At 47.2% G+C, this 70657-nt stretch overlaps 5 protein-coding genes, 1 long non-coding RNA gene and 1 pseudogene across 6 annotated transcripts; 2 read left to right on the top strand and 5 right to left on the bottom strand.

The window, feature by feature from the left end:
- Positions 1-7347: 7347 nt before the first annotated feature.
- Positions 7348-9693, bottom strand: LOC120670988 (UDP-glycosyltransferase 73C4-like). The gene is made up of 2 exons (XM_039951176.1): positions 9385-9693; positions 7348-8843 (listed from the first exon to the last, which is right to left on the bottom strand). Exons 1-2 carry the CDS (start codon positions 9656-9658, stop codon positions 7453-7455), a joined length of 1665 nt encoding a protein of 554 aa, XP_039807110.1. The 5' UTR covers positions 9659-9693; the 3' UTR covers positions 7348-7452.
- Positions 9694-26618: 16925 nt separating this feature from the next.
- LOC120669644 (triacylglycerol lipase OBL1-like) lies at positions 26619-30159 on the bottom strand. The gene is made up of 3 exons (XM_039949450.1): positions 29617-30159; positions 27763-27990; positions 26619-27644 (listed from the first exon to the last, which is right to left on the bottom strand). Exons 1-3 carry the CDS (start codon positions 29924-29926, stop codon positions 26779-26781), a joined length of 1404 nt encoding a protein of 467 aa, XP_039805384.1. The 5' UTR covers positions 29927-30159; the 3' UTR covers positions 26619-26778.
- A 4488-nt stretch (positions 30160-34647) lies between these two features.
- LOC120669645 (mitochondrial phosphate carrier protein 3, mitochondrial-like) lies at positions 34648-39322 on the bottom strand. The gene is made up of 6 exons (XM_039949451.1): positions 38846-39322; positions 37889-38250; positions 37751-37794; positions 35412-35626; positions 35187-35311; positions 34648-35074 (listed from the first exon to the last, which is right to left on the bottom strand). Exons 1-6 carry the CDS (start codon positions 39122-39124, stop codon positions 35002-35004), a joined length of 1098 nt encoding a protein of 365 aa, XP_039805385.1. The 5' UTR covers positions 39125-39322; the 3' UTR covers positions 34648-35001.
- A 3068-nt stretch (positions 39323-42390) lies between these two features.
- On the bottom strand, positions 42391-44234 carry LOC120669089 (probable pathogenesis-related protein ARB_02861). Its single transcript, XM_039948908.1, has 3 exons — positions 44190-44234; positions 43157-43633; positions 42391-42805 (listed from the first exon to the last, which is right to left on the bottom strand). The coding sequence occupies exons 1-3, from the start codon at positions 44232-44234 to the stop codon at positions 42650-42652; spliced, it is 678 nt and encodes a 225-aa protein (XP_039804842.1). The 3' UTR covers positions 42391-42649.
- Positions 44149-45416, top strand: LOC120670628 (E3 ubiquitin-protein ligase RING1-like). The gene has a single exon (XM_039950774.1). The coding sequence runs from the start codon at positions 44353-44355 to the stop codon at positions 45301-45303; it is 951 nt and encodes a 316-aa protein (XP_039806708.1). The 5' UTR covers positions 44149-44352; the 3' UTR covers positions 45304-45416.
- Positions 45417-47547: 2131 nt separating this feature from the next.
- On the top strand, positions 47548-49323 carry LOC120671335. The gene is made up of 2 exons (XR_005673596.1): positions 47548-48021; positions 48773-49323. It is a non-coding gene; the product is annotated as an uncharacterized LOC120671335 (long non-coding RNA).
- Positions 49324-52784: 3461 nt separating this feature from the next.
- LOC120669088 lies at positions 52785-70416 on the bottom strand (annotated as a pseudogene).
- Positions 70417-70657: the final 241 nt, after the last annotated feature.

Below are 70657 nucleotides of genomic sequence, written 5' to 3'. Positions count from 1 at the left end.
GTACCCGCCGACGACCCGGGGGAACAGCCCCAGGATATCCACGCCCCATACAGCAAATGGCCATGAGGGCAGGATCATTTGCAGAGCTTGAGCCGGTGTGAGTATTTGCTTTGCATGGAACTGGCATGCTTTGCAGGACCTTACCAGCTCAGCCGCATCCTGGACTGCTGTCGGCCAGTAGAAGCCATGCCGGAAGGCCTTATCAACAAGCGTGCGAGATGAGGAATGACTTCCACACTCGCCTCCATGGATCTCCACGAGCAACTCGTGGCCCTCTTCCTGGGAAATGCACCGCATGAGGATACCATTGGTGCCACGACGGTAGAGATCCCCTTCTACCACCACGTAGCATTTAGCCAATCGAACTATGCGCTCAGCGGACACATCGTCATCAGGAAGGATATTGTCCTTCAGGTAGTCCCGGATCTCGGAGATCCATGCATCGGGACCTCCCTGAGAAGGTGGGAGTGGCGCTATGAGGTCTCCAGGGTCCTCAACAGCGCACACAACCCTGGGCGGGCACCACGGATGGAATGCCTCCGGGACCGCTAGCTTCGAGGTGCTAGCTTGATCCGCTTCACCCAGTTCAGCAGGCTGGGCGGTAGGTCTCAGCAACCGTCTTTCGTGCTAGCTTGATCCCCTTCACCCAGTTCGGCAGGCTGGGCAGTAGGTCTTAGTAACCGTCTTTTGAAGACGCCCTCGGGCATGGATGCCAAGGTAGATGCTCTCGCGGAGAGATCATCTGCTGCTGAGTTGAATTCGCGGGGAACATGTTGCAGTTCCAAGGCGTCGAAGTCCTTCTCGAGCTTCCTCACGTGGATGAGGTATGCCGCGAGCTGGGGATTGTTGCAGCTGCAATCCCCTCGGACCTGTTTGATGATTAGCTGAGAATCTCCCTTCACCAGGAGCTGCCGGACCCCAGAGACAGGGCTTGTGTCAGGCCAAAGATCAAAGCTTCGTACTCTGCCATGGTGTTGGTGGCCTTGAACTCAAGGTGCACCATGTACTTCAGCTGATCTCCGTTTGGGACGATGAGGACCACACCAGCTCCAGCCCACTGCTTGCGGACGGACCTGCCGAAGAAGAGTGTCCAGTGGGGCTCGGTGAAGACTGGTGTCCTGACTTCTGGCTCCGGGGGTTCGGCGTTGTGGTCCGGACCCCCAGAATTGCTTGGGGAAGGAGTCCATTCTGCTATGAAATCAGCCATGATTTGGCTTTTGACTGCATGGCGGGGCTGGAAGTCTAGCTGGAACTCAGCCAACTCTGCTGCCCACTTGGCGATGTTGCCCGTGGCGTTGGAGTTGTGTAGGATCGCTCTCAACGGATAAGAGGTCACTACGATAACTTTGTGTGCCTGAAAATAGTGGCGCAGTTTCCTGGACGCAATAAGTATGGCATAGATAACCTTATGCGTCTCAAGATATCTGGCCTTTGCCTCGTGGAGGACTTCACTGACATAGTAGACTGGCTTCTGGATGGTCCGGACCCTGGCCACCGGGTCCGGCTCGCCCTTGTCCACCGTGTCAGGTCCTTGGGCCCCAGCGGTTCTGGACTCCCTTGTCCGAGGTCCGGACCTTCAGATAGAGGAGTGGTTGCCGGATCCCCATGTTCGTGGTCCGGCTCACCATCCTTGGCCGGGGAGACCCTGGTGTCCCCCTGGCGAGCTTGCTCCGTCCTCTCGGCCACCAGCACCATGCTGACCGCCTCTGTAGAAGCAGCAAGATACAAAAACAACGTCTCACCTGGCTCTGGAGCAACCAATACTGGCAGCGAGGTGAGGTGCCGCTTCAGTTCCTGGAAGGCTTGTTCAGCCTCTTCAGTCCAAGAGAATAGACCGGACCTCCTCAATAGCTTGAAGAAGGGGAGGGCCCTCTCGGCCAGCCTCGAAATGAAGCGGCTAAGAGTGGCCAAAGATCCAGTAAGCTTCTGAACGTCCTTGATGCAGCCAGAAGGCCTCATCGCCTCGATCGCCTTGATCTTGGCTGGGTTTGCCTCAATGTGAGACCAGGAAACCCAGCAGCTTCCCCGCCGAGACGCCGAAAACACACTTGTCAGGATTCAGCTTCGTGCGTGTGGCGCGCAGTCGGTCGAAGACGAGGGACAGGAGCTCAACTAGTGTTGACCCTACCATAGTCTTAACTACAATGTCATCGACATACACCTCAACTATATCTCTAATTAGATTACAGAAAGTTTTGTTCATAGCTCGCACAAACGTGGGTAAGGCATTCCGCAGACCATATGGCATGACAATATAGCAATAAAGTCCATCCACTGTTACAAAAGCAGTATGTTTCCTATCCTCTCTAGACATCTGAATCTGGTGGAAACCAGAGTATGCATCTAGGAAAGACAAAAGGTCACACCCGGAGGTGGAGTCCACAATCTGATCAATACGTGGAAGAGGATAGGGTCTCTAGGACATGCCTTGTTGAGGCTGGTGTAGTCGATGCACATCCGAAGCTTCCCATTGGCCTTTGGGACGACGACCGGGTTGGCCAACCACTCGGGGTGGTAGACCTCCTCGATGAAGCCAGCGTGTAGCAGCTTGCGGACTTCCTCACAGATTAAGTTATGCCGCTCCACGGACTGCTTCCGAGGTTTCTAGCGTACAGGCGTCGCATCGGGGTAGATCCTCAGATGGTACTCGATCATTTCCCTGGGGATCCCGGGCATCTGTGACGGTTCCCAAGCGAACACGTCCACATTTGCCCGGAGGAAAGTGATGAGTGTGTCTTCCTATTTCTCCTCCAGGTTTCCCGCGATGCGAGTGGTCCTGGAGGAGTCCGCTCCGATCTGCACAGTCTTCACGGGAACATTGTCCAGGTCGGACGGCTGAACCTTAAGGTGCCTTTGCGGGCGCCCTGGCTCGCGAGGTGGATGGGTCCTCCTCGGAACGTGCAGCCTCTGCGGCCAGAGCATGCAGTTTCTCAACTGCAGCGACGGCACCAGTGCGGTCACCCCTCACGGTGAGGACACCAGCAGGGGAATGCATCTTCAGGACCAAATACCCGTAATGGGCAATAGCCATGAAGCGGTAGAGAGCCGGCCTGCCAATGATGGCATTGAACGGGAGGTTTACCTCCGCAACATCGAACTGGATGCTCTCTGTGCGGAAGTTCTCCTCGGTCCCGAACATGACCGGCAGAGTGATGCTCCCCAGAGGGAACACCGGATGTGGGCCCACTCTGGAGAATGGGAGAGAGGGAGTCAGCTTGGACTCCGGGATCTGCTGCTGCTTGAACGCTGCATAGCTGATGACGTTGAGGCTAGCCCCACCGTCAATCAGCACGTGATTGAGCCTGATGTTGGCTATGACAGGGGCGGTGACTAGAGGTAGTACACCAGCCCCGGCCATGTTCTCTGGGCAGTCAGATGGCCCGAAAGAGATGGTGGTGTTCCTCCAGCTGTGGTGTGGCGCCACCTTCGGGACCCCCGGCTTTGCCGAAAGGACCTCTCGGCGAAGGGTCTTCACGTCCCGCCGGGAGACAAGCTCCCAGCTTCCGTCGTACATTACATACAGCTTCTTGCGGCGGTCCTCATTGTTAGAGTCAGAGTTGTCGTGGCTGTAAATGCCCTTCAGCTCCCGAGCAGGGGATTGGTACCCCAGCTCCTTCTCCCCGACAGCGGTCTCGCTGTCGGAGGCTTTCTCCTTGCCAGACCACTGGCAAGGAGGGGGTGAGCCATCCTTGGAGGCCTGCTCACTACGTCCACTGACCCGCTTCGCGAGTTTCTGGATCTCGCGGCAGTCAGCGGCGCTGTGGCGAGCGGTGGGATGAACTGGGCATGAACCTCCATGGCCACCTTGCGGGCGCGGGCGCTTGCCATTCGCATTCTGGCCCCCAGCAACTGCCGCAGCAGCTGGTGCCGTTGCTGCAGCGACTGGACCGCCGGGATGTGGCTCCCCGCGACCCCTGTTCTTATTCTTCTTTTTCTTGCCACCGCCCTGGACGGTAGCTCCGGAGCCACCAGCCTTGGCGTCTCCGTCTTGGGGGGCTGAGTGCCAAGCGCGGCCCTCAGCGGCCCTGGCACACTTGTCAGCCAGGGAGAAAAGTGTGGTAACGCTTTCCACCTCGTGCGTCGCCAGTTTCTCGAGCATCTTCTCATCACGTACCCCCTGAGGGAAAGCAGTAATGATATATGCGTCAGAAATATGAGGAATGGTACCCCGTACCTTGGTGAAGCGCGAGATGAATGCCCGGAGCATCTCTCTGGGTTTCTGCCTCACGGCGTGGAGGTGAGCCTCCACACCATGCTGCTGGTACGCACTGGCGAAGTTTGCAGTGAACCTCGCACAGAGCTCCTCCCAGGTCTGAATTGTTCCAGGAGTGAGGTTCATGAGCCAAGTCCGGGCTGGCCCAGTCAAGGCTACATGAAAGTAGCTCGCCATGACAGCGTCGTTACCACCAGCTACTGTGATGGCGGTAACGTACACTTGCAGGAATTCCAACGGATTAGTGGTACCGTCGTACTTCTCTGGCAGGTGCGGGCGGAACTTGGACGGCCATGCCACCGCGCGGAGGTGATCCGCCAGCGCAGCGCAACCCACCCCAGCCACCAGGGTGCCCGCCTGTATCCGGGCATTTCCCGGAGGCTTGGGTGCCGCTGCATCCAAGTCGGCATTGAGGTTACGGCCCTCAATGTTGAGGCGGCGTTCTCACGCCCTTTCCACGGAGATGCGGGCGTCCTCACCCACGCACCTGCGGTTGAGCTCCGCCCGCAGGTCTTCTGTTCATGCACCCCTCACCGTGGGGGAGCGCACAGACGCCGACGCACTGCCCTGGCGCCGGTGGTAGGGTACCACCGCATTGCCAGGCGGAGGTCGTTGCCCAGTCCTTGCAGAACTAGGGGAAGCCTGAGCCAGATGGAGGAGACGGTCAATGTTGTCCCGCCAATGCCTTAGGGCGTCTAGCGAGGCTACAGCAGCCGGAGGGTTGCGAAGCAACTCCCTAGCTGCCGCCAGCGCTCCGCCGCTCGCAGCTTGTGAGGGGGCCCTTGACGGGCGCCCTGACTCTTGCCGACGTGCAGCGCGCGCCGCTACCGACGGTGGCTGCTCCACGGGCACGGTTGCCCCTGGCGTAGGAAGGCGAGAAGCGGGTCCGGGGCCGTTGGCCTGGTGAGGTAAGAGCCTGACCCGTGGGGCCGGCTGCTCCGCCCCTTAGGGCGTAGTTACGGATGACTACGCGAGTCCTGCCTTGTGGCAGTAGGAGTGGGTATCCCTGCTACAGGGTACCGACAGCAAGAAGTGTGCCCTAAAGGACATCCAGTGCACATGGGAAGATAGTTTCAAGTTGCTTTGGAATTGGAAAGCAGCAGTTGAAGCTGCTTGTCCGGGTAGCGTAATTGAGATTTCTTACAGAAAAGTGAAAGGCAAGATGGTGTTTTCAAGGATGTTTGTGGCCCTTCGACCATGTGTCGATGGTTTCCTAATGGGATGTCAACCATATCTTGGGATAGACTCCACTCACTTGACTGGAAAATACAACGACCAGCTCCCTGCCACCAGCTGATGAAGAAGCCATCGACCTGCCTGCCTTGGTGCTGGTGTAGGTTCAAAGGAGCAGCAGTGCCTCCCTCCCTCGACTGCGCAGCGGCGCCTCCCTCCCTAGGTCTTCGCTCGGCGCCCCTGGCTCGGTGCCTCCGCAGGCGTCGCAGTGCTCTAGCGGCCGTCGCGGTGCTCCCCGCTGCCCCTGGCTCGCCGCCCCTGCCTCGGCTCCCCTGGCCCGCCGCCCTTGGCCTGCCGCCCCTGACCCGCCTTGGCCTGCCGCCCATGACCCGCCTTGGCCTGCCGCCCTGGCGCCGCAGCAGGCAGGTCGCGTCGCCGGTGCGGGTTGGGGCCGCCGCAGCAGGCAGCTCGCGTCGCCGGTGCGGGTTGGGGCCGCCGCTGCAGGCAGCTCGCGTCGCCGGAGGAGATCGACCGGAGATGGGAGTGACGGTTGTGAAGGTGGAGGCGGGCGGTGGTGTGGAATTAGGATGGAGATGACCGGCCTGGATGAGTCAGACGCAAGAGATAGGGCCAACCAGCTAGGGTTAACTGGCAGGGGTAAAATCGTCCCGCGAAGTCAAAATTTCCTCCATTAGTGTCACTTTTCGACGGAATGGTATTTTTACGAACGGAGCGATCTTTTGATGCTATTCTTCTAACCTGGGACAGTTCGGTGGTATATTTCTGAAACGGGGATCTTTCGGTGTCACAGATCCAATTTTGCCTAAAAAAATAGTATAATCTTTAAGGATATAACAACATGCAAATTTTTGAATTTTCAATACTAGCCGCACAAATGCGCGGACTATACGCCTAGTTTTATTGGTTCCGGTGGTTCAAAAGAGTGTTAGCAGGTTTCCTATCATAGGGATATCTCCAAACTAGCTATCAGTAAAACATAATGCTGGACCTTGAGTAGAAATACTAGAAGTTGACAACTGAGAAGTGGCAACTGACTCACTGTGGCTAGTACATTATCGAGGCTAGGAATGGAAACGAGCCGAGCCGAGCCAGGCTCGGCTCGGCTCGCCCCGGCTCGGTCATCCAGTGAGTTGAGCCTGGCTCGGCTCGGTAATTTCACGAGCCGTTGAAAGAGGTTCGGCTCGGCTCGTTATCGGCTCGCGAGCCGGCTCGCGAGCCACAGCTAGTTATTGCATATTTGCATCACAGTTCACAGATTCACAGATCACATACAAGAGTGCAACCACATAAAGATTTTAACAGTACCATATCAACATTTTAACAGTACCATAGCCACAACAAGATAAAATAAAGAGAAAATATTTTAAATTACATGACAATTGACAAATGGTCCATAGGTGGCTCAGCTCGCGAGCCGGCTCGCGAGCCAGAACGAGCTGGCTCGGCTCGGCTCGGTATTTTAGCGAGCCGAGAAAAGAGGCTCGGCTCGGCTCGTTCCAGGCTCGCGAGCCGCTCCGAGCCGAGCCGAGCCGCTCCGAGCCCGAGCCGGCTCGCGAGCCGCGAGCTTTTTTTCCAGCCCTAATCGAGGCCGAAGTACAGTACGTAGCAGATTTAAAATTGGGACAAGGAAAACACGAGTTAGACTTCGTTTTAAATCCAATGTTCAAAATTACAAAAGATTTGTAAATCGCCTGCATGGTATATTAAAGTAGTCGGAAAAAAATCGCATTACACAAATGGACTGTAAATAGTGAGACATGAACCTAATTTGTGTGCGATTAGACACTAAATTGCTACAGTAAACTACAGTAAACATATGTAATGATGGTTTGATTTGGCTCATTAGATTCGTCTTGTAGTTTACAGACGAATTCTATAATTAATTTTGTGATTAATTTATGTTTAATGTTTCAAATCTGAAAAGATTGACCTTTCAAAATTCCAAAACGTTGGAACTAAACACACCCTAAAATGGCAGGTTGGCAGGGCACACCGAGAAAAGAACTGCTCGTGCTATCAAACACATTGCTTCTGTTGTGCGATGCTCATGCGATCGCGCCGTCCTTGAACCCGAATTTCTTGATCAAATCCACCAGGTTCCCGTGCGATGATCCGCCTTCCTCCACGGCGGCCCTCGCCTTCGCCGCGAGCGCCCGCGCCCTCCTCCTTCGCTCCTCCCCCTCGTCACCTCCGTCCATGATGCTCCTCACCGCCTCCTGGACCACCTCCCTCCCCACCACGATCTCCTTCTGGTCCAGCCGGAACATCACCGGCTCCATCACCCCGACGTCCACGCCGACCCCCAGCACCTCCACGGCGAGCTTGGCGTTCAGGAACTGGTCCACGAAGTGCGGCCACGCCACCACCGGCAGCCCGGCCGCGATCGCCTCCACGGTCGAGTTCCACCCGCTGTGCGTCACGAAGCCGCCGACGGCCGCGTGCGACAGGATCAGCACCTGCGGCGCCCAGCCCCGGATGAGCAGGCCGCGCCCGGCGACGCGCGCCTCGAGCTCGCGCAGGAACTCCGCCACATCCTCGCCATGCTGGTCGGCGTTCTTCACCACCCAGATGAACGGGTGGCCGGACGCCTCCAGCCCGAGCCCGAGCTCGACGACCTGCTTTGCTTCCGCGTGCGCGATGCTCCCGAAGCTGACGTACACCACGGAGCCGGGCTCCTTGCCGTCGAGCCACCGGAGGCACTCGCCGGCGTCGATGGCGGCGGTGTCCCCTCTCGACGCCAGCGTCGCGGCGCTCTGGTGGAACAGGGACACCGGCCCGACGGTCCACACCTTCATCCTCCTAGCCTCCGCGTAGCCGGCGACGAACTCCGGCTCCATCTCCAGGAAGCTGTTGGTGACGATGCCGTCGGCCTCGGCCAACACCTGCTCGACCTCATCCGCGAACTTCTCGAACCCTGGCATCCCCCGGAAGAACCCAGGAGCTTGAGCCCTCGACACCTCGACCTTCCTCTCCAAGCCGGGGACGACGACGAGCTCGTGGTCATCGGCGACGCCGCAGAACGCGTCGAACCTCTCGACGTTGTGCTGGCAGAGGAGGCAGAAGGCGCACATGCTGAAGAAGCAGAGGCGGGGGACGCCGAGGCTCGCCGCGAGCTCCCTGGCCCACGGGTGGCAGAAGTCCGCCACGACGCAGGTCGGGTACGGCGCGTGCGCGCGGAGGTGGCGCTCGAGCGGCGCCCGGAGGCGCGCCAGGGCGCGGAAGTAGGCCCACAGGTCCGGCGGCAGCTTGTCGACGTCGTCGGCCCAGTCGGGGAGCCCCTCGGCGGCGAGCTCGAGCGGGAGCTCCACGAGCCGGACGGGGAGTCCGGACTTGCGGGCGAAGTCGACGACCGGGCGGACGCGCCCGGTGTTGGACGGCGTGACGACGATGCTGGCGAGCGCGCCGTGGGTGGCCAGCAGCAGCGCCGTGTCCACGGGGGTGTCAATTTATCGTTTGAGTGATTTTCTCAAATCCTATCGTAGAAGACCGCCGTTCAGCTTCTTCACCCCCGCCTCGTGTCCTCCACCCCCGCCTCGTGTCCTCCGCCCCCACCCCTTCGTCCTCCGCCCCGGCCGGCGGCTCTCGCCGCCGCGCCGTCCGCCCACCAACCACCGCCGGCACATTCCCGCCCTCCTCTAACCTCTCCGGCGGCGCTCCGCCGCGCCGCCTCGCCGCCCGCCCACACACCACCGCCCACCGCCGGTCGATTCCTCCCCCCACCTTCTCTTCTAGATCCGGTGGCCATGGAGCCGCCCCACCCCCAGCAACCCCGGATCCTAAGGCCGCCGGCGGCCACTCCCCCCACCAACCACCCCTCGCCGCCCACCCTCTCCCCCTCCCCTATCTATCTCAGCTCGCAACCCCTCGCCCGCCGCCCTGTCTCGAGGTGGAAGATGATGAACAATGTCTTCACAGGCTTCTGCGATGGATCACCGGGAAATCTCATATGCGATGAATAGATTTCCCGGTGTCCACCGCCGAGATCAGGTGGCCCTGGTACGTTATCGGGATGAACACGAAGTGCGCCTTGATGCCACCGCCGGAGTCGCTCGCCGTCCCCCTGCCGTTCGCGAGGTCTTTGATTGCCATGAGGCTGCCTTGCTGCTGATCCTGTGTGCTTGAATCTTCAATGGTCTGTTGCGTGTCAGTCCTCCGATGTCTTCTTATAAAGGGGACAGGGTTTTCGCCACGACGAAAACAAAGTGGGCGAGGCTTGGGCGGGAACGACGGTTCCAAAGGCCTGGTGCTCATCACCAACAAGGATATCGAACCTGAGAGATACTGGAACTTCGTTGCCACCATTTGTGCTGATCTGATTCACGGTTAGCAAAAGGACGTCGCCCTCCCAAGTGACGCAAAGGATGAGGTTACAACTCATTCTTGAATACGACGAACTGAGGCAGTGAAGGTTCTGAAGTAAAAGGCTTTTTTTTGGAACATAGTGTGGTAACTTATATATACACATATGCATACTCACCTCTCTTCCTGTAAAACAAGCATGCAATCCAATCTCTACAGGCATCTCCAAGAGACTGAACCAGCAGATCATTAAGACTAACGAAGTCACCATAGACACCTTGTTATCAATGGGCACATCGTCTACCGTAAAAGAATAACCCCGGTCAAATTATGAAATAACTCAAAAAAATGTGAGCTGTGTATCGAGTCAACGATTCGAATCAGATGGGCAAGTTCCGCCACAAACAATCGCTGTGTTCGCTTGGCTTGTCAGCCAACCAACCAGCAGTATTGGTCTCTCATACTAAATTAGCACCAGCCACCAGCTACCAGTCATTCAGCAGTACTATTCTCTCATAACAAATCAGCACCAGCCACCAGCCACAGCCAAACGAACATAACGAATCTTACCAGCTAAGCTACACCCAATTCGCATGAAAAGATATAGTTAACCTAGCCCCTCCAATTGAAATTTACAATAGCTGGGCTAGTAGTATTTGTTTGTCACTTTAGAGTATGTTAATAAAAAGGCGTAGCTCGGCTAGCATGTTTTAATATTTAGAGGGCTCCAACTTAGATTTGTGTCAAAATTAAAGCGCCAAAATTGGGTGTTGTCAATTTCATTTCTCAGCAGATTCGTAGTGGGCATCCCAGCCAAGATTTGGCCGTTTTTTCTTTTTTATATTTTTTAAAAATTAAAATTTCAAAAATATATGTCCGTTTTCAAATATTTCAAAAATATACCCCGGTCGCCCTCCCATAGGGCGACAGGCCCAATGTGTAATTTTTTTTTCAAATTTGCAACGAAGTCCCTGGAGAGAAAAAAAAGGCGGGGGACCTGTCGCCCCCCCCCCCCCAACGGGCGACAGGGGCCTGTCGCCCTCCCCTCGGGCGACAGGCCCCTGTCGCCCATTGGGGGGGCGACAGGCCCCCCCTTTTTTTCTCGGACTTTTATTTTTGCAGGGACCTATTTTGAGCTATTCGAGCGTGTATTCGTCATCATCGTCGGCAAGATCTCGGCCGCTAACTCCTACCGCACGTTACTTGTCCTTCATTAAATCACGGAAAAAAATCGCAAGAACTTCCCTTATTTCACGAGCATTATGGAACCCACAAACATAATAAGTTCACATAAATAATATCTATAAAAACAAATGACAAGTAACCTACCACAATCATAAACATCGGATACAAATAAGCGGTCCACAGCTATCTCATTACAAATAAACATCATATACATCTAACCACCCCTAGGGCGTCGGACCCTCTTAGCCCTCTGCTGGGCACGGACATGTCCCTCGGAGTAGGTGAGAACATCCGGAGACCTCACCTGTCGCTCAGGACGCGCAAGGGGCTGCGGTGTCTGCTGCTGAGAGATCCCAAGTGGTGCTCCTCCTAGCTGTGAATACCCCAAGACATCGGGGTCACCTTGCGCGGCAGGCTCTTCTGGACTCAAGCTGTCGAAGTCGTCTAAGGTGAATGTCTCGTTATCTGGTCGAAAGGAGGAAGAAGAAGGTCCGGCGCCCGCATCGGGGTAGAATCCTACGCAAAAAATATGGATGCTAGCGTACGCTCGTATATTTCATAATGACATGTAGAAACCGAAATACGAAACATAAATTAACCTGTGCACGCCGGTATCTGTGGCCCCGGTACCATCCCTGGATACGGTCCGCCAACTGGTGCTGTCCCTCTAAACATTCCAGTATGGCCGAACGCAGTAGCTGGATCGTATCCTGTATGTGATATTAGTAAATATGTAGGAACACTTGATGTAATTTTAAAGAGATATGTACGTTACCTGTACTTGGGAAGAACTGCGACGTCGGCCCGTGTATGGTCGACGGACACGGGAACGACGACGACGCCTGAGACGACCCGTGGCTGTCTTCGTACTGCACACGGCTTCCGAAGTTGTGCGTTACCTGACGCAACTGATCACGCTGCCTCGACCATGCCTCTATCTGCTCAAACTGGGTCATTGGGGATCCGGCACGTACCCTCGTCAGGTAAGTCGAGCAGTCCGTCTCCATCATGTTGCAAAGGCGAAACTGCATCAATTCAGTAAAGTTACAAACACATGAATTATCTTATGAATATGATTATATATATATGCAAATATGATCAAGAGACTCACCGCGCCAGCTAGTGCCTCCACGTGGTGCCGGGCATAGCCATCCTGAGGCCTCGCCTGGTGTGGCTGCGGGTGAGTGTCAACAAAAACCAGACGAGCCCGAGTCCGGGGTAAGTACCAGGTGAGGTAAGCCCTAAAGGAGCTATCTGTGTGTGGTCCTGTTGGATGGACCAAGTGCTCGTCTGCCTGTTCCCATTGGTCCACCCACGGCTGGATCTTGGTGAGCCAATCATCAGAGCACGGCAAGCCACTCCTTGACAACCTACAAAGTGGACCACGAAGAATCGTTAGAATCGACACGAATGTATGAGCCAAGTTCATTCATAATTACCTGTGGTCCTGGCGACTGACACGCTCCAACGCGGTGGGCACCGGAAACTCCTGGCGCTGCCCAAACTGTCTCCTGACTCTCCAGGGGCAATATGCCTCAACCGCGATGTCATAAACCAGGACGGCGGAAGTAAGCCACAGGCTCGCATTCGCGGAGCAGTGCGAAGACAGGCCTGCTGGTGCACGGGTAGCCACAGCCTCTGGGCTGTAAGGCTCCCAGACAACGTCCTCGGGCGTCAGCATGTCGAGCTCCGAAACAAACTCAGGATATGCGCGTTTAACCCGCGCATGTGCCCAGGACCTCTGCATTCCGAATAAGTAAAATTAAAAGTGCGCTAATACATCATGTAACAATGAATAACAAAATTAGGTTTGTTGCGAACATACCTGACGCCAGATCCAGATAGTTCCCATAGTGGGCCTCTCGTCCTCCTCGTCGCCGTACATGCCCCCGTGGTAAGGCTCGTGGCTGACCAAGGGGCGACCAATGGCTAGCCTCTCGTACGACCAAAGCTGTAGCAGTAGTGGGCACCCTGACAGGATAGCGTTCCCATGTGTCTTCATGCACCCATCGCAGAGTCCACGGTAAGTGGCTGCAAGTACCGCCTCACCCAAGCTGTAGGGCGGTACGTCCTCGTCCCCATCCGCAATCTCCCGTGCATACGGAAGGAGAATCCTATCGACCGAGTTGCCATGAGTGTTGTTGAACATGATGTAACCAAACAACCAAAGTAGGTACGCCTCCAGCGATCTGGTCACACTGTACTCGTCGGCATCCGCAGCCAAAAGGGCAGGCTGCATAAACAATTAAGATAAATAGTTTCAACTATCAATGGAACATGTGAATTGTAACAATTAAATTTATATTTGGAATGAATACGTACTGTAAACTGTAGGAACCAGGTCTTCGAAGGACCTGCTGCTCGCGGGTGCGGGTTGATCGGACCTGCTTCATCCACGCGGTCAACCAGGGCAAAACGGGCCTCCAGCTCATCCTTCCATGAGGCCGCCACCACACGCGGACCTACAGCCTCCCCGACGATAGAGAGGCCGAGGAGGTAGGCCACGTCCTGCAGCGTAGGAGTCATCTCCCCACACGGGAGGTGTAACGTGTGTGTCTCCGGCCTCCATCTGTCAACGAGCGCCGTCAGGAGGGATCGGTCGAGCTGAATAGGCCCAACCTCGACAAGACGGCTCAGAGTCAGTAGGCCGGCCTCACGTAACCTAGAAAAAAACAAAAAATGTCGAAACAAAGGAATACCGGCGAATACATAAGTCATAAACAATAATATTTCATTACATACCGGTCACACCAATCGTTGTGTATAGAGATCGCCTCGCCGGGTGGACGAGGACGTAGCACCTCTAGGGCTCGGTGCTCAACAGCTGCAAAGTAAGACCTGTGGCTCGAGTCGATCACTGGGTCTAGCAAGGAGTCCATCTCCATACCTGCATTCAAAAATATATGAGAACACATAGCTAAATATATATTTCATACAAACTAGACACATAAATACAATAATACTTCATTACATACCTGCCATATTTCATTACTACATATTACAAATAATGAAATACAATTGTGGATCATGACACCGAATGCCTTCCACGAGCAATTCTCGCCGATGCTCGTCTGAACGTAGGAGGTGCTCCATCTCTGGGATTTCCGGAAGGACCGACGTCAGCAGCATCGTGAAGTGCATTCTGAGGACACTTCTTGTAGTTGTGACTCAATGATCCACATTGGCTGCAACGTTTTTGTGCCTTGCTTGCTTCCGACTCGTCCATACCATTCCGAATACGACGTGTCTGACGGCGGCCTTTGCCTTTCTTAGTGGCTGGATCAGGAATAAACATCTTATTCTCATTATCCTGAGTGAAAGGCCCCACAATTCCAATCTCGTATACCTCATGTCCCCATGTGGATACAGCTGCTTCCTTGCTGAAGTACGGTGAAACAAATAGTCCTGGCTGTAACGCAGACTCTGCACATGCCGCAATGAGATGGGAGCATGGCATATGCAATAACTTAGGCTTCATGCAGGAGCAGAATGCTTTGCCATCAACTGTAATCAAACTCTCCTGTACCACTCTATCTCTACGGATACCACGACCACTTCTATCCTTACATAGAACCTCAAATCTATGCTCCATTGTACCTGTGGATATGACGCGGTGCAGTTTTGCCTTTTCAATCTTCTCTTGCATATATTGTGTCACTCTTTTGCAAAACTGAATTTGGGGGTTGCTGATGTTTATGCTTGCAGCCGTGTAACGCTCTCTGAAATACTTCATGCACCCATACATGATGAACTCAACAATTCCCACAAGTGGAAAGGAACGACAAGAACGCATAACCATATTGAAACACTCTGCATGGCTCGTTGTCTGAATACCATACCGTATTCCGTTGGTATCATAAAGGAATGACCATTTCTCCTTAGGTGCACCTCGAATCCAGTGTGAAAATGGCTTCTCAATTGAATCCCTAGCCTCTGCAGCCTGACTCGTGCCTGCTCCTGATGCCCTTACCTTCACTAGCTCTGCAGTCAACTGATCAAGCATCTGCCATAATGCATTGAATTTTCTCTGTTGATTTTGGGTGCACAACCTCTTAAACAGGTTCTTAAGATCCTTGTTCTTGAAGTGTTCATAGAAGTTTGCACCCATATGCCTAATGCACCACCTGTTTTGGACATCAGGCCATAATGGAGGCGTTGTCGCAGTTCCACATTGCAATTTCAGTATTGATTGCAGGATACCTGCATGCCTATCACTAATAAGGCACACATCTGGACGTGCAGCAACAACATGATTCTTCACTCGTTCAAGGAACCAATACCAACTGTCTATGTTCTCATTCTCAACAAATGCAAATGCGAGCGGAACAATTTGGTTGTTACAATCTACACCGATTCCGGTGAGTATCTGACCTTTATACCTTCCAGTCAAAAATGTGCCATCAATGCAGATCACCGGAAGACAAAACTGAAATGCTCTAACAGAAGCACCTATGCAAAAGAAGGCTCGTTGCATAATTCTTTGTCCCCTAGTCACGGCTGGTAAAAGGTATGTGTCATAAAAGCTTCCAGGATTTCTAGCAGCAACCTGGGATAACATACGAGGTAGGTTATCATATGATGCCTCGTATGTGCTGAACCGCATCTCGAACACCCTTTATTTAGCCCGCCATGCCTTCAAATAACTGATGGTGTACTGGTAAGTCTGCTCAATGTGTCGAATAATCATTTTTGGCTCATAATTTAAGTTGTCCATAATAAACCCATACATTTGCTTTGCAACAAAGTCGCATGATATATTGCGATGCGAGGGAATAACTTCTGACAGCAAACAAGTGTGCTCTGTGACAATGGAACATTTCCAGTTTGACTTCCATTTTCCCTTGAATGCATGTACTCGCCATGGACATCCAGCATTCACACACTTCACCTCATATTCTTTACTGCCAGACTTCACGACTCTGAATTCTCGTTTCAATGAGATTGCCCATAGTCTCACAGCATCTTTTACGGCTTTAATGTTTGGATATGTTGCATCTTGCACTACCTCATTCCCTCTGTACTCCCACTCCTGATTTCGTACATCTTCTGCGATATGACTGCCAAAACCATGCTCTTTCCACTCTTTTGGCAATGAGTACTGCTCGTCATCAGATGAGTCCTCATATTCTTCCATCTCTATTGCGGTTTGGTCTTCTGCCTCCATCTCGTCCATAATGCTATGTATCCTCTCTCCCTCATCAGCAAGGCCCTGTGGTCCCATGTTTTGGTTCTCTGTCTCTTCTGACTCATCTTGCTCAACATAATTGGTCTCTCTTCGAATACTCGGAGTTCCTTGATCTGCACAATGTTGGATTTCATTTTGTGTCTTATCCCGGATTTGAACAAGAATGGCCAGAGGCCACCCACGCTCTAGAGCTGCTTGCATGTACTTCTGCCAGTCATCAGTGCTGTGTATCATCATTAATTCCCATAATTCACTTTCTACCTCCCAATTAACAAGAGACTGGACAGTGATCACATGTGTCAACGGATCAACATGGAACCCACGCTGCAGCCACTTACATATGGAACCAAAACTCCTTTCCAGAGGTTTATCTATGCCGCTAGATGTGCGCTTAAAGGCAGAAAGATCTACTCCATTTGGCCCATACATAACATTGTATTCACCATAAAATACTTGAAACTGCATTTTGCTCGACATATCTGTATATCACATAATACTTATCGAGTTATACTCTTTACTTCAATACCTTATTCAATAATCCGTAAAAACTCAACTATAACGTATAAGTATTCATAACTACGTGATGACTCTTGAATTCTATACTGCATATGCCAAATTCTATTCTAAATCATAATTAATTTATAAACATGTCTCTAATAGCACTGCAATTGTAATAATAAATGCGTAGAACTAATTTTCTAAACTAATTTACTACTACGTAACTACAAACTAAAGTATCATTGAACTCCTACTTAAATGGATCTACTATAGCACTAATTAAATTAAATTACTCATATTTAAATACATAGTACTTAAATATAACAATATTTAAACTAAATGTACTAACCTGCAGATCACAAGTGCTGAATCCGGCAGGGCTTCGCCGCTTTCCTTCTCCTCACTCCTCTCTTTTTTTTCTGGATTTTTGGTGGAATTTTCGGGCTCAAATGAGGAGGGAAGGGGAGGGCTGGGGCTTTTATAAGGGGGGAGACCCCGGTCGCGCGCGGGGGGGGGGGGCGACAGGCCCCTGCCGCGACTGTGGGCCGGGCCCAGCGGCGGTCGCCCGTGGGCCGGGCGACAGGCCCCTGTCGCCCCCCCCCAACGGGCGACAGGGCTTGTTTTTTTTTTCTCCAGGGACTTCGTTGCAAATTTGAAAAAAAAAATTACACATTGGGCCTGTCGCCCAATGGGAGGGCGACCGGGGTATATTTTTGAAATTTTTGAAAACGGACATATATTTTTGAAATTTTAATTTTTTTAAATATAAAAAAGAAAAAAGTTCCAAGATTTGGGCCTGCCCGCCCGGCAATGATTTGGGCCTCCAAATAACAACCTAGGCGACGGATGACAGCCGGGACGAATACGTTTAGGACGGCCCAATATGGGCACGTCAGCAACCTTCCGGGCAGGCCCGAAAATGGGCTCGGCCGGGGCGGTTTTTTCTTTTTTATATTTAAAAAAAATTAAAATTTCAAAAATATATGTCGGTTTTGGAAATTTTCAAAAATATACCCCGGTCGCCCTATGGGGGGCGACAGGGCTCAAATGTAATTTTTTTTTCTTCAAATTTGCAACGAAGTCCCTGGAGAAAAAAAAAGAGGGGGGCCTGTCGCCCCCCAACGGGCGACAGGCCCCTGTCGCCCACCCCAGGGGCGACAGGCCAGTGGGCCCGCCAGGGGGGCCGGTCGCCCCTCCTGCGGGCGACAGGGGGGGCCTGTCGCCCCCGCCCCCCCCCCCCCCACGGGCGACCGGGTCAGGCCGCCTATATAAGGCCTCCCCCTCATTCCCTCCTCTCATTTGACCTCAAAAAATCCAAAAAAATCCAGAAAAAAGAGAGGGGTGAGAAGAAGGGAAGCGGCGAAGCTCTGCCGAATTTCACACTTGTGATCTACCGGTAATTTTCGTATAAATTCGTTGATATTGTATAACAATTTAATTTAATTAGCAGATTACCTGAATTAGATTTGGTGCTTTAGAACACTGGTTTAGTATTACAATTTGAGTACTATTACAGAGTTTTTCAAATAAAATAATTATACATTAGAATAGAATTATGGTAGTACCTTATTGATATTGCAGTATAAGACAATAGAATTATAACAGTATATATATTTTCACGCATCGATTTGGTATACGATATGTGCATTGCTTAAATTATGGTTTGTTATTTGGCGCACCACACTATAGCGCCAATGTCTTCGTCAGGATCAACCTACATTCCGTGGAGCAAGTGTAAAGCCACCGTACCCAAAGGAATTGATGTGCCAATGTGCTTCTGCGGTTCGTTATGCAAGTTCATGCAATCTGAGGTTTTAGGAGATGACTACGGCATGAGGTTCTTTATGTGTGAGAACTACGAATATGATCCACCTAAGCGATATGGCAAAGACCGGGCCAAGGTAGCAGGACAACATACGCTATTTTTCTATATGACCTAACATTGAGTTATGATTCAAACTTGTGTTGGACAAAGTCTCCTCCGCCTCTTTGTGATTTTATGCAGTGGTTCGACACCGTGCAGTCGCAGCAGGCAAAGGACATTGTGGAACAAAAAGCAAGATGGGCTGCAGAACGTTGGCGCCGAATGAAGCACGAGGAACAGCAAGAGGAGAAGCGCAACAAAGAGCAAGAAGAGATCCGCAAGAGGATGGAGGAGGTGGATCGTAAGGCGGCGGCCGAACATGAAGCTGACAGGGAGAGAAAGCGAGAGAGGGCACGCCGTGCGAAGGAAGCCGGGCCCGAAGCAATTAGGAATGGCAAATATCCTAGGTGCACTCAGTAGAGTAGTACCATGTAATCCCGGCATTTTACATTCCATAAGGCATGGTAGGTTTAGATGCAACAAGAAATTATCTTGTCGCGTGCACATGCCACTGCAATTAGTTGTTTATGTTTTAAGTTGAGAGCTTAACTCTGTTTGTTGTAGCCTTTACCATTAATTTGCAGTTGTAGCCGGGAGTCTATGAAATCTTTGAGCTTTTCCTTTATATTTTCGGAGCTTTTCATGTCAATAGAATACTAAAAAAACACAAATTAATATAACGATAAGAATTAAGAACTAAGAAATACATCAGGGTCTGCTGCTAAAAAGCTCGAATAGCTCAAAATAGGAACCATAGTGTATCTAGCTGCGAGTACGAGATCACAGGTTGCCACTGCTCAGCACGGCGATCACGGGTTTCCCAAATGTCGCATTCTTTGCCCAGACATACGTGACAAAAGACGACAACCCAATAGCAGTGCTCTTCCAACATTTCAAAAAGATGTGACAAGACGGCAACCACACCAGCTCACCTTCAAAGCAGTCTCTCTGGCGAGGACGACGGACCTGTCATTCTACAGCGAAGGTCTGTGGCGTGTAGTGGGGAAGGCGGCATCTAGGCGCGATCGACCGAGCGGCAGTAATGCAGTGCTGTGAGTCTGCATGCACAGAGATGCATCGAGTAGTCATTTCGAGAATCGAATCTAGCCTTTTCAGTGTTAGGTCAGCTAGCCTCTTCACTGTGTTGTCATGTAGGTTTTTTAGGTGCATTTACACTCCACACTCCGGGTATCAGACCTTTGTGCGCCTATAAATACTCCCAAGTTTGTGAACTCCCAGTACAACTCAAACATCAAACCTCATTGTATAATCAATGTCTGGAGGTGGGTCTAGCGGGAAGAATTACTATGGTTTTGGGAAAGGAAAAGGGGAAGAAAGGGAGACCCCATAATATGGGAGGGGCCTCTTGGACCTGATTCCTTTCCGGAACCAGTGTTTGAGTTTCCGCCACAGCACAAGAGTGAATTTACCAATGAAACTCCTCTTCGACAATATGATAACCGTAGAGAACCGTGGCCAAAATGCAGACATGGTGAGGACTGCTTAGTGCAGATGTGCACCAAAGGGATGGATGGCGGTCGGCGTTTCTTTAAATGTCCACACGCATGGGTAATACTCGGTTGTTTCATTTCTTTATCTTCAATGAGACACCTTACATGGAATTTGTTTTGCAGTCTTCCGATGCTCTAGAAAACTGTGGTTTTACTAGGTGGGTAGATCCTGCACCAATTGATTCTGTTCAGGAGTTCATCGAGTACCTCCAGATAAAGATCTTTGATCTGGAATGCAAGGTGAACCATTATGAGGAAGTGAGCGAGGGTAACAAAGACGACGAAGTTGATGATACCAGCAATGCAGCCGGTTCACAGGATGAACCATGCACTATTCCTTACTGCAACTGCCCTTGTGACAAGAAGAAGGGCCATGCGCCTCCGGCACCACCGCCTGCACCACCTGCAATGGGTGGATACTGCGGAGAAGGCTCAACGCAGTTTGCTACGTGGGGGTACGGCTACTAGGACTACCCTAGTGCTAGTGACATGCTGCATCATTGTGTTTATTCTGTTTTTTTAAATTACCTAAGGCATGTTAGGTTAGTCCGGAATCTGTTTACCGTAGTTTGCAACGGGTTCTGACATGCCACTGCATGTGTGATGTGTGTTTCATTATCGTTGTATTATGATGTAAAATTTGGTTGTTCACATTACGTAATGCATTTCTTAGTTCTTATTTCTTATCGTTATATTAATTACATGTGTGCTTTTAAGTTACCTGTAGATCAGGAGTACGCAATTCGGCAGAGCTTCGCCGCTTTTCTTCTCCTCACCCCTCTCTTTTTTTCTGAATTTTTAGGCTCAAATGACAAAGGGAATGGCGGCGAATGGTGGCCAGGGTTTAAGTGGGTTTGCTTGGACTATGCTATTTCTGAATAATATCTTCTATTTCATAGGAGATCTTGGTCCCTTATTTATAGTTCTAGCATTAACAGGTCTGGAATTAGGTGTAGCTATATCACAAGCTCATGTTTCTACGATCTCAATTTGTATTTACTTGAATGATGCTACAAATCTCCATCAAAATGAGTAATTTCATAATTGCACCTTTCGAACATTGATATTGTAAAAATTCTGTGTAAAGCCATCATTGTCAGAAGAGAGCAGGAGATACACAACTCTTTTAGATATCAAAAGTTGCATAATAATCTGACAAATAAAGAACTACATATGAAAAAAAAGGCATCACTGTAATGAATTTTCGAAAAAAGAAAAGAACGGAAGCAATTGTTCCAATTTGCATTGGGGACCCTGTCGCCCCCCCCCAACGGGCGACAGGGGCCTGTCGCCCCTGGGGTGGGCGACAGGGGCCTGTCGCCCGTTGGGGGGGCGACAGGCCCCTTCTTTTTTTTCTCCAGGGACTTCGTTGCAAATTTGAAGAAAAAAAATTACATTTGAGCCCTGTCGCCCCCTATAGGGCGACCGGGGTATATTTTTGAAATTTTCCAAAATCGACATATATTTTTGAAATTTTAATTTTTTTTAAATATAAAAAAGAAAAAACCGCCACCTCAAGCGCAGACCACTGGGCCATGCATCGAAGTAGGTAGTGGGCCTGGCGTTGAAGGAGGTAGTGGACTGTTGGTTTTGCAAGCAACAGGGGACAGCCATTCTCGGCCTGTCTCAGGAAGTGGGGTTGGGCAGGTGAACTCAGGTGAAGAAATGATCTTCACAAAGAAGCTAAACCAATCGGTGCTTGTCACACCTGCACCAAAAGAGAAGGAGACAACTGTCACAAGTGAGCAAAAAGAGAGAAGGAGCATCCGCCTTGCCAACAAACCAAAGTCGGCGCTTAACATGGAGCAGCAAGCAACAGCGTTACTTATGAAGAAGTGTGGGTTACTGAAGGAAACAGAAGCGCTGGATCAGGGAAAGGAGGAAGCTTTCAGAAAACAGTTTGTGGATCCAATCCAGGAAGACACGGTCACGAGCTACAAGGAGGCGTTTGGCCTCCAGCCGGCGGGGGGCACTGATTCCTTCAGTGCCATTGTTCTTCATGCTGAGGCCTAGGCGGGAGAGACCCGCGTTCTCTCTCTCTGTGTGTGTGTGTGTGTGTGTGTGTGTGTGTGTGTGTGTGTGTGTGTGTGTGTGTGTGTGTGTGTGTGTGTGTTCGTGTGTGGCCATTCAGGGCGTGTGTGCGTTCTTATGCTGCGGTCGTTTGGTGTGGTACGTGTCTATGTCTGTACCAAGGGAGAGTTTCCCTGCTGTCATCTTCCTTCGCGGGGGGGTGCAGTGTGTCTTGAGTTGTCCTGTTTCGTCCATGAGTGAACAAAAGTGTTTAGTGTTCAATTGGAATGTGAGGGGGTTGAACAACAAAGCTAGAAGGAAGGTGGTCAAGGATTTTGCACAAGACTACAGGTGCACAATTGCAACTCTACAGGAGACGAAGTTGGAGCTGATCAGTGCGGAGGACATCAGTGAAACACTTGGGGCCAGATTCAGCAAGCAGTTCGCGTATCTACCGGCTCAAGGTACTAGAGGGGGAGCTGCAATTGCGGTTGACGAGGACTACTACACAATCACCCATTCTGAGCCTCGCCAGCACACAGTTACAGTATGCATTGCTTCTACACAGTGTGTGGCTAATTGGTGGTTAACTGTAGTGTACGGGCCACAAGGTGACAATGACAAGATTGAGTTCCTCAGAGAATTGCGTGAAATAAAGGCAGTAGTGGGAGATAAATGGCTTGTCATTGGAGATTTCAACCTCATACTACAAGCAGAAGATAAGAGCAATGATTTTCTGAATCAAAGACTGATGGGGGAGTTCAGAAGTACAATCAATTTTTTGGAGTTAAAGGAATTCAGCTTGAGGGGAAGGAAATTTACCTGGTCCAGTGAGGTCACTCAAACTAGAATTGATAGGGCTTTCTGCTCTGTGGAATGGGAGCTGATGTTGCCTGCTTCCATGTTACATGCCCTCTCGTCCTCTGTGTCAGATCACAGTCCTTTGCTTTTGGTGGGTGCTACTGAAGTTAGCACATTCAGAGGGTTCAGATTCGAATCCTTTTGGCCCAAGCTGCCAGGTTACCTCGATGTTGTACAGCAAGCATGGGAGCAACCTGTGAATGTGTTCAATCCTTTCTTGAAGCTGCACATCAAACTTTCTAGAACAGCTAAAGCGTTAAAACAGTGGGCAAAGAAAACAATTGGAAACAGCAAGCTTTTGCTGTGTGCAGCCAGACAGCTCATTGCTATACTAGATGTCGTTCAGGAGCATAGACAGTTGAGTTCTTTAGAGAGCATGTTAAGAAGGGACTTGAAGGCAAGATACTTGGGTCTGACAGCTGTGGAGAAGCTCAGGGCAAAACAACAGTCAAGGTTGATCAATATAAGGGCAAGTGAAGCGAACAGCAAACTGTTCTTTCTGCAGGCTAATGGAAGAAGAAGAAAGAATTTCATAAGGCAGCTACAAACACCAGAAGGGCTTATGCACACTCATCAGGAAAAGGCCAATTGTGTATATCAACATTTTGCCAGTAGGATTGGCAGTCATAACAGCCGGGAGGTGACCTTGGATTGGGATCAGTTGCAGTTACCAAGTTTTGACTTGCAACACCTAGAAGAAGACTTCTCGGAAGATGAAGTGAAGGCTATTGTGCAGGATATTGCAGCTGAAAAGGCACCGGGATCAGATGGCTATATTGGGGCTTTCTATAAATCGAGTTGGACGGTGATCAAAGAGGATGTGTTACAAGTTGTCAACTACTTTTACAGCAGACATGACCAGCATTTCAACCTACTGAACAATGCACACATTGTTCTGTTGCCAAAGAAAACTGATGCATCTTGTGTGGGTGATTACAGGCCGATCAGTTTATCTCACAGCGTCACCAAACTGATCTCCAAGCTGTTGGCAGTAAGACTTTCGAGTGACTTGAACAGAATGGTGTCACGTGCACAGAGTGCCTTCATCAAAAAAAGGAGTATCCATGACAATTTTTTGTATACACAGAATCTAATCAGAGCAGTGCATAGGGCTAAGAAACCTACTTTGTTCTTGAAGCTTGATATCGCCAAAGCTTTCGATACGGTCAAATGGGACTATTTGCAAGAGGTCCTACAACAGTTTGGGTTTGGGAACCGTTGGAGAGCTTGGATCACAACTTTACTGGGCAAATCTTCATCAACAGTGCTGCTTAATGGCATAAGAGGGAAGTGGTTTAGTCACAAGACTGGTTTGCGTCAGGGGGATCCTTTGTCCCCATTGATGTTCATCTTAGCTATGGAACCTTTACAGCGGATGCTAGACTTAGCAACTGAGCAAGGGTTATTGTCACCAATCCGGAATATCAATGCCAAGATCAGAACAAGCCTCTTTGCAGATGACGCAGCGATTTTTCTAAACCCGGTTGGTTCTGAGGTGCAGGTTGTGGCAAGAATACTGGCTTCTTTTGGTATGGCGTCTGGCTTGATCACCAATACTGACAAGAGCGCGGTGTACCCAATACGCTGCGAAGGATTGCAAATTCAGCAGATTATGGATGCTTTTGGCTGCCCAATCAAAGAGTTTCCTTGCAAGTACTTAGGATTGCCTTTACACGTTAGGGCTATTAGAAGAGTAGACATTCAGCCACTGATCGATAAGGTGGGAGGTAAACTGGCCAGTTGGAAAGGAAATCTGCTGAATAGAGCTGGGCGTTTGAGGCTAATCAACTCAGTGCTTTCTTCTTTACCACCTTATTTTTTGACTGTTTTCAAGCTGCCAAAATGGGCAATAAAAAAAATAGATAAGTTGAGGAGGAGTTTCCTGTGGAAAGGAGTGGCATAAACAAATGGCGCTCATTGTCTAGTCAACTGAAGCAAAACAATGCGGCCCAAAAAGTTCGGCGGCCTAGGAATACTGGATCTTGATCTCTTCAGCCGGGCTTTACGGTTAAGGTGGCTTTGGTACCAGTGGACAGAACCTGATCGCCCTTGGGTGGGCTCGGAGCCACCTGTGGACGCAGTGGATAAGCAACTATTCAGAATCAGTACAGTGGTAACGCTTGGCAATGGAGAAACGGCGTCTTTCTGGCAATCGTCCTGGTTGAATGGGGAGGCTCCTATGGATCTTTTTCCTGACTTGTTCAAGTGGGCTTGGAGGAAGAATCGGACGGTCAAGCAGGAGCTGCATGAGTAGAACTGGACGAGAGTCCTGTGGAGAATGCAAATGGTAGATGAAATTGCAAGCTTCGTGCACTTTTGGGACGCAGTTCAAGAGGTGCAGCTGACAACTGAGCAAGACAAAATCACTTGGCGGTGGACGGCGGATGGAATTTACAGCGCCAAATCAGCATACAACTTGCAGTTTCAGGGGAGCTATAGCACTTTCAGAAGTGACACAATTTGGCAAGCTGAAGCTGAAGGAAAACACAAGTTTTTCGCATGGTTATTGGTGCAGTGCAAGATCTTGACAGCAGACAAGTTGTTGGCCAGGCAATGGCTTTGCAATCCAATTTGTACACTCTGCAACGTTGAGCAAGAAACAACAGCACATCTCATTTTGCATTGTTCTTTTAGAGATAATATTTGCTTCACATGCAGATGCAGAATAGATTCATCAGGCCACAACGAATCTCCTCACTAACCTTACTTTCGCCAAGGGAACTCGCATCTTCAACCCGGAATTAGTATTGCAAAATCCAGATGAAGGAAGAGGGAAGCTACACCTTCGGAGCGTAGATCTTTCTCGACTGTGTTCTTCGTCGCCTCTGCAGTCGGGGCCTCCCCTGTCATCTCACCTTTGTTTCGTGTTTATACCTTTCTGGTTTATGTGAATTCAGACCGTTTTGCTGACAGATGGGCCTATAACACCTTATCGCCTTCTGTTGGCTCTCTTAATCCGATCCAATTCCGCAGTGTGAAAGGCTGGAACGCTTAATCGACAACTTCGTTATTATGTACCCCCACAGAGGTAATTACCAACAGGTACCGTGCGCCAGGGGCGGAGGTAGGAATTTATTTTTTTCATTATTAGGAAGACCAACCATATTAATTTATATAAAAATTTAATCAAATTTTAAATTTATAATGCAAAATTGGGAACCATAGAGGGCCAGGCCCCTGACCGCCCCCTAGCTACGCCCCTGCCGTGCGCTGTCCGCTTTGACCTCACCAATCTTACAGCATATATAGACAGTGATAGCATGGTGCGTACATGCGCTCGTGCGTATAGAACTCGCGTTGATTTGTGCTAGCAACTGTCCCCGGTGGCGCTGCGGGACTGGCTGAGCTCGTTCCGGCCGGGCAGACAGCTGCATGGTTTTGCCATGAGTCTTGCTGTGTTCTTCTTCTTAATACAAAGATGTGCAGTTCTCCTACGCAGTGTTCCTGTCTCGGTTGTGCTCATGGTATAAAACATGTGGCGACTCTGGGCGCCCCACCACGTCCACGCGCGGGTCTCAGCCCTGGGCCTTGTCCACCATACATGCGTTTATCTCCTGGTCGGCCGCTGCTCGGCTACTCTAACGACCCTTGCAAGAGTAGGCAACGGTGCAGGAAGCGATGAAGAGGCTGTGCTGGCGACGGTCACTGTCGCCGTCCAGCCTTATCTCCACCAGGCATTGCTTCGCTTGCATGTTCTGCACTCTCCTACATCTAGAACACTCACCAATCGTCAGCTTTTTCCATGCAAAGTATTGCTAGAACAGGCATCAGCACGGTCCAAGCACGCACGGCACGACATCGCTATAAATTGCTTCATTTGATGATGTACTTTCTCCGTCCCAAATTATTAGTCATATGTACAGTGTACTACGTATATGTCAGACTAATTACATTAAGTTTATTAATTTCGTTCCTCTATTTTCCGTGATTTTTCTTGATCGCGGCCGCCGCAGGGGGGCTATTGGTCGCCGTCGCCGAGCAGCCGCTGGAGCGAGGCGGCGCGGAGCCTGGTGGAGTTGACGTAGTCCTGCGGCGCGTGCGGCGGCAGGCCGGGGATGACGAGCCCGACCGCCCTGGCGGCCCGCATCACCCACCCCTCCGCGTACTCCCCGCCGGCGACGCACCCGATGAGGAGGCCCCGGACCAGCTCCCACGCCGCGTTCGCGTACTTGGGCGCCACGAACAGCGGCGAGAAGAAGTTCTTGTTCGGCTCCTCCGCCACCGCCGCCGGCCGGTACAGGCTGTCGAAGTAGAGGCAGCGGCCGAAGTGCCTGAACAGCAGCGCCGCGTCGTCGTAGGGCACCCGCGGCACGACGTCGTTGCAGTAGACGAACCGGAAGTAGCGCCGGCCCAGGCCCGGCGCCACGAACCGCCCCAGCGCCGCGTCCCCGACGCGGGGCTGCCCGTACGTGTACACCCCCGCCAGCCGCCCCAGCAGCGCCTCCTCCCCGTGCAGCGCCAGCACGGCCGGGAACAGCACGGCGAGCGCGCCGCCGAGGCTGTGCCCCGTCACCACGAACCGCGCGCGCGGGTTCGCCGCCAGGAACGCGCGCAGCCTCTCGCGGATGGCGTAGTACGCGTACCGCCGCTCCTCGTCGGCGGGCTCCGCCGGCCACCCGGTGTTCTTCTGCAGGCCGAGCGCCTTCATGAAGCCGCCGTGGACCTTGCCCACGCCGCGGATCTCGTACCACGAGAAGTCCACGTCCGTGCACCACTGCTCCGCGTCGAACGGCTGCGTGCCGCGGAACGCCACCACGGCGAGCTCCGCGTCCGCCGGCTTGTCGGCCAGCATGAAGGCCTGGGTGGTGTAGTCGCCTCTGAATTCTGCAGAGAAAGCAGCAAGGGAACATCGTCGTCGTCCTCGTGGTGTCAGTCAATCAAGCATATGCATTGGTTTGCGCCATGGATGAAACAAAGCAATTGAACGTTGTACTGATCGTACCGTTCCAACAGTTGAAGAACTCCAAGAATGTCATCTGCCAACGGCTTTCCACAACGTTTTTGATGACGAGCTCGCTCTCGTAGGCTAGTTTCGACGCCATGATACCCAGAGCTGCGTGGTAGTTGCTATCTCCTGGCCTGATCTTCTTGTCCAGTTCAACCCTCGTGTCGACTAGTCCGATGAACGACCGGTAATTTGGAGATTTCCTGTCTGGAGTTCGTACTTTACCTGCGATGCAATGGTAGGAATCGATCAATGAATAAGTGTTGCTTCAGTAGAGCTAGATGTTCCTCGGAAAGCAATGTCATTGTCGTACAATATAGTGTGGAAAACAGAGTCAATGTTGTTCGTACTCTACTAGGTGATAAATACGGAACATTCATATTCGTTCAAAAAAAAATATGCTTGCATTATACGTTGCTCGTACTTGCTTCGAAACAACATAGATTTATGTTTGTTGTGGAACATTTATTTGGACTTTTGTTTGACATTAAAAAAAACACATGAGTTGTTCGTTTTTCACATTCTGTTTCAGTAACCAAAATGAGGGTGAAAGCAAGCTACCCTAATATATTTTCAGCATGATGTGTAAAAAAAGTATTTTCTTATACTTAAACGATGTTAGTAGATTTAACACAAAATTAGTCCAAAGGGTTATATTTGCTGCCATTTTGTTAACAGTCAAATTGTGCGTTCAAGTGAGATATAATACTAAATAAATTAAACTAGAGGAAGTAGAATAAGCATGTACCACGCGGATATGATTGGCGCCCACGACAGAAATTAAGCAAATAACAATGTTCGACTTGATTGCTTATTAAACATTAAGCAGCCAACTCAGCTTATTGTTGAGTATAAGGAACCAAGAACATCCTTATCTTCAGAAGGAAGAATGATTGAATTGACTTCTTCCCATGTTTGTATAGTAGCAATGATTGAATACTCAACTAACTACACCGGAATATATAACCTAGAAATTATTTGTTTATGACTGCTGCCAGTTGTGTATAACACGCATCATAATTTCATACTGCTATCAGAAACCACGGTGATTGTTTTTTTTTTTTTGAATTTTCAGCATACAACTAAAACAAATAAATGGCATATGGTGATCCTTCAGTGTACTGTTTAATATTACAAAGAGATAAACTTTAGAGCCGCCCTTTCAGTTCAGACAAATTATGCTATGAGAGCTAATTGGCTACTCCTTTAGAATTTCTTTTACCAAGATATACATTGGTTCCCTCAATATTGGACTTCACATGCTTAGCACTATGTGTTTAGAAAAAAAAAAAGAGAATTTCGCTAAAAGAATAAGAAAAATACTCACACTTAGTAATCTCTAATACGTCAGCATTCTGTTAACATTAGCTAGAGAAGGTTTCTCTGATCTCTTCTGTGTCCACAAACATGGGTTTGTTTAGGTTTCATGTTCCTCATATGCCGAAATCATTTATGAACAATGAACTTAGTTTTACTCACACCCATTATGGATAGATGGACTTCCACACGTCAAAAAACTTTATATATGTACACACGCACGCTGTGCTAAACCATGCACACTTGCAAAAACATGATCGTTTATTTGTGCAGTGGATCAAAAAAAAAGAGAGATAAGCATGGTTTGGAAAAATATAAGCATTTTGTCCCTAGTTTTTTTCTGGGCAAATACACAGATATGCAATAATTGAACAAAGTCATTAGTTTCAAGGAAAAATAGAGGCCTGCCAGAAAAAAAATCAAATGCAAAACTGCACAAATAATTGTGTGTTACCTTTGAGACGAATGAGTACTTTTCACCAAAAGAAAGGAGATCAATAAGTACACCAAGAAAAGCCTAACAAGATTTAGTACCTTGCATAGCGTTCCTGACGAGGCCGAGAACGCCGCCGCCATTGTCCGTGAGCAGGTTCATCCAGTACTCGATGGCCCACCCGAGCGCGGCCAAGGGCCTCTTGATCGACAGCAGCAGCATCTGCGCGGCGAGGGAGACGAAGATGGCCCACCTCCGCCACCGCTCGGCGACCTCGGTGCCGACGGGGCAGTCGACGGCGTCGTTGTCGGCGACCTTGCAGGAGCACAGCAGGTGGAGCAGGCTGCGGAAGCCGCCCTTGTCCGGCCGCAGCACCATGAAGTCGCTGAAGAAGTCGTCCCGGCCGTCCATGATGGATCGCCGATTCGCCGGCTGGCCGCGCGCGAGCAGCAGGAATCTAAGATCGAACTATCAAAAAAACTCTCCTTTTTTTTCTCAGAGGAATCGATCGAACGAAGCTATACAGCAACAGCAAGAGCACAGAATAAACTTGGCTCCGGGAGGGGAGTGCATATATAGGAGGAGGAGGCCGTGTGGCCAGCATGGCATCATTAGTAAACGGTGATTAGTCGTCGCAAACTATGTGTTAGTTGGTATTAATATTAGTATAAGGCCATGTGCAAGTGACCAGCTACCAGAGGCCGGTCAGTTCCTCACACGCGTTGGATCGGAAGCTCGGAACCCCCGTCGTGTTACTCTCGCACGCAACGAGCTGAGGGAAGCTAGAACCAAAGAGATCTTGGTCGGTAAGAAAAGAAAAGGTAGCTTGGTGATGCTGGGATTGCTTTGCCTTGGGGTGCATGCATGTCTGAGAGGTGCTAGATATAGTTTGGCGAGGCATATCCTGGTGTCGCTTTGTGTCTAGGGTTTCTGGTGGTCACGCACATACGATTCCTGCTGCTGGGTGTGTTGTGTAGATCGTAAGCAAAACGGGAATTAATGTTTTACGCAGTGAAAATCTCTGAATTGTATCTGTTTTATTTAGTGCTCGATCGGTTTCTCCTGAATATATATTTCAGCGCGTTCTGTTCTTTGCAATGCGAAAGTAAATGGCAAGGCGGCCTTGTTTTTTATGAAATTAATTAACAGAGGTACAAAATCTGACCAGCGGATAGATTAAGGTTGAAAATCAAATCACCGGACACGGTCATTGTCGATAGGCACGGTAATCACCCACTACTGGATAGATTGCCCCGGGCGGATGCTTTGCCATCACGGTTGTTATGGGTTTTTTTTTTGAGACAAGGTTATTTTGTTTGTTTTGGCAGTCATCATTGGCGGAGCCGCGGAGGGTAGCTAGCTGTGGCCATAGAGGGCCACGGCCCCCCTTGCCATGGAAATTTCCACTAGTCAAACAGTAATTTTAACACTATTTATATTGCTTTAACAGCTCAATTAACAAAGGCAACCCCCCCCCCCCCCCTCCCCCTAATTTTTGGTCAGACTCCGGCACTGGCAGTCATGGCATTGATGTTCTAACTCATGGGCTCAGCTATTTACTTGATCGTCAAATTAGGTTTTCTAGGCTGTATGGGACAATTCCTTTCTTTTTCTTGTTTTTTGTTTATGCTTAGGTCGCTTGTCACCAGTTTGGTGGTTTATTTTCTGCGCTACGTGTTCTCTCATAGTCGCTCGTGTAATTCTCCTCTTCTTAATGAAAAACATGCGCATGCACGATCTTGAAAAAGAATCTGAGTTTTTAATCCCAATAGGCAGGGGCAGAAGCACATGCACTAACTACCCAAGCAATGCTCACTTGCTCAGGTCTGGACAATACCTTTTATTGTTTCCTAATGTTGGACTAATACACGCTCTTTTCATAGAACAGATGGAGTTTCTTTTTTCTAACGTTGGACCGGATCATTATCGGACTAATAATAAACTGCTAGAGAAAAAACTGAATGCACGCATATCCTCGAAGAAAGAAGAGAAGCACGCATGCATGCAGCAGTCACATTCCGACAATAGTACTAGCGTACTGACGACGACCAGGTCAGCTGCAGCTGAGAGGGCATGCAGTTCGGTGCACGTCCCGTTCTCCAGCACATCAGCTTCGTTCGGCGCCAAATGACCAAATCCTTGCCCTCCCTGTTCCGGCTAGGACTTTGGCACCGAGATGAGATAGATAGTTGTCCAAACAGTTGATGTTTGGCAGGCAGGCGATTGGAGATCGATTTGGATCGGATCCATGGCCAGTAAGCGACCGAGGAGGAGGAGGAGATTCGGTTGGGAAGGGAAAGCCCATGCCTTCCAAGCTACTTCCCCCTCGCGCGCATGCAATTCAACAGCTACTTCCAAACTACTAGTCTCCCCCCGGCAGGATCGCAGCTGAGCTGGGGAACCGCACATCCGGCGCTGATTGGCTTGTCGTTGTCTTCGTCGCGGCGGCTAAGCCGCGTCGTCATCGCGCGGGGGCACATCACACATGCATCCGGCGGCGCTCGTGGGCGGCCGGGCCGTAGCGGACGACCGCGCGGAATGCGACGGGGAGGGAGGAGGGGGGCCGAGGTGCGCGCGCGACAAGTGGCCGGCGGCAGCCTTCCTACGGGCGCACGGACGGCAGCCGGGCAGGCATGGCAATGCCATCGTGTATCGGCCACGGCGATGCACGCGAGAAGTGGCCGGCAAGCAAGTGTCGCGGGCTGCCCAAATGTCCGGTGATTCAGATCTAGAGTGTATCTGCCATTGCCTGCAGGCTACCCGTGATACGACGGTCGGCATTTGCTCATCGTACGCATTTTTTTAGATCAGTATCAATGCACAGTTTTATTGTACAGTACAACTCCTCTCTCATCTCAAAGCAAGACTACCTGTGTCGCAACTGGTAGTATTATAATGAGCTTGCAGATCACTTCTCTCTCCTCCACCTCAATGTTAATATTTACTGGCAACTTCACAGTACGCTTACATGTGCTTAACTCTTAACACTTGCTCTCGTAAAACTCTTATTCATCTCTTCTCATAATAATGCTGCTGCCAAATTATTAAATTTGCTGATGTGATATATTATTTAATTTTTTTGAGACTCACATATTATTTAATGCTTACAAAACTTCTGATGAAACTGTCATTGAAACTGACCTCGGGCGAAATCGGTTCGGGCCTATGCCCATCTCTAGGCTATAGGTAGGCCGGCATGCCTTTAACTCGCGCTGTGTTTGGTAAACCGGCTTGGCTGAATGCAAATTTGTTCGTTCCATTTCTCTTTTTTTCATGACCGTACCTGAGCACGTTTTTTTATTAAGAGACACATTCCATTTCTCTTGGTGCGAGATCCAGCAGATCCCATTTGGATCGGCCAAATAACGAAATGAAAGTGCAACTCGAATCCTTATACTACTTGCATACATAAACTCAAACCACAGCAGCACGCATCGGATGAAATAACTGCGGTTATTGGGTGAACACGCACGCCCACCACCAGTACGCACATAAACATGTGCACGAAGCAGGCGAGAAACTAGGGCTGTGTTTAGATCCGCAAAAATCTGGTAAAAAAGATCATATCAATCACTATAGCATATTGTAATATTTTTTATTTGTTTGTGATAAATATTGTCCTATTATAGGCTAACTAGGCTCAAAAGATTCGTCTCTCAACGTACATCAAAACTATGCAATTAGTTTTTTTATTTACCTATATTTAGTACTTCATGTATGGATCATTTGCTATATTTAATGTTTCGATGTGATGGAAAATTTGGAGGAATTGGAGGGAAGTAAACACAGCCTAGCACAGACCTGCCGATCGTTCCCGTTTTCTTGCAAAGTTCCTCGTCGAAGCAAGGCGCCTGCAGCAGCAGCGCAAGAGGAACGCACGCACAATGGCGGCCCAGCTGCTGAAAGAAAGAACGAGCTGCAGAAGCGGAGAAGAGCGGCAGAATAAGGACGTCCGCCCGGTATGGATGCAAGCGGGGCGGTTTGCGGCTGCCCGCCCCGCGTCCGCACAAGCTGCGAGTCCTATTGCGGGCAAATGCGGCAGCCCGCATAGCGCCGCTTGATTTTGCGGGTTTTGCGGCAGCCCGCATGCATCTGCGATGACAGAGGGGGTGTGCCCTAATGCTGCATTTGTTGATATCTACGGTGGCGAGGCTGGTGAGCGCTGTGGCTGCGAGCGTGCTGACCGCGCCGCCGCGGCGAAGAGTGCGTCGACGGCACCATCCGTCACGAGCCCGACGCACGCGTCGTCGCCGTCCAGGGTAAGGAGCAAGAGCGCCCAGACCGCCGCCTCGTCCCCGGCCGCCGCGTGCCGCGGTAGCACCGCCGCGTTGCCGGACTCCGTCCGTCCGGCGGCGCCGAACTTGGCAAGCCTCAGCAGCACCGGCACGGACAACAAGGACTCCTAGAGTTTCTTGCCGACGTGGTGGCCGCGGTGGCGGTGCCCAAGCCGCTGATACTGGGCATCGCCGAGCTGCCGGGCGCCGCGGCAAGGGCCGCCGGCTTGTCGCGGCCCGGGGAGGCGGGAGGCCCAATCGGTCGGTGGCCGGCGCGGACGTGATCCTCGTCGGGTTCACCGCAGCGGTCGTGGTCGTCGTCTTCCTGTATCAGTCAGGTCGTGCGCGGTCGTTGCCACATGCGGGATGCGGTGCCGCCGGGCAGCGCGGGCAAACCCGCGTGCACCGCTCCAGCTATGCGGGCGCCGGGCGGACTCGCGGCGTGGGTTATGCGGGTTGGTGGCGCGGGTTGACCCAGCAGGCTCGTGGCAGAGCCCGCCCCGCTTGCATCCCTACCGCCCGGGCCCGCGTGGCGACCAAAATGGGTGGCGTAAGCCTGCAGCCGCCGGAGAACCCCGACATGCTGCCGCCGCCGCTGCCGCGCGAGCGGCCCAAGCAACAGAGGCGTGCGTGGGGCTGCGACGACGACGGCGACAGGTCTGCCAGTGTCTGCTGGCACCATCAGCTGGCGCCGGAGCCGCCGCTGGCCAGCAGGGCGCGCCGCAGAGTGGCGCTCAGGTGCATGAACCTGCCCGCGACGCCACCAGTAATCATATTTCACAACCAGGAGGCAAACCAACAGAAGGCAAGTCTAAACTATAAGCATCGCACAATCTACTCACAGAGAAAGCAGCATCCTACTGACACTCAGAGCTTGACTTTATCATCAACTCGTTCATATGGATGACCAGTGATGCCAAAAAATTGTCAGCACATGAAAGGTGCTGTGATGTGAATAAACTTTGGCACAGGTGAGACCAAAACCAGGGCTCCTAACAGTGATGTGAACCTAAAATTTATTATATATCAAGCACTAAGGTTACACTCCTGGGCAAAAAGAACTATGATCACCGGTTTAGCGAGTTCCTCTCATCCGAAGGATGACAGCCATCCTCTCAAGAATTTAGAACATAAAGGTTGAACCCATGTAATTGGTACATTCGTCATCGGTAAAGAATGATCACTGCATTCCAGTTGTCTTAATATGAAGGATCAGGCACTAGCCTTCAACGCAGCCTCCTCTGCGGTAGGGGCTGGTGCAGGTGTAACACCACCAGTAGTAGGCCTGTGTAATTGAACAGGGAATCATCAGTTATTAATGCAAAGGGAATATTCAGTTATTTTTATAATCTTTATAAAGGCTAAAATGTTCTGAAAAAAGCAAGGAAGGCACTTACAGTCCAACCATGACTTTGAACGCATCATAAATTCCCCACTGAGCTCCAGTAAGAGTACCGATCATGACAATACGAAGGGGTAGTCCTCGAGTGAAGAGGCCCCAGAGGCCAAGCTTCTTAACAGCCTGCAGAAGCACGTGCAGTGAGTAACAAATGAACAACACAGCAAAAGGGGAGAAAAAAAACTAAACCATCTTAAGAAGGGAATAAGTATAATGTGCTTACATCACCAACTGTAGCACCCTTGGCATTGTTCAAGAAAGAGACCAAGTTATCTGCCGGGTGAGAAACAATGGCACAGAAGACACCAGCAATGTAGCCACCAGCAAAGCTGATACCCAATTGGAAAGGTTTGCTACACTCTGACTTTGGAACAGGAACAGCATGCTTGTAGATAAGTTCAACAATGGTCTCAAATGAAGCAAACTTCATCATTGTGTCTGGACATAATCATTAAAATTTGTAAGTGTGTGAATGAAACATATATAAACAGCTACACGGAGAACAAGGTATTCGAATATCAAGCCTAACTGTCCAAGCACAATTGATTATGTAGTCAAGAAATAGGTCCTACACATACTCTTATTAAAATTCTACAAGAGGTTACTTAAAAACTATCAACGAGAAGGAAAAAAAGACTATGTTTTCCCGTTTAAATCCACAACCACAACCACAACCATATATCTGTAAGTCTGTAGTGTCTAAGGTTCCGTTTGGATGTAGATATTGAAGCTCAGAATTCGGAATTGGTATTGGGAACACTGAATATCAGTTGTTTGGATGATCTCAGAATTGGAATTGGAAAATCGCTCCAATACCCAGCCGCATTCGGCATGCTACCGCAGCGCTTCCCGCAATACCGAGCTCCCCCCCCCCCCCCCCCCTCCATATTGGCTGAAATTGCCCTCCTCTCCAGCATCTCCCTCACTCCCTTACCTCCCCCTCTCTGCTCTCCCGCATCACCCCCCCCCCCTCTCTCCTCATCCCTAGCTGCGCAGCAGATCCCCATCTCCCCTCTGCTGCTGATCCAGCAAGGGCGCCGCTGCTCTCATGCTCTCCACGGACAGTGGTCTGCATGGCCGCCTCTTGCTCCACAGGCTGCAGATCCAGGAGTCTAGGAACTCAAGGATGAGCTCCGGCAGTTATGGGCTGGTTGGAGCCATGGAGCTCGAGCGATTGGAGGAGGAGCAGCAATGGGGGCTGACTGATGGAGGAGCAAAGATGGGGGCTGGCTCACGGAGGAGGAGCGATGGGGCTAGCTCACAGAGGAGGTGCGGGAGGGTGGTGGGAATGGTGCTGGTGATGGGAGGAGCGTCGATGGGGCTGGGCGCATTGGAGAAGATGGGTCAATTGCAATTTGAGTGTATATACATCCAAACATGAATTTGGTATTGGCCACCATGTTGAATTCCAGTCAAGAAATTTCTTTGACATCCAAACAATTGATTTGGTATTGTGATCCATTTCCAAAACTAGTCTGATTTGATATTGAACTCAATTCAATGCCAAACCCTCCAATATCAACATCCAAACGGAGCCTAAGGAATAAGCCACTTGAACTGTAGATTTAGTGTATTGAGCATGTCTATGATATAAGATCAAGCAATGCCACAATGAGTAATACCAGGAGAGCCTTTTTCTCATCTTGAAAGTATACAACAACAACAACAACAACATAGCCTTTTTTTTCCCAAGTAAGTTGGGGTAGGCTACTTGAAAGTATAAAAAGAGGATAAATAGGGGCTTTTCTACTTTCTTTAATAAACATTTTGAGAAACCATAGCTTTGATGCTAATAAATATAGTGGGGTTGACTGACGCTCATTTAGTTATTTCTGCCCAGAGAATCATATTGATCAGTGCATACCAGAAAATAATTGCAATGAGAACATGTGGATCATGACAACCTTTGCTATTCTAGAACAATATCCTGTATCCATATTAAAATAAAGCGAAGAACATTCATATCAAAAGTTGGTCTATTCCAGTAATGCCTTTATAAAAACGAGATTAATAAAAATGGTCAGTTTTGATCTCTCAATCGGACTAGTAAGACTTCTCGAGGCCAGTTTTGAACTCTATGCATAATAAATTAACTTGGGATGAACTTTTGGCATCATCGAAGAGGATTAACATGAACTATGAAGCACAAGGGTTTAAATCACAAAGTTCAGCATGACAAGAGCAAGGCCTACGGAAGATGAGACAAACATGTCATGTAGGTTATGACTAAGTTTGATTTGGAAAAGCATAATTTGAAGCAGATGAAAGTTTTCAAATTGAAGAGACAGTAGGTATTCACAGTTAAACCAGTCAACTTTAGTTAAATTTAAACAACAAATGTGAGAGTGTCCAACCATCTAACAATGACTATGCGGTATATAAACTGAAGCGTAATGCAACAGTCCTTTTCTAATGACTAAAGCAGCACACACACTAATAGGTACAGTAAGATAGGACCATTAACATGAAAGGCTGCAAAAAAATCTGAAAACATACAACTGCTGAAGGGGAAGAAAACATCATATAATAACAGAACAAATAAGCTGCCCAGGATCTACTTACAAGGAATCTGACGACCCCAGAGAGGAACAATTCCCTTGTAAAGCCTGCAGGATTGAAAACAAAATGGTGTTACATCACAGAACTGAACAGCAAGCATAAATCAATGCAAACTTAAAGAAAATAAGGTGAAATACTAACCCCAGAGCACCTTCAGATTTAATGAACTTAGGGAGCCCATCACTGAGTCCACGAGCAAAACCAGGCTGTGTCTGCACACGGACCTTCACAGCTTCAAAGGGGCAGAGAGCCACATCAGCAATCACCTCAGCAGAAGCCGACCCAGCAAGGTATATCAAGGTCTTGTACTTCTGAGCATACTCAGGCCCTGCAATATCTGAGTAGTACTTCTTGAAGAACTCATAGAATCCAAACTTGCAAGCTCCCTGAGCACTGTAACCAAGCAGGGTGGGCACCCATCCCCTGAAGAAGCCCCTCACTCCTTGCTCCTTGGCCAGAATTCCAAACCCGGATGTGATGCTCTTGTATTTCGCTGGATCGATCTGGAACATTAATTAAGATGGTAATGTAAAAAATTGCATACCCCATTATTCTGCTGGCGACAGATTAAACAAACAATATGGACCCATCTATATATCAATGATCTATGTATATCAACCTAACCACTGCACAGTAAACTACAAAACCATGCGTAACAATTTGAGGTACCACATTACCTACATAACCATCTTGAGCACACTAGCACAGTAATCAGGGAAAGAATTCCACTGGAATATAATTATCCTAAACCAGTTGGTTACTACACAGATGTACAAAACAACCAGTCATGGTGCGACTAACAGATTAAGCAAGTGGTAAACTGCCAAAACCGCAACGAATCTACACCACTTTAACGTACAGGTCTAAACATGGCTACTAGTGCATAACTTAGTGGGATTCTTCACTGGCATGAGCAGATCAAACGTTAAGTAAACACTTAGCACAGCAACTAAACAAAGAGCAAAACTGGATCGGGGATCTACGGGAAGTATATTCATCGCCGCCGGATCTAACAAAGCTGAGTCCGATTCGCAACCCGTGGAGCAGCGAAGTGCTGGATCCACCTCCCCACCCACCCACCCACCACAAACCACACACCTGCATGTTGCACTTGACGAGGTCGAGCGGCGTGACGGCCATGTGGGTGAGCCCGCAGCTGGCGATGCCTCCGGCCGTGCAGGCGGCGTAGAACGCCGGCGAGTACATCTCGATCTTCTCCTTGGGCGCCTGGATCGGGAACGACGGCGCGCCCGCACCCCCCGGTGCCGCGGCGGGCGAGGCGGGGAGGCGGGAGGCGCCGGCGAAGGACCTCGCCGCCGCAGGGGCGTAGAGGAAGCTCGGGAGGAGCGACTCGCGGGACAGGTCGGAGAGCGCCATTGCCGCCGAGACTCGGAGGGTTTGCTCGTCTGGGCCGATCCCCTCGGCGGTGGCGGTGCTCTCTGCGCTCGCGCGGTCGCGTGGATTCGGCGAAAGGGGAATGGGAGAGGGGGAGGCGGCGGAGTCCAGGTCTCCTGGATCTATTTCGGCGGCCGGGACGATGCGCGCTTTGCCCAGTGGGGCCCAGTGGAAAGCGGGTCCCGGTGGCAGTGTGTGTTCGCTTGGCGTAATCTCGGGCTGTGTGCGTTGCGATTGGCTTGACGCCTTTACTTGCTTGCCTGTGTTTTGATTTTTTTTTGATAATAAACTGTGTTTTGAATTTGAACGTCACGAATAGCATACCAAAGATGATCTGTGATTGGTTTCTGGCATCCACGTTTCAACGTGGATTTACTTTTAGGTTTGAACGTAAATCACGTGAATTATACTTCTCCTGTTTCGTTTTGTTACAACAAATCTTTTTTTACTATAGAATTGTGAGAAGTTTTTCGGTTTGAATGTAAGATCGCTCGAAGTTTTTCAAAGCGATATATCTAAGAAAAATTCCATGATATGTTATATATATGAAATTTCTAAAGTGGTCATGAGAAGTTGATTGAAAAGTAACCATAGGAAAATTTCTTGAGAGGATCTGAGAAGATCTCGAATTCATTTTTTTCCCGTGGAAATATGAAAACATTGTGCGTAAACTATAACTTCCCACAAATATAAAGTTGTGGAGTGTGCAGTGGAACCATGATGCGTTATATCGTGTGGAGAAGACAGAATGTGATAACAGTAGAGAAGCGAAATAATCAAATTAGCAAACTCATTTCTCACAAGCATTTCATCAAATACCTTTTTATATGCATGAATAAAAACAGCACATATACTAAAACACCAAACCACAAGTTGTCCAAGGATTCACTAATAAAATACTTGTAGCAGCTAACTCACTAAGAGCAACTCCAGCACGTCTTTATTTGGACCTCTACTCTAAATTAGAGTTTAAGGAGAAAATAAGCTCCAGCAGGACTCCTAAGGGGTTGTTTGGTTCCAGAGACTTTTTTTAAGTCTCTGGAACTTTTTAGTATTTAGAAGTATTAAATAAATATTAATTATAAAACTAACTGCAGAATCCTGGGGCTAAACTGCGAGACGAATCTAATGAGGTATCTTAACCTATGATTAGCGAATGGTTACTGTAGCATCACTGTAGCATCACTGTAGCATCACTGTAGCAAATTATGAATTAATTATGCTCATTAGATTCGTCTCGCGAAAAAGCACTCAGCTGTTAAAAAATATTTATAAACAAATTTTATTTAATATTATAAAATAGTAAGATTCTTTTTGATGTGATAGAGACTTCTGAAAAAAGTCTTGTAGCCAAACAATACCTAAATAGACTCAGACTCTCAAATTAGCACTGGTCCAATCCATCCTCCCATCCCTCCCGTGCACGCGCCGCCCCCCACACGCCGCCCCGCCGGCGCGCCGTCAGCGGACCCCGAGTCCCCGTCAGCATGCCGCGTTGAGCCGAGTCCCCATCAAACCGCAGGTGCGGGACGCCGAGTCCCCATCACCCCGCAGGTGCGGCAGCAGCAGCTGCCGGGGTGAGCCGGTGCCCGGCCCATCCTCGCCCCGCCCCCCACGCGCCTCCACCTTGTCGCCAAGAAGTGGCCAGCTGCGTCTACAGACAGCCGCCTTCTCCGGCCTCTCCCTCGGCGACTCCATCTGGTCCACAGCCGCCGGCGCGGACCGCCGCAACGCCTCCCAGCCCGACGCCGGCCTCTTCGCGTCCCCATCGCCTCCCCGCATGGAGCAGCCATTTCTTTGTGCTCGAATGTCTGAACTTGTGCCAATACAGTAGAGCCGCTAGTCTGCTGCTGATTACATCAGAATATCAGAGTGTTATGGTAGCTGAAGATTAGTATAGTATATATTGTAATTGTTCATTTGCTCAGAACATTTCAGCTGTTTCGCTGTGCCAACTGGGATTATTGTCATGGTCATTGCAGAGGCACTGGATGATTCTACATCTGTTCATGGTCATTTTATTGCAGATCCTACCTGTTCCTACCTGAGCAACTATATTTCTACATCTCATCAGTATCTTCTTTTTTTTTCAATGCATAGATGTGAATATATCCCAGCACTACTGAATGTCCCTATGTAATTCTGGATGTAATTGCTTTTACATGTCCCTACTCTGTAATAACCTGAATGTTCAAATGGGTTCAAGCAATATTCAGTTGTGCTAAATATTCAAATGGGATCTGTTCAAATGTAATAACCTGACTGTTCACTATTGGTGAAACATTTTTTTATCTCATTTTTAGTGACCCTGCAAGTTCTGAACATTTCATGCTGTGTTTGATCTGAAAATACTGGAGAATGCATTTGTGCTCATTAATGATTCAGAAGTTCAGCACCACACAGCTTCAAATGCAGGCTCATATGCTGGCAGTGGTGACTACAGTGCTGAGAAATAAATATGATAAAATACTGTTAATGCCTAGCTGACATTCCTAGGCTGACATTCCTTATTGGTTAAGTGCAAACTCAACTCCCAGCACTCCCAGGTAAGTGCTGTGCATAATGGACATAATTTCAGTGCTTCCAACAACAGTTGACATTCCTAGGCTGAGTCAAGACAGCTGTGCATAATGGTCATTTGGCGAATTGGCACGGCGAAGTGTGTCTGAACTCATCTGTGACATCTCAAACTAATATTCAGGCCTGATATGCAGCAGCCTGAATCAGTGACATCTGAACTCATCTGAACTCATCCTCAGCCTGAAAGTTGAGTGTGTCTGAAAGTTGAGTGTGTCTGCAGCCTCCAGGACTGAACCAGCAAGGGGACCTACCAGGTGCAGTTGTGGACTGTGATCATAAGGTTTTTACTACTGTTCATGAAACCAGATCTGAAGCAGTCAAGAAAAGTCACAAAACGATCACATTTATTCAAGAAAAGGCATGGGGGTACAGACAGCAGGACTGTAGGAGGAGGGACTGCAAACATCAGTTTTAGATCACATCAGTTTACTACTACTGTTCAGGGTCATTTTGTACTACTGCCTTCTGCTTGCATCACCTCAACCTCGATGTAGCATTTCTGCTTGCAGTAGCATTCTCTGAATGTCAGGTTACCTCAATACATTCTCTAGAAAGGTTGGGGTAGCTGCTGGACTAGTTCTCAGGGCATCTGAATTAGCAGAACTTAACAAAGATTTGGTCAGCCTGTAAAAGTGTGAATTTAAAGAAACTGATATAATGTATTCATATATTGTGCAAAAATAAGTCAGCATTTTAGCTGATTTCCAGAACCCTTCATATAAATTCTTCATATAACTAAACAAAAGAATCCTCAGTATTTAGCCTAAAAATATAACATTTTCAGATCTGACTGAAATTACATTCAAGCTTGGCTACATAAGAAAATCATAGATGCTCTACTAGCAAAACTTGAACTTCATCATGAAAAGGCTTTCATAGCTTCACGGTTATTTCTCCAAGTAGCAATCTGAACTGGCTTCAGTTTCTTCATTTTGACTGGGAGCTTACTGATTTAGTTTGCTTGAGGTAAATAACAGTTGGTCTCGCCTGTCGACCTGCACAGGAATACAGTAGTATCTCTTCCTTGATGAACTGTCTGTCAACTGATTCGCCTATCGTCCTGTCAACTGATTCGCCTATCAACTGCAAGATTGTTTGAACATACCATCAACATGTTAATTCAGACTTCAATACTTGATAGATGTTGTGTAATCTTTTCTTACATCTATGGTACCTTAAAACCCATATCTTTTAAAAAAACATTAAAACCTATATCTAGGCATCACTAAAATGTTCCACAAATTCTGAAGCCCTCCTCTGAACTAAAGAATCACTTCAACATTTATAAGGCCTGTGCATCTCTGCCAGCAGCATTGCGAGTACACAATCACTTCAACACAATGCAATAATATTTGCAGTAAGAAACAACTAAATATACAACAGCAATCATTTGCAGTACACAATCAAGATAGTTGGGGAAAAAATCGCTAATACCTTGACTCTGGCATGAACGAAGAGGCCAAGAACGTTCAGTAGATGAGGATCCTGGAGCTGCAGGTATCGATCGCTTGCGGTCCCATGATTTTGCAATTCAGATGCTTGCCTAGCAGCAGCCTGAGGCAGGGGAGAGCATGTGACGGCGGGCGACTCCGAGCAGCAGCCGACGCGGCGCCGGGAGGAGGAGGCGAAGGCGGAGGAGGCGGAGGCGGCGCTAGGCGGAGGAGGTGGTGGTAGTGCCGGGCCAGCACGGCGGGTGGCACGTCTCGGGGCGAGCACCGCAGCTGGGGCAGAGCGCGACCGCGGCGGGCAGCATGGAGGCCGGGGGCAGGCACGCGGCGACCGCGGCGGCGGCCGGGGGCGAGGGCGCGACGGGGCGGCTGCGCGTGCTGGGGCGGACAGGACAAGAGAAGACGCTGACAGTGGGTCCTGCTGATTTGCATGCCGAGATTTGAGAGGCCCGCTGGAGTTGGGCTGTGATTTTGACCCTCAAATTTTGCAAGCCAGCTCTCAAATGGAGAAATAGGGACTTGATTTTGGGCCTCTTGCTGGAGATGCTCTAAGATCTTCAACCACATCATCTTATATCAATGTATCAAAGAATATGTATATGTCTCTCATGCCAGTTTATCCATACAAGTAACCACTTGGAATATGGATCAATAGCAATCAAGATTGACTTAACCAACACATATGACAAAAGGCAATACTGAATTGAGAGTAGATACCAAGATTTATGTGGAAAACCTCTTGGAGAGAAACCACGGATGACAACAAGCAACCCACTATATGAAGAAGCAATACAAGAGATGAGAGGAACATGGATGAGGAGGCTGGCATCATCCGTATAAAAGTTTTGCGTCACTGCTATATATGCCAATCCATTCACATTCACTCTTCGAAAAAAAAAACATTCACGTCCCGAACGAAGGAAGGAACGTGCATCACGACAGAGTTCGTACACCACGCGCTGCAAGACAGAATCAAGTTCGTCTTCTCGCGAAAGCCATCCCTTCCCGCCGAGCCGCACCTTGGTAACCTTGCCGCCGTCCCAATCAAACCGCCATGGCGCCATCCCATTCCCTCAAGACTGCTACCTCGCGCGCGTCCTGCAGCCTCGGCCATTCAAGCCACGGCGAGCTGCCGGGGGCGACTAGCTAAGCTTAAGACTGCTACCTCCGCGCGCGCCGGCCATGTCCACGGGCGCTGGCGGCGGCGTGCGCCGGCGGCGGCGGACGTGGCGCCTGTACTGGTGCTACGTGTGCGGCCGCGCGGTGCGCGCCGTGTCGTACCCGACCTCGGACGTCTTCTGCCCGCGCTGCTTCGGCCGCTTCCTCCACGAGATCGACCTGCCGGCGCCGCGGCCCGTGCTCCCACCGCCGGACCGGTTCTTCCAGCCGCCGTTCCTCACGCACGACGGCCCCCGGCGGTGGGTCGTATACACCGGCGACGCCACGGCCGACGCCGTCGCGCCGCTCCCCCGCCGCCGCGGCCGACGGCGCGTCCCGTCCCCGCCGCCGTCCCCCGCGACGCGGCTCCCGGACGACGACTACGCCCCCGTCGACGCGCCGCCGCCGCCGCCTCCGACCGTGGTCGGCTGGGACGAGTTCCTCATCGGGCCCAACCTGGACGCCCTCATCGAGCGCCTCACGCAGGACGACCGCCCCGGGCCGGCGCCCGCGCCGGAGTCGTCCATCGAGTCCCTCCCCACGGTGCGGGTCTCGCCGGCGCACCTGTCCGACGGCCCGCAGTGCCCCGTGTGCAAGGAGGAGTTCGAGCTCGGGGAGGCCGCGCGCGAGCTGCCGTGCAAGCACGCGTACCACACCGACTGCATCGTGCCGTGGCTCCGGCTCCACAACTCGTGCCCGGTGTGCCGGCAGGAGCTGCCGGAGCAGGCGGACGGGTCCCGGGAGGGCATCGGCGAAGAAGGAAGTGGCGGGGCGGAGGCGGCGGCGCCGCCGCCGGGGCAGGTGGTGGTGGCCGGATGGGGGCCGCTGGCACGCGCGCCGGACGGGGACGCTTGGGAGAGGAGTGAGGCGGATGACAGTGACTACGTCGCCGGGGGTGGTGCCTGTGCGGCGGCTGTCCTGCAGTCTTTCGTCGTCGTCGCCGCTTGCTTTGTCGCCCTCTCGTTCTTTGTTTGAGACTGAGATAGTGAGATGCGTCAGCCCATGGATCAGGAACAGAGCGAACACGATGTCAATTGGCAACAGGACCACGGTCCCCCCAACTGAATACATGATGAAAGATTGATATATTACTGCCCAACATCTTCTTTTTTGTGCGTGTGGAACTGTTGCAAAACAAACAACCTTCGTATGCATCATGCTCACTTGTTCAGTACATTGGTCATTGCCTGACAGGCTTGCTAAGCTCTGAATAATTCTATACGGAAACAGGGTCACATGATTCTATTCGCTGTGTTCGCTTGGCTGGTGTTGATTTGTTACGAGAGAACAGTACTGCTGACTGGCTGGTAGCTAGTGGCTGTTACTGGTTTAGTATGAGAGAACAGTACTGTGGCTGGTTGGCTAACAAGCCAAGCGAACACAGCACATCATCGATCATATCTCTTCACTAACTTGTATAATGCAATGGTGCGGCACGATTTCAATTTGGCTTCAAGGCAACATTCTTTTACATACATCAGGTTTCATTACATTGATCAATACCTGACAAGGTCCACTATAATTGATCAATGCCTGACAAGTTCACTAAGCTCTGAGTGACACACAGAGTCAGGAGAGTAGTACATGGTTCTATTTTCTTTAGTTACTGCCAAGTTGCATTACGATCATGGACGATGGATAGTTTCCAGCTAAGTTTCCTTTCTCTGGTCTTCAGTAACCTTGCTGCTTCCTTACGGCCTGCTACTCTGCTTTCAAGAAGAGCCCAAGTAGCCTCTGCACCGGGCTGCCACGACCAGGAGCACGCCGTTCGGAGGTCACACCGTGCTCCACCGGAGTGATCCCCAGCTGCCTCAGGTCAGTCGCGGATCGGCTTCGCGTTCCTCTCTATCTCTTCCAGCTCTTCATAGGCCCGCCGCCTCTCCGGACGGCGCAGCAATGGTGCGGTTGTTTGTTTCACCGCTTTGTCCGGAACAAGATCGACTTATGTTTTTCTTCCGTTCTGCCCTTTGAAAAATGCAGATTTCGGACCATGAGGACAGCAGAGATGATGAGACCGATGAAGATTGTGCGTTCTAACTTTGTAATTTTTTTTCTTCTCCTCTGAATGAATGGGAAATATGTGACAAGGCACGGTCGCGAATAAAAAAAATTGTTTATTGAACTGTTCCTAGCAAAATTTTACTGGAGGATTCGTTTGGCAGAAAGAAATAAAAAAGTTACCAAGGGCCTGTACACAAGACACAATAATTTATCAAGAACAAAACTGTTATATGATTGAACCTTCGAGGCACTAATAAGTGGAGGATAAGATACTGTAATAAGATTCCCTTCAAGCTCACAATCGAAGTGACATGATATGTCCAGTACAACCGTGATATGGGCATACAACATTTGTCAAAGCATAGTCTAAGGCCGTGTTCAGTTCCAAAATTCCAAATTCCAAAATTTTTTTCCGGCACCTGCATGGAGACTTAAATCTAGACGAAATAAAAAACGCATTGCGACTGCTGTCTGTAAATGGCGAGACGAATCTAATGAACCTAATTAGGCTGTAATTAGATGCTAAATTGCTACAGTAATACTACAGTAAATGGGCGCCCCCCGGCAGGGACGAGGTGCGACGCCGGCGAGAGGAGGCCCTCCCTCCAGCCCGCTCCCTCGCCGAGCCGCGGTCCGCCCCCGGCACACCGTGCTCTTCCCTCGCCCTCGCCCACGGTCCGTCCTCGCCGCGCCGTGCTCCACCCTCGCCCGCACCATGCTCCGCCCTCGCCGCGCCGTGCTCCGTCCGCGCTTCCGCCTCTCGCTGCTTTGGGGGCGGCTTCTCTTGTGCCAGCCATGGATGCGCCGCCGCCACCAGCTCCTCCGCCCCTGGGCTTTAGGTATGGCGCGCGCCATAGCGGGCCATAACAGGCCCTCCGCCCCTTCCGCTACACTTTCTTGACAAGGAAAGAGGAGTGCAACATTTAATACATCTGAATTTTGGCATCTGTATGTATAGCCAACGTCGTGAACTCTCTGTCTCGCCCACCTCCATCTTTATTTATCGGGCCATGCTACCGTACTCCTCCATATTGCCTTCCCTTACCTCTTAAGAGCATCTCCAACAGATTACCTATTCTTCTCCCCAATACCTAAAAATTGTATTATTGGTAATTGAAGTGCTCCAACAAATTACCAATCCAATCTCCATTACCAAAAATTTTTTAGTGATCATGAAAATACACCCCTCCCTCACCTAAATAGAGGGGGGACCAGTCTATCCCCTATCCACTGCTATTTCTGGCGCGAAGAAATTTTCCCCTCCCGCGCCGCACGCCATCTCGCTCCGCCCCCTGCACAGCGGCGGCGCATCTCTCCGCCCCAGCGACGCCATCACCTCTCTCCGCCCGATCTTGCCCCGCCGCTCCAGATCAAGAGCATGGTTACCTGAATCGATCTTTTTCCAGACCAAATTAACTTGCGGTGGTGCTTGTCCCGCGTCACGCCGCCGCCCAGGCTCCGCGCGATCCTGCCGCCGTCACGCCGCCGCCCAGCCTCCGCACACTCCCGCCGCCGCCTACTAGTTACGCGCGCTCACGCCGTCGCTGCAGTGGCTGGGCGACGAGCTCGCCTCGCTCGCGCTCCCCAAGCTCGACTCCTACGCGTGCGCAAGGCTCCTGCAGCGCTGCATCACATCAGGGGACCTGTGAGTAGCGTCAATAGCAGGGGGTACCAGACAAGAATCGGCCGAAGGTATCTGTCTATCCCAATCCTCAGGGCTCGCTCTATCACCTGCCTGGTTCATAGTTCCATGAATTTGTCACGAGCCAGTGCAATGCACTACTTCTCCCACTCAATAATTTTGGATCTGCACCTGCCAGCTATTGATTGATCAAAGCAACACTACTAAAAAATGCTTTTGTACCGGATCTGATTTGTGGATGCGACTCTGAGTCCTTGGACTAGAGCATTCAGTACTTAGTTTCAGTGCTTAGTTTATTTTTTTTATATTAAGGCAGTTCTTGGTTCATACAACGAGAAGACTTGTTTCAGTGTCATTGGGAACAAGATTAGCTTCTACTCTTCTTCTTGTGTTAGCACTGGTCTGGACTAATCTGTAGGATACTACATTTGCTAGTGTTGTGCAACAGTTTTTTCCCCTTAGGGATGATGTTATCGACATGAGAAAGTATTATATTTTGGTCTAGTGATATTACCGTAGCACTCATGTAGTCATGTTTGAGCAGTTTTTTTGTAGACTTGAATCTGATCCTAGCTCATGATGACTGGAAGCTTTGATAGCTAGCTATATGTAATGTTAAGCAGTTCTTGGTTGCCATGTGGGATTGAATTTTCATCAGATTATGGTTCTGTTTGAGGCACGAAAACATTCAGAACTCTGGCAGCATAGCATCATGTCTGAATTTGGTTTATCTGACAGTGTTTTCAGTGTAATAGCATGTCAGTTTGCTATGTTGTATTTATTGTTATCAACTGAAAACAGCCTGCAAGTCACAACAGCCTGCAAGTCACAAAATAGCATGGAGTACTAGATGAGGATAGGAGAGGCGGTAGTCCAACTGCAAGCTCTGAGGCACCCACAAGGACACGACCTCCAGGAAGAAAGGCTGAGAAAGAGAAGTTGAAGAGGGGAGCAGGAGGAGGCGCGTACAAGGAAGTGTTCCAAGAAATGCTCACTAAAAGAGAAGAGATGGAGGCTCACAAGGAAGCAAGGTGGATAGAGGTCAAGGCAATGGAGGAGCGGAACACGGCCTTCAAGGAGCGAAAGGTGGCAATGCACGTATCTTGGCAGCACAGATGGGTGGTTTTGAAGGTTGGACTTCGAATGGAAGTAATGGTCTTTGATGAATTGTGCCATGGAAGGATGGTTGCTTTACTTTTGATAATTACTTTACTGTTGATACTTCCATTTGCATGAACTTGTAAGCTATATGCCAAGAAAAATGGCAAATAATTGTGGATATGATAGGACAATACCAGATTTGCTATCTCTTTTCTTTAAGAATATACTGCTACCATATTTTATCAGGACAATACCGGCTTATATTTGTTCTCTATTTTAGCTTCTTTTGCTCAATTCCATTTGTCACTGATGGGCAAGGCAATGTGATTTGAATTCAAAATTCAAGTTTCAAAATTACGAATGTGAAATATTGTTTATGTGATCCATTAAAAAAGATTGAAATTGAGATGAGAAAGTAACCAAAAGAGACTATATATTCGTAAGAGGAAGAGAGATGGAAGAAAAGGAAATATAGGGTGAGAGGTTTTGGTAATTTGTTGGAGGAGATGGCAAAAAACTGCATTACCAATAATAGGGGAGTGCCCTACAAATGGTTTTAGGATATGGGGTTTTGGTAATATGTTGGAGATGCTCTTAGGAGGTAATAATAGCTAATAAAAATCTTAGCCCTTGATTTTGTATAGGAGAAAATATAATTGAAAGGGGAAAACTGGCTATGTCTCCCAAAATCACACTAGCAGTCCCATCTTTCCGTTAGCTTCTCTTTTGTTTTTCTACTCGTTGATCACCGTATTTTCCTCAGCTACATCTACGTAGATCAGTAGATGTATCACTGCTCAACTGCTACTGCTTCAATGGCGCAGAGGTTCAGTCAACTTCCGCACTTTTGGTCTGGCGATATAGTAGTGCCGAGATTCGAGCTGATGGGAATGATGGCCACCGCGAGAGATGATTCCACAAATAATGTTGTGAAAAAGTTGGTGAAAAAGTTTGGGTTTTGGTATGGTAACACATTTCGTTGTTATTTGACAAATACTATCTAATTATAGACTAATTAGGCTTAAAAGATTCAGCTCGTGCTAATCAGCTAGACTGTGTAATTAGTTATTTTTTTAACTGTATTTAGTGCTTCATACATGTGTCCGAAAATTCGATGTGACAGGTACTATATAAAAAATTTTGGAAACTAAATAGGACCTGATAGTAGGAAATGTGTTCAGGGACTGAGCTTTCTGAAGAAGACAAACTGCTGCACGAATCTTTGGGAAGAATGATTGAGCACATGTCAGAAAAGTTTGAGCCATATTTAAAAGGAGGCTTGAACTTGGGGGCGTCTATTCCTCGTACGTGCGAGGAATCGACGGCGCATCACACAAACGGCCCCGCCTCTCCCACCACCTCCAGCTTCGCCGGCGCCACCGCCGCCTCCGCCGTCGCCCTCCACCGCCGCCGACATAACCAAGCACGCCGTCGTGCCACCTGTCCTTCACCTCGTCCCCGCCGCCGGCCTCCGCCCACCGGAGATCATGCCCTGCCCGGCCGGCGGCGCTCCCGCGCCGCCTCGCCCTCCGCCGGCCCAACCGCCACCGCCACCGGGCTGCCACCGCCCTCGGCCTCCTCTTCTATAGCCGGAGGCTATAGAGCCGCCCCGGACCCCGGCAACCCAGATCCTAAAGGCCGTCGCCGCCCGCCACCACCCCGGCCGCCGCTCCCCCCACCCACCACCCCCGGACCCCGGCCACCCCCCTCGCCCAACCCCGGCGCCACCACCATCGCAAGGTCTGGAGGAGGAAGAAGCACAGTGCCACGCGGGCCCACCTGCCAGCGAGCTGTGCCTCCTTCTGCGATAGCTTGTCCTTTGGTAGCGCGCGCAATAAATAGCCTTGACGCTTGAACTCTCAATACAAAATCCAGCACATCTCTTGTTCCGTGTTAAAGATACTTGGTAATTGGAATGAAATTATTTCTGAGGACAGTTGAATGGGGCTGTTCAGTTGAATATTAGGACAATTGTACAAATGAATTCTTTGTACCGATATGATTTTTGGGTGACAGTATTTTTCCACGAGTTCCACCAAGAGTCCTTCTGAAGCAAAACATAGTATTGAAGCAATAAACAAGACGATGAAAATGTTGTATCCCGTTCTGAGTCCTTTGAAGAATCCTTGTTTTTTTCCTTTTTCTTCATGCTGAACATTTGACAATACATTTTAAGTTTAATATTTTTGTGGTAACAACCAACCAACACATCTTAGTGAAAATGGCACGAAGTCCCATTAAGATGGTGCAAGAGATAAAATCAAATGTTTTTTAATCAATACAATGCTACCATATATAGACAACCAAAAAGCCACTACATCATATTTCTCTGTGTTGTGTACTGCAGTTTCAGGAATTCAGGTACTGTTCTTTATTTCCCATCCAGCTGTGATTTGACTCAAATAAAATCATCCTAAATGGTAGCCATTTCTATAATAGCAACAGCTAAGCTAAATTTAGAACTCCATATATATAAGATCATCCTCCTATACCATTCTAATATGAGAGCAGGATAATTCCTAGGTGACATCAAAACTTGCAGGTTTCACGACTATCAAGAACTCATAACTGCATCTTTTCTATTAGCTTTGTGAACACCACATACATTTACCAGTACACCAAAAGTATTCGCCTGGAGAATATAGGTCAAGTTCGAAACCGATCATGAGAAACCGAGAGGCAACCCAGTATGCTTTCTCCTGAGTCCAAATAAGAAGTTGCTTTGATACTCTCATGCACATGTTCTGCATAAAAAAAAAAACATGTTGAACCATGAGAAATATATGGCAAAGTGATATTTTCAACAAGAGCATTAAACAAGAGGTACCTCATGGTGCAAGACATTTCTTTCACCATACTCTCTTTTCAGTGCAAGCTCCAACTACAAAATGTATAAGAACAATGCATTACAAATGTAAATGCTACAGCCTATACATGAGGAAGTACTCAAGCTGTCGCAAACTACTTGAGCATCGTAACTACCCCTAAAACAAGCTTAAAATATCCAGAAGATATATCCTAGCAGATTTTGCCACAACGTAAAATGCCTTCTGCAATTAAAAGATCAGTAAATTTTCAGCCCAAGAGTTGAACAAGGTATCACAAGAATGGATCGACGAGAAAACACATTTGCGTCTTGTCAAACTGTATTTCACTTGCCAAATTCAAACAAGGAACCAAAGCTGTTACAAGTCCCAAAGAATACATCGCTTGTGTTCACGAATCAGCTACACCAAATCCCTTTTCTTCACCTTCTTGAATCTAGAAAGGAATATTTTTCATTGTTCAAAAATTAAATTATACAATTGGCAGGGACAATTTATCCCATTAAAAAAGTGTTTATTTAGCCATATTGAGACCTCTCAGCTTGATTATGAAACAACCAATTTCATTTACAGCAGATGACATGATTGTTACACCAACAATAAAGCATAAGGCCGCGTTTAGTTCCCAAAAAGTTCCAAACTTTTCCGTCACATCGAATTTTTCAACACATGCATGAAGTATTAAATGCAGTTAAAAAAAAATAACTAACTACACAGTCTGACTGATTACCACGAGATGAATCTAACGACGTTAATTAATCCATGATTGGACATTAATTATCAAATAAAAACAAAACATGCTACAGTGTCGTAACCCAAAAAATTTCGCGATCTAAACGCGGCCTAACTGAAAATTTACTAATGCGAGCAGAAGAAAGAAGAAAAAATAAGTAAAACTGCATGAATTTCAGTGACTTAAAGAAATAGTACTCCAATCCTGCAAACTGTTCCGACGCTGGTGTCCTCGCCATGCAGTATTTGTACAAAGAATTTATGCAACTTGATAACCAATTACAAGGTCATCAAAGAAATTAATCAACGACAATTCCCTATGCATACAGGTGCAAGATAAATAGCCACCAACAAGACAAGGTGCATTATGAAGTAAAAGGAGAAACATGAATGACCCTGGTGTCTGACCTGACCTACACCTAGCTGCACTACCGACTCATCACCTGAAATTCCTTATCGCCCATAATGTCCGGTAATGATAAAGCCCTTGAAATCACATCAGAAAACAAGTTTTGTCAATAAAGTTTGCCATCTTGGACCAACAAGAAAGAAGCATTGAATGAGCTATAGTAATGGAATTCAAAGAGTGCATGCTATAAAGGATGAAACAAATTGCGTTTCCAAAAGAGAACAGAATGCTCTCTTGTACTGTGTTCAAGAATAAAAGGAGAGAGATGGGATGGATAGCCAGGGTGTCAGATAACCTACTAAGTTTGCCCGAATATACAAAAGATAAAATCTTCTTACTCTTCCTAAACCGACATCAGACAGGCATAATTGAAGTTTGGTTATAGCACTAAGATTTTTATCTGTGAAGTAACATGGTAATAGTGCAAGATGCAAACAGTTATCTAAACATTAAAGGGCAAGCTAGTCACACTGACAAATACTGTAGATATGATGGTCCATGAAGCATGTAAGGCCCTGTTTAGTTCCCAAAAATTTTCAAGATTCCCCGTCACATCGAATTTTTGGACACATGCATGGAGTATTAAATGTAGTTTAAAAAATAACTAATTGCACAATTTAGCGGTAAATGATGAGATGAATCTTTTAAGCCTAATTAGTCCATGATTGAACACTAATTACCAAATAAAAACGAAAGTGCTACAGTAACAAAATCCAAATTTTTTCACCAACTAAACAAGCCCTTAAGTATGTATGACCCACCTGGAGAAATGCTCTAGGAACCAAATCTGGTGCAGATTTTGGAACTGCACAATAAAGTAAAGCATATTCTCAAGCTCAGGATTGAGCGGAAAATCACAAGTGACATCAAGATCATTCAGAAGCTTCTCAACATACCTGATCGCCTGAAATATTTCGGTTACAACATTACAGGAAGATGCAACCTTCAAAAGCATATCCAGAAGCAATTCAGCCAAAATATAGAAATGTAAAGACGGCATAATCAAGGCAGGAATTAAAGCACAATTAATTCACGACTTGCACTTACATTGCTCCAGCTAAGTACTATAATAGCACGTGGTGGTGTAGGACTCAAAAGCCTGCTGTTTAAGCTAACATCAAAGCCAACAGGTCGACAGCCTGATGCAGTGGTGCTGTTTTTATCATCTTGTAACGTGTAATGTTGGAATGGGACTTTGAGAAACTCCCGAGACTTATCATCAAACTAAGCTCATTCAAGCAGGAAGCAAAACATTTAGTACAACATACGATGAAGTTCTCTCCATTCGCATAAGGTAGAGACATGTAAACACAGTTTGATCAAGAGAGCCCCAAATGTAGAAAGTAAAACATGGAGAGCCCAAATGGCAGGGAACCAAAACATGGACACCCCCAAAATTGCAAGGAACCAAACAGCTTGCTTTTCAATCTCTTGCAAACGATCCTAAAGTCGAAACATGCACAGAAAGGTCCAACACTGCTTTGTGCCCAAAACAGTAATCCGTCAATACTCAGGCACCTAATCAGCCAGTCTTAACGAGTACGACAGTACATGCTATTACACAACATAGCAAGATATAGAAGCAGCACATATTACAAGACTTTGGCAACAAAGGGCCATGGCAACTAGCACAGGTTATTTAGCCACCTTAGACTACATCTATTAAGGGCATGACTTTTACTCCATTTACATAACCATACTTGGGTAGTTGGGTTCCAAGACATCATCATCATCAGATTTATCCTCCTCCACATAATCACGAAGGCGCCAACATGGGATGGGCACAGACCACCTATAGTTCAGTTCAATGAAATGAAAATAATTTTAAACTTGCTTAAGGAAAATTGTTAAGATGATGACATCACACGTACACAACATGAAAAGGAAAACTTTTTCAATATCTTGCTTTCTATATCCATGGATTACGAACAAAACTCGTATCTAGTAGTTTCTATACCGACAATTCAAATCTCATTATGACACTGAATATTGAATATTCAGCACTATTGTGCATGTATAACACCTCAGTGAGTAACATGTATTCTGCCATAACAATAAATCATGGAACTAGGAGACCAAATGTCACTGTGACACTTACAATTCTGTCCCACTGCAGTACATATGCATCAGTGGAATTGTCATGTGATACAGTAACCATCTAGCAATATTCATTCGTGCATAAACATAAACAGTATAGGTAAGACTGAAAGGACCAACAACAAATATTATGGAGGCCTGTAATTTGATAGGCCATCCAATTGATTTGTATCATACTTATTAGTTATGAACGAATTATTAAGATCATCTAACTATAATTGTTGACAGTCATTCTATATAATGAAATGCCCCAAGCTTATAGCAATAAGCATCAGGATACCCACCTGTTCAACCTAGCTGTGTCCCCGTCAATTTTCCAGAAAGCCGCACCAGAGGGATCACTATCAAGCATACAATTAAACAGGTTATGCTTCACCCAATCTGCTTCAGCGAGCTTCTTAAAATGATCAGAAAGACAGCATTCGTGTTGAATACCTTTTTCCCTCAAACGATGCTAAAATCTTGCAAATGGTCTTCCATAAAAGGAAAGGAGTTCCTATTTTCTTATCATAGAAATTCAAGCCAAGAACATCCCCATCCAGAGTAACAAGGGGGCCTCCAATCCCAGCCTAGCAAGGTGACATAGACATGTTACGATTTTTATTCCAAATAGGTATTGATAGCCAACTCACTCTGATGCAACCAGAAGTCGCTATAGTCTTCCACCTAATATTCAAGCACCGATAGCGACCTCTTGTGGATGGTGGACGAGTGCGTGGTTCTTTGCGCGTGATTAGTGATTATGCAGAGTATGGGTATGCGTGCTTCTCAGGATCTTGGCAGGTTGGCGAAACCAAAATTTCAGCCGGTAGAGTGTCTTATGCTTGTGTAAATCCTACTCGGTACTCACCGCATGCATCGCTAGCTTGCTTCAGAACCAGGCCTACCCGGTCTTCTCCCGAACTAACCCCGGCCACGCGTACACATGACTCAGGCTCTACCATCTCCCCAGGCAGTTCCACCCGAAGGGAACACTTCTCTGCGGACACAGGCTCTCTCAGACGCCTCTCCATGGGCTAAACGAGAGCAACTCAACGCAGAGGTTTCTCCTCTAGGGTCCCTAGCATAAAGACATCATCCCGTATGCACGAGCTCAAAGGAAAGCAGGGAAATTCACAGGAAAGCTTAATCCATTTCCACAGAGCAAACTTACATACGGCTTTCCCTTTCGGGAAACCCCAAGCACTTACACAACCTTGGATTACCTTATAGGCGAAGGGCGATTACAGCTTCTCCCTTATTTCTATATTACAATGGGAGTGAGGTGGCTACTAATAAGGTGGAGAAGAGTGGCGGGTGTCTTCGGTGGCTTTCGGTTCTGCGCGCCCTCTCTTCTGCGTCTGGCTTCTCCTTTTATAGACGGGAGGAGCCTTCAGGCTTAAGGAAGCGCTGGACACCCGGCGTCTTCAATTATCCTCCTTTACTGTTGCCTGGACAGCTGGACGATAACGCTGGCTTCAATAATTGTTCTGGCTACAGTAGAGCTCACTGTTCTGTATAGCGGTGCTGGCTTCAATAATTGTCCTGCCTATAGTAGGACTTACTGTTGAAATTACTATTTATTCCTTTTGCCTTGTCCACTTCCTTCCCGTGATATTCTCTGGATATATTCGAGAATATATTCAGTCTTCCACGCCCGAATGATTGATGTCGCAGACATCAAGCGACACTCTGGCATGTTTATCCCACGGCAGATTTGTTGATAACTCCTTATCAACACTGGCAGGTATTTAAATATTAACACATATTTAATTTTCATAATATATAATTCTTAATACTCTTGTTGCTGCCCATGACCACGAATATCCAGCATATCATCAGATATTGTCATATTCATTTTTGATTCATAATCCTTCTTTATATTTTCTTCATAGTCCTTCTTTATGGCATCAAAATTTTTCTTTATTTCATGCTTCACTTCTTGCCATATTTCTTCTTTTATATCTTTCTTCAATTGAGGAATTATTGAATCTAGCCTTTCTTTGATCTTCTTTTCAACATATTCTTCATTTGATGCTTCTTTTTTTACAGCATCCTTATATGTGGGTATTCTTGAAGGTCCGTCTTCTCTTATATTTATTCCAGGCAAGTTTGTCTTTACCTCATTTGCCTTTATGTATTTTTGAATATATTCTTTTGCTGCAGGCTCTAGGAAATAATTTATTCCTAAAATATTTCTTGCATATGATAGGGCTTGATCAAGATCTAGGTATTTTTTCCATGATATTCCTCTATCTTTTTCTCTTTCTATTTGCTGAGCTATAACTTCTTCAAATGTTACATATATTCCTGGTGTCTTTCCCCTATATATGACATATATGGGTTTCTTTTCTATGTTGCTCGATAGATTTTTTGGCTGTATCTTCCAATTGATCATATGAAAATATTCAGCTAAACTATTTAATATTGCAAGCATATAACCTCTATCATCTCTTATTATTATATTGGAACAAAAAATTTTCTAAAACACATTCTTGTATTTCATCTAAGACAATATGGTCTTTAGGCTTAAATTTATAAGTATTTGGTGGAAAGATTCTCAATCTGTTTTCAGTTCCAAAGCTGAAACTTTCACCACCAGTAGGACTCATTCCTCTCTTCATTCCTGCAAAATAAATGATCGTGAAAATATATCAGGCAAGGTATTATCTTTACCTTTTATATGCTCGAAGATTACTTTATAACCATTTCCTGTAATGATATCTTCAAATAAAACCCATCTCCTAGTTGAACTTTTCTTACTATTGACTTTATTATAATATTTACATATAGGTTCACAGTCTGTCCTTACTGTGAACTCTTTGAATCCTAAATATAATCTAAAAGCATTTATTGCATTTATTACAGCTAATATTTCTCTATCATTGTTATTTATAGCCTTTAACTTATATTTCCCTGAAGCGTACCTACATATTTTTTCTTCTGTTTTTGGAGAGTACTTGTTCGGCTTTTGTTTTAATATAGCTCCCCATCCTATTTCAGATGCATTTGTCTCTATAATAAAATAATAATCATCTAAAGGTAATTCTAAAGGTTTTAGTTCTTTGACCTTTTCTTTTATAATTCTTACTAACCTTATACCTTCAGAATTAAAATGCTTCTGCCTATTTTTTCTTAACTTTGCATACAATGGTCCAGCCATCTTGGCTAAGTTTTTAATATAATTTCTAGCATAATTTACTATTCCTAAAAACTGTTGCAATGTCTTCTTGTCATTCATAACATCAGAAAACTGTAAAATTTTGAGTTACAAAAGGCTGATAGAACTCAGTGAGGTACAAAAGGCTGAAGAAAAGGCTGGTAAGAATATTGAGTTAAAGGATCAGACGATAATAAGCAACAAGGAAAATAGTGCAATACAGTCAAATAACAAAGATAATAGTACCATACAGTTAAAGGATGTTATAATAAACTTTGGTAGCAAATATATAGTCAAATTGCCATTTAAAGAAATTGTAGGAATAAGAATACCTGTGAAAGTAAAATTAACACCTACTATCACTTACAAAATATTAGCATTAGTTGATACTGGCTGTACTAAAAATATTATGCATGATAAAAAATTTGCGAGATGCTCAGAAATAGTTCATACAATAGATCAAGAAAAGACAGATATATCCACTGATATGTCTGGAATAAAGAAGCTTCATATAATCAGTTAGCCTACAATATTGAGGTACAAATAAATAATACTAAATATATTATGGATGAGATTACAATAAGAGACATATCTATGACACATGATGATATGATCTTAGGACTAAGGTTTTTACAATTCTCGTTGCAAACAACGATCATACATGAGCAAGGAATTACATTTATTTCTTATCAAGATAATATCTCATACATAACAGAAGTGCGTAAAGCTATAAGTTCCAATACCGGAAAGTCCAATTTAGAACTCCAAGGAGCTGATGATAATGACCTTGATGATCATACAGACGAGGAGTTAGGTGAAAATATAGAAGAGTTTCATATGGCAAACTCATGTATAGAATGTTTTAGTTTACAATCTTTTGCACCCAATTGGTATAGAGATATAAAATCTAAAAAAGATATAGATAAAATTGTGCAAAGATTAGAAGATATTCAAATAATTGGAGAAATACCAATGAAATATTGGGATAAGAATGGTATTGTGTGTAAAATTAATATAATAAATTCTAACTATATAATTAAGACAAGTCCTATTGAAACTACACCTAAGGATATAGAAGAATTCAAGATGCATATTGAAGAGCTTTTAAAATTAGGAGCCATAAGAGAAAGTAGAAGTCCTCATAGGTCAGCTGCATTTATAGTAAGAAATCATGCAGAAATAGTTAGAGGAAAATCAAGAAGGATTATTAATTATAAAAGATTGAATGATAACACTATAGATGATGGTTATAACATCCCTAATAAGCAAGAATGGATAAATAGAATACAAGGAAGTAAATATTTCTCAAAATTTGATTTAAAAGCTGGGTTTTGGCAAGTAAAGATGGCAGAAGAATCAATAGAGTGGACAGCTTTTACGTGTCCTCAAGGCCATTTTGAGTGGCTTGTTATGCCTTTAGGATTAAAGAATGCCCCTGCTTTATTTCAAAGAAAGATGCAGAATATCTTTAATGAAAACCAAGAATTTATACTGGTCTACTTTGATGATTTGTTAATCTTTTCAAAATCCTATAAATAACATATAGCTCATTTAGAAACATTTTTTAGAAAGGTAGAGCAGCATGGATTAATACTTTCTAAAAAGAAAATGGAAATATGCAAAGAAAAATAAATTTTTTAGTCATGAAATTGGGGAAGGAAAAAATTATTTACAAGATCATATTGCAAAGAAAATTTTACAGTTTTCTGATGTTATGAATGACAAGAAGACATTGCAACAGTTTTTAGGAATAGTAAATTATGCTAGAAATTATATTAAAAACTTAGCCAAGATGGCTGGACCATTGTATGCAAAGTTAAGAAAAAATAGGCAGAAGCATTTTAATTCTGAAGGTATAAGGTTAGTAAGAATTATAAAAGAAAAGGTCAAAGAACTAAAACCTTTAGAATTACCTTTAGATGATTATTATTTTATTATAGAGACAAATGCATCTGAAATAGGATGGGGAGCTATATTAAAACAAAAGCCGAACAAGTACTCTCCAAAAACAGAAGAAAAAATATGTAGGTACGCTTCAGGGAAATATAAGTTAAAGGCTATAAATAACAATGATAGAGAAATATTAGCTGTAATAAATGCAATAAATGCTTTTAGATTATATTTAGGATTCAAAGAGTTCACAGTAAGGACAGACTGTGAACCTATATGTAAATATTATAATAAAGTCAATAGTAAGAAAAGTTCAACTAGGAGATGGGTTTTATTTGAAGATATCATTACAGGAAATGGTTATAAAGTAATCTTCGAGCATATAAAAGGTAAAGATAATACCTTGCCTGATATATTTTCACGATCATTTATTTTGCAGGAATGAAGAGAGGAATGAGTCCTACTGGTGGTGAAAGTTTCAGCTTTGGAACTGAAAACAGATTGAGAATCTTTCCACCAAATACTTATAAATTTAAGCCTAAAGACCATATTGTCTTAGATGAAATACAAAAATGTGTTTTAGATAATTTTTTATTCCAATATAATAATAAGAGAGATGATAGAGGTTATATGCTTGCAATATTAAATAGTTTAGCTGAATATTTTCATATGATCAATGGGAAGATACAGCCAAAAGATCTATCGAGCAACATAGAAAAGAAACTCATATATGTCATATATAGGGGAAAGACACAAGAAATATATGTAACATTTGAAGAAGTTATAGCTCAGCAAATAGAAAGAGAAAAAGATGGAGGAATATCATGGAAAAAAATACCTAGATATTGATCAAGCCCTATCATATGCAAGAAATATTTTAGGAATAAATTATTTCCTAGAGCCTGCAGCAAAAGAATATATTCAAAAATACAGAAAGGCAAATGAGGAAAAGACAAACTTGCCTGGAATAAATATAAGAGAAGACGGACCTTCAAGAATACCCACATATAAGGATGCTGTAAAAAAAGCATCAAATGAAGAATATGTTGAAAAGAAAATCAAAGAAAGGCTAAATTCAATAATTCCTCAATTGAAAAAAGATATAAAAGAAGAAATATGGCAAAAAGTGAAGCATGAAATAAAGGAAAATTTTGATGCCATAAAGAAGGACTATGAAGAAAATATAAGGAAGGATTATGAATAAAAAATGAATATGCCAATATCTGATGATGATATGCTGGATATTCGTGGTCATGGGCAGCAACAAGAGTATTAAGAATTATATATTATGAAAATTAAATGTGTTAATATTTAAATACCTGCCAGTGTTGATAAGGAGTTATCAACAAATCCGCCGTGGGATAAACATTCCAGAGTGTTTGCTTGATGTCTGCGACATCAATCATTCGGGCGTGGAAGACTATACACCGAATATATTCTCGAATATATCCAGAGAATATCACCGGAAGGAAGTGGACAAGGCAAAAGAAATAAATAGTAGTTTCAACAGTAAGTCCTACTGTAGGTAGGACAATTATTGAAGCCAGCACCACTATCCAGAACAGTGAGCTCTACTGTAGCCAGGACAATTATTGAAGCCAGCGTTATCGTCCAGCTGTTCAGGCAACAGTAAAGGAGGATAATTGAAGACGCCGGGTGTCCAGCGCTTCCTTAAGCCTGAAGGCTCCTCCCGTCTATAAAAGGAGAAGCCAGACGCAGAAGAGGGAGGGCGCAGAACCGAAAGCCACCGAAGACATCCGCCGCTCTACTCCACCTTATTAGTAGCCACCTCACTCCCATTGTAATATAGAAATAAGGGAGAAGCTGTAATCGCCCTTCGCCTGTAAGGTAATCCAAGATTGTGTAAGTGCTTGGGGTTTCCCGAAAGGGAAAGCCATATGTAAGTTTGCTCTATGGAAATGGATTAAGCTTTCCTATGAATTTCCCTGCTTTCCTTTGAGCTCGTGCACACGGAGTGATGTCTTTATGCTAGGGACCCTAGAGGAGAAACCTCTGCATTGAGTTGCTCTCGTTTAGCCCATGGAGAGGCGTCTGAGAGAGCCTGTGTCCGCAGAGAAGTGTTCTATTCGGGTGGAACTGCCTGGGGAGACGGTAGAGCCTGAGTCCTGTGTACGCGTGGCCGGGGTTAGTTCGGGAGAAGACCGGGTAGGCCTGGTTCTGAAGCAATCTAGCGATGCATGCGGTGAGTACCGAGTAGGATTTACACAAGCATAAGACACTCCACCGGCTGAAATTTTGGTTTCGCCAACCTGCCATGATCATGAGAAGCAAGCATACCCATACTCTGCATAATCACTAATCACGCGCAAAGAACCACGCACTCGTCCACCATCCACAAGAGGTCGCTATCGGTGCTTGAATATTAGCTGTGAAATATTACTCCGCTAATTACCCGCATAACAATCACACTCATATCCACCACCCACGCAAGTCGCTATCGTAGAATAGTGTAGAACTTGGGTGTCTGAGCCACTCCCTGGTGAGTGCTCGTGCACTGTTCATTTTCTTAATTAAGAGTTAAGCGCATACTTAGCCAATATATATTGCCAGAATACTGCTGCAAATAGTAGCGTGAAAGCGACACTCTGCTCGCTGAGTTGCTAAATACTCCCTAATTATTATTAAGAATAGTGCATAAAGAGAAGCCCACTGAAGTGATTCATCCACCTTGTGAGTGGGATTCTCCTATTCATATTCCGAATTTGAATAGTACCTGATATTTTGAATAGTGCCACGAATTTGAATAGTAACTGCTGAATTTGAATAGTGTCGTGAATAGTAACTCGTGTTTTTGAATTTGAATTTCGAATTATATACTCACCACAAAAAATTAGGCAGTAAAAAAACATAGGATTACCTTTGTGATTTTGCATGAGGAATGTACGAGGAAGTCGCAATCAAGTGTGCCAGTCCACGAAACCAGCCTCCCATTCGTAGCCATTAATGTGCCTGATTTGAAGCAACGCCCTACAGCTGCTACTTCAGAACACCAGGACCAAGAAAGAAGATTATTTGCTGGACGAAAAGCATGGTGACCCTTCACACTGACTAGAGCAACATTGTAATGCAGATTATAATGCTTTAATGTCCCTTCTCTGCATTTCTTGTCTGGAAGCAACATTTCAATCTGAAAATGATACAACAGTGAGCAGTGAGACTTAAGCAGCATCTTAAAAGAACAGACAATCACAGAATAATGAGCACAAACCCTCAAGCCTTCAACAATCTTGTTCTCGTCACCAGAATTTCTAATCAAGCTCGCTGATGTCAAAATAAATGTAGATCTATTCCATTCAATAAAAAAACCTGTGCATGCAAAAAACCTTTTTTCTCCTGCACCAGATTCTGGTTATCAGCTAGTTGTCATCGAAATAGAGATAAAATAGTAAATGGCATATCACTATAAAATCACCATTGAATGAAGCCAGGGTGACAACATTGCGAACTATGCTAGAAGCTGCTTTTCCACTAAGTTTTCTCCAGACACCTTTACCATATATATTGCCAAAAGTATCTTCAAAAGTATTGACCAAAATCACGCTATCTGAGAAATATACATTTTAGAATAGTTGTTAGTAGTACAGGAGAGCTTTAAAAGGTCAGAATTTAGAAACGCTGACTCACAACGTAAAATGGTTGATGGTAACTTAGGGTAACCCATGGAGTCCAGATCTAACTGTTCCTGGTTGAAAAGATCTGTGTGCGCTGGTGCAACAAGGTCGAGTGATCAGCACTGGCACATACTGAATTATTGATACTATATACAGCAAGTAAATTCACATAATGATCAGTAACGTTAGTTTATGATGACAGCCTGAGCAGCAATCCACATTAGCAGTTGATGTGCATGAACATAGCCAAGAATGTAGGGTACATATGTTAACTGATAAGCAAAATAAGCATACATACAAGTGAAAAAGCAAGCCAAACTAGTTGATATAAAAATGTAAAACCTAAAACTTGCACAGCTTCTAAATACATAATTATTACAAAGCTGCAACAATTTGCATGATACCACAATGTTAAAACGTCTAAAGGAGTGGCTGTATGCCCACCTTCTGGATGGCTGCTTGATTTACAACCGAGAGTTGCTCCAAACCTGCAGAAGAACATAAAAGTTACTAGTAAGCAAGAAATAAAATGGATCAAGCTAGGCGCTAAGCCGTTAATACACACAATGGTGCCAATACCTACATATGTAGAATCATAGGGCAAGAACAAAATAGAGAAAATAAGACCTGAAGTTGTATGGATATAATAAATGTTTCATGAAAAATTGACCATGGTGCCTTCTAGTGTGCAAATTTCAATAAAACAAACATGCTCCAACAACGGCACAAGCAATATGAAAAATTTGTACAAGGCAACTAAAGGACATGTTTTTTTCATGTTATATATAAAAAGGGATATTTACGTATACAAGGCCTTAGGCCCAAAAGGGAAAGGAGGAGAATTATGTGAAACTACAAAAACATTCATCTAGCTCCAATTTCAAAGAAGATTTAGCCCTAAGCGAGGTTAGAGCAAACTCCTTGGACAGCAAATATTTTTGTTCAGGTCTCAAAGAAACAAGCTAATATTAAAAGTAAACATTGAGAAACTGCAAAGCACAGATGCCACACAAGATAAGGAAGAGCAGCAAATAATCCAGGTTATCACATAAATATGCTGTCTGGAATGCAAAAATGCTGACCTTATAAGCTCATGTACGGGAAGGGGAAGTGAGGTAGCATAGAGTAGGTGAACTAATGAAAAGGCATACTATTAGACATACCAGTAAGCCTTCAAACTTTCTGACAGTGCAAGACCTGTCGCCTTTTGCCGCAATGTCCAGTAACACTCCATATGCTTGACAATTGTGCTCCATGGTAAGAAGACAACTCTTCCCGTAACCAAAAAAAGGTTCATGCCAACAAATTCCCCATCGAAAGAAAAAATCGATCCACCTTCCCAAGCCTAATACAGTAAAGGTGACACGCAACGAGGGTTACATTTGAACAAAATGTAAGTGGTATGAAACCAGAACTAAAAATAAAATAAATTCGTTTTTATTACCTACATGCATATAATAAAAGATACAGAATAAAATGGTCATATCGCCATGCAAGTGTACCTCTGAAGGACTGTCAAGATCTTCATCATCCTTATAAAGCATTGAATCACCACCCAATACCAGACTCCTGGCCATTAGCTCGCCAGAGACACCACGCCAAACAACAAATGCCTCACCACAGGGCAGTGCACGTTGGAAAACTCAACATGAACATCAAGGAAGGTACGGACGTTGACAACAGCAAAGTTTTTATCTAAATCATATTCAGCCAAAAAACCCCTGTGTTCCTTGCCTTCATGACGCACTTGAATCTGCAAAACAATAATGAGGCCATAAATGCTCACATAATGATCAGAAGCATACAAAATAGTAAACTATGAGTGTCAGCGCCAACCTTTAAGTCATAATAGTTTTCATTTGTTTTACCATCGAAAGCTCTAACCAAACTTGCAGAAGTCAAAAACCTTGTAAGATACCCCTGGCGTGCTATAGCTATGCCCGAGCATGAAAATAAGGTTGCATTTCCTACAGAAGATTGCAACTCGAATCGCTTAACTGGTAGTGTTTCAAAATATATTTGTTGGAAACTAAGAAGAGTATAGCAGCATAATCACCATTGCACAAAGAAATTGAGACGACACTTTTACAAAGATCTGATTTAACCCAATCAGATAGCTTAGTGCAAACATCTTGATTGGAGTCCCCATCACGCAAGCGACCTAACTGAAGAAAAGTAAACATGAATGCAACCTGAGAATGCTCAAATAAAACTGAGGAGGGGGGGGGGGGGGCACTAGCAGAAAAGAGGAAGAACTAGCATACCTGAGACCCAGTCAGTTTTGCAATATCTTCAGTTCTTACGGAAGCTTCTAGTGAGATCACCACCACCTCTCTTAGCTTTACGCATCTTTTTCAAGGCTGAAGCAGAATTGTTTCAGAAATATGAGAAAGGGGCAAAATGTGGGGTCATGAGCAGTAATAAAGCAGCAATGTAAAACTATGACCGACCAACCAATCAAAGGAATGCTAATAAAGGCCTTATGTCAGGCCTGACAGACCAATGTTGATAATTTAATAGGGGGCCCATAGAAGATGGTCAAAGAGCATAATTTCTTAGCTCAGCTATCAATTATAGCATGGAATGCTGACATGAAAATGCCTGTACACTCTACACTGTTACACCTGATGTATCGGAAGTATCTACCAAAGCTAGTCTATTCCTTATGTTTTGTCCAACTAGTATCAATTTGCTCCCAAAAGGCACACATCATTGGTACCCTGGAGCAAAAGGTGTTACCAGTCACCAGAAAGAAAAGAGCTCACTTGAGCCCATATTTGTTGGTGCAGGTTGTAGTGTACTGGTGTAAGGTAATCAAGACTAGGCTTTACCTTCCATTAGACAATATATGTAAAATGTTCTCTACTGTTAGTCTTGACCGGACATACAAGCAACCATAGAAGCAGTTAAACAGCCACACCAACTGCACAAACGAACAACTTTCCCACTTTTAAGATTTCCTCTTCTCTGCCTAGAAGAGGCCATGAAAACATGTATGGAGATTTTGTAACAGAAAAGGGAGGGGGGGTCGGGGGACAGAACCATGGAGCCTAGTGAGAAACAAGCCATAGCTCTTAATATGCTACACTGCAATAAACTTTATGACAATTCAAAAGGAATTCCATCGAACTAATCTGAAACTGCTTATAAATTCTTAGACCGGATTTCTAAAGGAACATTGTATACTTGAACACCTAATATTGTACCACGCACAATCAAGCGGATCTTCTTGAAAGAAGTCGATCCGCTAAAGCCCAATTTCCAATAAGACGGACGCATGTAATCGGTTGGATGTATCTGGACCAAACACCACTACACCATGTTGCCACGATACGTGGGGCAGAGAGGTAGGATTTCGGCGTTCCCCTTTTCCGCCGCAAAAAATTTAGGAACAGATATAGGGTTTCAGCAGGGTTCTAAAAGGCGGTATTCCGCGGCCGCCCAGGCGCGCATAGTCGCTGGGTGGAGGGCTTCCGCCTCGCCTAGGGTGGTAGGCGGTACCTAGGCGCCCCATGGTAGCGGCGGCGGCCAGGACGAGCGGCGCCGGAGGCAGGTACGGGCGGCAGCGGCGGACGAGGTAGGGGCAGGTACGCGGAGGAGGAGGAGGAGGTAGGGGACGAAGCTCGGCGGCGGAGGAGGCTGGGCTGGCGGGACAGGGGAGGCAGGGGCGAGCGGCGAGGACGAAGGGGAGGCGACGAACAGGGGAGGAGGCGCCGGGTGGAGAAAGAAAAGAGAGGGGAGGTTAGCTGATGCGCTATTTGGTCTGTTTTGGATCTTTCTTTTCAATTCAAGGCCCACTAGTTTTTTATTTTTCTTTTTCGCATGTCTTTTTTTTCTTTTAGAGTAGGGAATGACTCCACACCAATCGAGTAAAATTTGTGATAGCATGGCTCAGTTTCCAAACCAATAGGACGAAGCCACGTGGTGTTGCCAGCTAACAAAATTGAGTGACAAGAATACAAAAATCAGTCAATTTGCTAATGAAACATGCTAGGAAAAATCCACCGCCGCCGACCTCACCTACTTGCTTCACCCTCGCACATAACCTCTGCCGTCATGCCAGCGATCTGAAGAAGTCGCTTGCTCCATCTTCCGACGATGTACCGCACCGGAGAGCCCGGCCAAGCTGAGCAGCCCGCCGCGATCTGCTGCAAGCCAAGTCGTCGCATGATGCCGATGCCACAAGTGCCGTCATTTGACGCAGTCCCTCGCCGCACTAACGATTGCCAAGCAACGCTAGCCGCCGCAGTCTGCTGGAAGCAGCAATAACCGACAGATATGCAACAACCTCCAACTGCCACCATAGCTACGAACGCCACCACGAGAGCTCGACAACACCCATTTAGCTTGCCACGCGACGGAAAAGCCAAACACCGTCTGAAGCTACCCATGACCAATGGACTAGAAATACCTCAAGCCTCGATGGGCCTCGAAAAACGACGTCTCCAAGGAGGACACGATGCCAAGGGCGCCGCCGTCGCTCGTCCAAGAACTGGATCGGGTTTTCACCCCAGAGCCCCATGTAACAAGGTTGTAGCTCCAAGATGGCGCCCCCAACGGGGAAACGACGCCCTAGGGCGCCGCCGTCATCTCTGCCAACTAGAATGTCGGCAAGGGCTTTCACCTAGAGCTTCCAATCCTCGCTACACGTTCATGGCTTGGCACTCCTAGACCACTGACACGGCAGCCCATCCGGGGCGGCTCCGTCGCCGCGCCTCCACGGACCATGCCACTGACCTCCACCTCTGTTGTCCTCCATCTCCGTTGCGCTCGTCGTCCAGAGCTCCTCCACCGGTGCACGCACGCTGCCGCCACGACACCGCCTAGAGCTGCATCGCACAGGCCAGCACATGGCGCCATGCTCTATAGGGGAGGAGGATCGTGAGGCTAAAGAAAACCTATAGGATCTGGACTCCTCCCCGTATCCCTCTCTAACCGAATATACTATACATGGGCTGGCTGGCTGGAAGCCAGGCTCTTGATAGTACAAACACAGGACACTTTCTACCCCCCCCCCCCCCCCCGAGTTGAAGCGTCCGTGGAGAGAACGTTGAGACTGGACCGAAATTTAGTGAACACTGAAGATGACAATCCTTTGGTGAAGACGTCGGCAAACTGAGATGTCATCGGGACATGAAGAACGCAGACACCACCAAGGGCAACACGCTCTCGAACAAAATTAAGATCAATCTCCACATGCTTGGTACACTGATATTGGACAGGGTTAGAAGACATGTAAACTGTGCTGATGTTGTCGCAATAGACCAATGTTGTCTTGCGCAAAGGAGTGTGCAGCTCAGACAACAATTGACGAATCCAAGTGGCTTCAGCAACTGCATTGGCAACAACGCGATACTCAGCCTCAGCACTGGAGCAAGAAATTGTATTCTGACGTTTGGAGGACCAGGAGACAAGGTTGTCACCAAGAAATACAGTATAGCCAGACGTGGACTTGCGAGTATCTAGACAACCAGCCCAATCAGCATCAGAATAAACCACCAACTCAGACTGAGAAGAAGGGCGCACAAGAAGACCCAAATGCAGTGTGCCTCGAACATAGCGCAAGATGCGCTTAAGAGCGGCAAGATGTAGTTCCCGTGGGTCGTGCATGTGAAGACAGACCTGCTGAACTGCGTATGAAATATCCGGTCTCCTGAATGTGAGATACTGAAGAGCTCCCGTGAGACTGCAAAAATCCGTGGGATCCGAAACAGGTCACCATCAGCAGAAAGTTTGGGAATCACATCGACAGGTGTAATACATGGCTTGCAGTCACTCATACCAGCTCGCTCGAGGATCTCAACCATATATTGGTGCTGGGAAAGGAGAATGCCAGAAGCAGTGTACTGAACATGCATACCGAGAAAATGGTGCAACTTGCCAAAGTCATTCATAGAAAATTCCTGCTGCAAAGCACTGATGGTGCGCCGAAGTAGGGACACAGAGGAGGCAGTGAGCACAATATCATCAACATAAAGTAGAAGATATACCATATCCTCGCCTTTGCGATAAATGAACAGGGACGTGTCTGATTTGGCCTCAACAAAACCAAGCCGGATAAGGTGAGAGGCGAACCTGCTGTACCAAGCACGAGGAGCTTGCTTAAGCCCATAAAGCGATCGGTTGAGATGACACACATAGTCAGGATGAGCAGAATCCTCAAAACCAGCAGGCTGAGCACAATGAACAGTTTCAGACAAAGTACCATGGAGGAACGCAGTGTTGACATCAAGCTGATGGATAGGCCAACCACGCGAAAGAGCCAACGAGAGAACTGTCCGAACTGTAGCAGGCTTGACAACTGGACTAAAAGTTTCAGAGAAGTCAATACCAGGATGCTGAGTGAAACCGTGAAGAACCCATCGTGCTTTATAGCGCTCGAGAGAACCATCAGCTTTGAACTTGTGTTTGAACACCCACTTGCCTGTCACAATATTAGACCCCGGTGGTCGAGGAATAAGATCCCAAGTGTTGTTGGCAAGAAGAGCAGAAAACTCTTGCTCCATAATAGCGCGCCAATTTGGATCGGCGAGAGCAGCACGATAGCTTCTGGGAACTGGAGACAATGCCGAAGCCTCAAATAGTGCCGGGAACCGAATGCCACGCTTGCCACGAGTCATCATGCCATGCTGATTTACCACAGGAGGAACTGCCACGGCACCTGCAGGGAGTACTGGTGCAGGAACTGCTGAAGGAGAAGCAGAGGTGACCGGACCTGTAGTAGTAGTAGCAGGACGTCGTCGCGAGTACACCTGGCCGCCAAACCGACCAGCAGGAAGTGGCGGCAATGTGGCTGGAACGGCTGGAGAGCAGGCCCCACTGGTTGGTGGTGACGAAGAGCCAGCGGCCGCGCGTGAAGAG

The sequence above is a fragment of the Panicum virgatum genome, chromosome 4N, assembly GCF_016808335.1.
Source record: "Panicum virgatum strain AP13 chromosome 4N, P.virgatum_v5, whole genome shotgun sequence".
NCBI classification, from domain to species: domain Eukaryota; kingdom Viridiplantae; phylum Streptophyta; class Magnoliopsida; order Poales; family Poaceae; genus Panicum; species Panicum virgatum.
Note: the sequence above shows the minus strand (reverse complement) of the source record. Positions and strands in the feature narration are given on the sequence as shown.

Coding starts and splice junctions, on each gene's coding strand:
- LOC120669644 (XM_039949450.1), bottom strand. CDS start 29,926: ATGGACGGCCGGGACGACTTCTTCAGCGACTTCATGGTGCTGCGGCCG. Junction 27,991..29,616: donor CGTCAGGAACGCTATGCAAG/GTACTAAATCTT, acceptor ATTGCATCGCAG/GTAAAGTACGAACTCCAGAC. Junction 27,645..27,762: donor GTTCTTCAACTGTTGGAACG/GTACGATCAGTA, acceptor CTTTCTCTGCAG/AATTCAGAGGCGACTACACC.
- LOC120670628 (XM_039950774.1), top strand. CDS start 44,353: ATGTCCACGGGCGCTGGCGGCGGCGTGCGCCGGCGGCGGCGGACGTGG.
- LOC120669645 (XM_039949451.1), bottom strand. CDS start 39,124: ATGGCGCTCTCCGACCTGTCCCGCGAGTCGCTCCTCCCGAGCTTCCTC. Junction 38,251..38,845: donor TCGTCAAGTGCAACATGCAG/GTGTGTGGTTTG, acceptor TTAATGTTCCAG/ATCGATCCAGCGAAATACAA. Junction 35,312..35,411: donor AGGGTGCTACAGTTGGTGAT/GTAAGCACATTA, acceptor GTGCTTCTGCAG/GCTGTTAAGAAGCTTGGCCT.
- LOC120670988 (XM_039951176.1), bottom strand. CDS start 9,658: ATGAGCACCAGGCCTTTGGAACCGTCGTTCCCGCCCAAGCCTCGCCCA. Junction 8,844..9,384: donor CCAGGGCCACCTGATCTCGG/CGGTGGACACCG, acceptor AAATTGACACCC/CCGTGGACACGGCGCTGCTG.
- LOC120669089 (XM_039948908.1), bottom strand. CDS start 44,234: ATGGCGCCATGGCGGTTTGATTGGGACGGCGGCAAGGTTACCAAG. Junction 43,634..44,189: donor ACGGCGGCAAGGTTACCAAG/GTGCGGCTCGGC, acceptor TCAAAATCACAG/CCCAACTCCAGCGGGCCTCT. Junction 42,806..43,156: donor TCGTTCATGCCAGAGTCAAG/GTATTAGCGATT, acceptor ACAATCTTGCAG/TTGATAGGCGAATCAGTTGA.